The sequence below is a fragment of the Balaenoptera ricei genome, chromosome 9 (genome assembly GCF_028023285.1).
Source record: "Balaenoptera ricei isolate mBalRic1 chromosome 9, mBalRic1.hap2, whole genome shotgun sequence".
Lineage (NCBI taxonomy): Eukaryota > Metazoa > Chordata > Mammalia > Artiodactyla > Balaenopteridae > Balaenoptera > Balaenoptera ricei.
Window position 1 is genome coordinate 34,825,743 of NC_082647.1, and position 72,089 is coordinate 34,897,831.

The window sequence follows — 72,089 nt, forward strand, 5'->3', positions numbered from 1 at the left end:
TGTTTTCAGTTTTCTAAAGTGGCAGTTTGTTATTTATTTACTCAGCTAAGTCCCTGAAAAAGATCTGAAAGTTCTGACTGCTGGGTTTGTGTGTGTGTGTGTGTGTGTGTGTGTGTGTGTGTGTGTAGAATAACAGAAGTGCTGATCAAGAGAGGGAAATGCATTTGCACTGTAAGCACAATTCCTCGAATTCTGCCTTCCATCTAGAGACCGAAGCAATCAATCATGACTGACATGATGAGATGCAAAGAGTAAAGATGGCAGGACATGATCACCTACAGAAACTGTTATATTTATCCCATCTGTAACTCATTCATTGTTGCTCCAGTTTTCCTAACATTCTCCCACTCACCTCTGAAAAACTGGCAGAAGATTTGGATGGGTTTATTTTTATGACCTCGTGCTTTCATTCTATTCAATATTTTGGGGGAAATACCAACTCTCATGCTGACTTCTTTCATTAAATATATATTTTAAAAATATACATACTCTGAAAACTGAGAACTCTATATTTATCTAACTAGTTGATTTAGTGCGTAAGATACCTAATCTCCTAGCACTTAACAGCCAGCCACCCCATCAGGTTCCTTGGAAAAGAGAGCATGCTTATCGTGGTAACAATGAAACACTGTTTTTAGGATAGATTTCCTCTCATCTGCCAGCATAGCACATGAAATCCCAAACTAAACTGTTGGGACACATCCTTCAAGCGCCCTCACTCTTAGTTACTTCTCTCTGTGCTGACTTCTGGGGTCCTCATGAAAGAGTACAACCAGAATGCCCACTCTCCAACCTGGTTTTGACTCTCTTCCTGGGAGAAATCAAATGATAATGATTTCTTCTGCTACCAAAGGAATTTCAGAGTTCTGGGAGAAAGTCGGCCTCAAGATGGAGAGAAATGGACAAATATTCCTCAGCCTTTGTCTTTTGCTCACAATGATCTCCCTTTGCCTTACAATACATACATTAGCTAGTATGTGTTATGGAATACTGAAGCATTTATTTGGAACTTACAACACTGCCTTTATACCTAACCATATTTTATACATACTTTATGTTTTGGCAAACAGTATTTAAGCATTTCCACGTAAAAGGGCATTCCTTTGGTCTCTTTATGCCTTCACAGCACATAAAATTTCTGTTTTTCTTTCTCTGTAGACACGCAAACTTACACACACACATGCACACTCATGCATGGCATAATCAGCGAAGCAAATTTGGCAGATAAAAAACTTGGCATTAAAGAGCACAGTGTGTACAATTAAATGCATATAACATGTGGATTATCTTATCATGCCCAATTCTGACATTTAAAATTTTACATTAAACTTCCCTGGTTAGGATATCATCTCCATGCAAGCAAGAATTATTTATTTGCATATTGACCACCATATTCCCAATGATTGGCACATAGTAGGCACACATTAAATATTTGTTGAATAAATTAGAAATATACCTTTAACCCTGAAACTTCATCAAATAAGAAAAAGATAATTTGTAATAGAAAAGCTATGACATGATTTGTGATTAGTAATTCATGAAGAGTGAGTAATGTTGATTCACAGGGAATACAAGTTTTCGTGTGGGTTCCTGACAACCTTTCAACCTTGAAAATTATTTTAAACAGAAATTTGGTCTAAAGTTGAGAAACAGGGATTCAATATAGAGTTTCTGTTTGCAGGGAGATGGTCTTCTTGCAGATCTAATATGGAGCTGGTACACAGGTATATCTATACCAGGTATACAGATACTGAAATATTTCCATACTGGCTGATAACTATTATAAATGCTCAGCCTCAAATACTTTCTGTAGCTCCAGGCGTTTCAGTCTCCTTAAGAATTCTCTGGGCCTTCCTGCAATCCCACAAAGAAAGAGTTAGTGCCCAGTATAGCAGGGGGCCTTCTGTACTGTGGTCAGAGATCATTCTGAATGACCAGTGCCTCTGCTGTACTGCTTGCTAAATATTTTGAATATCATCTCTGTTTTCCTGTTAGAGTTCTGGCAGGAAGCTAGTCCTTGCCATTCTCTCAAAAGTTTCATGAGAGGTGTAAAGTTGTCCTACCCACTGTGCAGAAGATCATTTAAAGGTTTGTAGAAAATGAATGAAAGAATGTGTAACTTTAATAGAGATCAACAGCATAGAACAAAGAGGCATGAGACGGGTAGCACTTCAGAGAGAACCAATATAGAGTAGAAGTCAGGGAACAGAGATAAGAGAGTAATGCCTTGTCTTGGGCTACAAGGCAAGTGGAGAACAGAACAACTTGACTGAATAATGATGGGAAGAAACTGAGGAGGGAGGTCAGAGACTGGACAAATGAATCTAGCTGCAGTGGTGCCTCTGTGGGCACCCAGGCAGGCTAATGCTGGCATGGTGCACATATGTGTCAGTCAAAGACATAGACATGAAATCTATCAATCTAATGGGTAAGTGGGGTAGCAGAAATCCAGGCAGTAACACGAAGTAAGGCAGTCTTGGTAACCCTGTTGGCTAAATACATAATAGATGTTGATACCGGAAGCTGAGAAACGAAGGGAGCTGGGGAAAAAAGGTTCTTGTAGCAGGATTGTATGTGTTTCATGACTCATTAAGCTAGCCAGAATTAGTGAAGCACCTTATGGATTTCAGCTTTTAAACTCAAAGTGAGGCAATCACTTGAGGTTACGCCCCTTCTTAAAACTTATTTTTTCTTTGATTTCTTCTATCTCTATACGTTTGACTTCATAACTTTGTCTCATTTATACCTCCAGTCCCCTCTGTCATATACCCACTAGCAGTAGTCTTCACCCCAAAGTCCTGATAAGTTGCTCTTTTCAAGTGGAAAGACCTACGGTAGCCTCAATCTTTTTTTTTTAATTTAATTAATTAATTAATTAACTTATTTATTTATTTTTGGCTGCATTGGGTCTTCGTTGCTGTGCACGGGCTTTCTCTAGTTGTGGCGAGTGGGGGCTACTCTTCGTTGTGGTGCACAGTCTTCTCATTTTGGTGGCTTCTCTTGTTGCAGAACACAGGGTCTAGGCATGCGGGCTTCAGGAGTTGTGGCTCGCGGGCTCTAGAGTGCAGGCTCAGTAGTCATGGCGCACGGGCTTATTTGCTCCGCGGCATGTGAGATCTTTCCAGACCAGGGCTCGAACTTGTGTTCCCTGCATTGGCAGGTGGATTCTTAACCACTGCACCACCAGGGAAGCCCAGTAGCCTCAATCTTAATGAATACAACCTTTACCGTGGCCACAAAGCCAGCAACCAGCTGAGCACTGGCCCTCCCCTTGGGTAAAGATGCAGGAATTTTTACATGAACCAGTTAAGCAGAGGAAGAGGACACAGAATTAGTCCAAATGTAAAACCAAAGTAAAAGATAGATAAACTGAGGCAGAAGCCCTAATTTTTATAGTCTGGACCAAATCAGAAAGCATGTAATCAATGGCGCCACTCAGAGGGCTCATTATCTGGTAGTGGTTTTATGAGAGATAACTTGTAGGTCATGTGGACTGGTAATGCTGTGGGTTCTGGTCAGCTTCCACAAGGGTCAGCTGGGCCTGCAGCTGGTAATCATCCATGACCCTGTCTGCTGCATGCTGAAGAATGCAAAATCAGTTGACTTCTCAGGAGAAGGAAGCCATACACACACATAACAGCATAGTGCATGAAGGGGGGAAATAGTGTACACAAAAAGAAGGATGACATATATAGCAAGAAGGAGAATATCTTGAATAGATACTGACCACTAGACATAATGAGAGAGAGTCAGTAAACTTCTTGTCACACACATAAGAACAAGAAAGCCGTTGCGAATACAGGACTAAAATATTGGCTGAGCCAATTCCTGGCAAGAGAATTATTACCAACTCCCTACTGAGGAGGAAGAATTGGTAATAAATACTAAACTCATACACCTGTAGTGTAAGTTTAACTCATAATTCATACATAATTTAGTCTAGTTAATATTTTATAAGTTTTCTCATACAATGATCAAATTATTCTTAAAGAACTTTCTGGATTCAAAAACCCAATTAAAGAGATTGGTTCAAGATGGCAGAGTGGAAGAACATGCGCTCACTCCCTCTTGTGAGAGCACTGGAATCACAACTAACTGCTGAACAATCATTGACGGGAAGACACTGAAACTCACCAAAAAATATACTCCACATCCAAAGACAAAGGAGAAGCCACAATGAGATGGTAGGAGGGGAGCAATCACAATAAAATCAAATCCCATAACTGCTGGGTGGGTGACTCACAAACTGGAGAACACTTATACCACAGAAGTCCACCCACTGGAGTGAAGGTTCTGAGCCCCATGTCAGGCTTCCCAACCTGGGGGTCTCACAATGGGAGGAGGAATTCCTAGAGAATCAGACTTTGAAGCCTAGTGGGATTTGATTGCAGGACTTCGACAGGACTGGGGAAACAGAGACTCCAATCTTGGAGGGTACACACAAAGTAGTGTGTGCATTGGGACCCAGGGGTAGGAGCAGTGACCCTGTAAGAGACTGAACCAGACCTACCTGCTAGTGTTGGAGAGTCTCCTGCAGAGGCAGGGGTGACTGTGGCTCACCATGAGGACAAGGACACTGGGAGCAGAAGTTCTGGGAAGTACTCCTTGGTGCAAGCCCTCCCAGAGTCTGCCATTAGCCCCACCAAAGAGCCTGGTAGGCTCCAATGTTGGGTCACCTCAGGGCAAACAACCAACAAGGAGGGAACCCAGCCCCACCCATCAGCAGACAAGCCGATTAAAGTTTTACTGAGCTCTGCCCACCAGAACAACAGCCAGCTCTACCCTCCACCAGTCCCTCCCATCAGGAAACTTGCACAAGCCTTTTAGATAGCCTCATCCACCAGAGGGCAGACAGCAGAAGCAAGAAGAACTACAATCCTGCAGCCTGTGGAACAAAAACCACATTCACAGGAAGATAGACAAGATGAAAAGGCAGAGGACTATGTACCAGATGAAGGAACAAGATAAAACCCCAGAAAAACAACAAAATGAAGTGGAGATAGACAACCTTCCAGAAAAAGAATTCAGAATAACGATAGTGAAGATGATCCAGGACCTCGGAAAAAGAATGGAGGCAAAGATCGAGAAGATGCAAGAAATGTTTAACAAAGACCTAGAAGAATTAAAGAACAAAATCCTAGAAGAATTAAAGAACAAACAAGCAGAGATGAACAATACAGTAACTGAAATGAAAAATACACTGGAAGGAATCAATAGCAGAAAAACTGAGGCAGAAGAATGGATAAGTGACCTGGAAGACAGAATGGTGGAATTCACTGCCATGGAACAGAATAAAGAAGAAAGAATGCAAAGAAATGAAGACAGCCTAAGAGACCTCTGGGACAACCTTAAACGCAACAACATTCACATTATAGGGGTCCCAGAAGGAGAAGAGAGAAAGAAAGGACCCGAGAATATATTTGAAGAGATTATGGTCGAAAACTACCCTAACATGGGAAAGGAAATAGCCACACAAGTCCAGGAAGCACACAGAGTCCCAGGCAGGATAAACCCAAAGAGAAACATGCCGAGACACATAGTAATCGAATTGACAAAAGTTAAAGACAAAGAAAAATTATTGAAAGCAGCAAGGGAAAAACGACAAATAACATACAAGGGAACTCCCATAAGGTTAACAGCTGATTTCTCAGCAGAAACTGTACAAGCCAGAAGGGAGTGGCATGATAAAGTGATGAAAGGGAAGAACTACAACCAAGATTACTCTACCCCATAAGGATCTCATTCAGATTCGATGGAGAAATCAAAAGCTTTACAGACAAGCAAAAGCTAAGAGAATTCAGCACCACCAAACCAGCTCTACAACAAATGCTAAAGGAACTCCTCTAAGTGGGAAACATAAGAAAAGAAAAGGATCTACAAAAACAAACCCATAACAGTTAAGAAAATGGTAATAGGAACATACATATCGATAATTACCTTAAACGTTAATGGATTAAATGTTCCAACCAAAAGACACAGGCTCGCTGAATGGATACAAAAACAAGACCCATATATATGCTGTCTACAAGAGACCCACTTCAGACCTAGAGACATATACAGACTGAAAGTGAGGGATTGGAAAAAAATATTGCATGCAAATGGAAATCAAAAGAAAGCTGGAGTAGCAATACTCATATCAGATAAAATGGACTTTAAAATAAAGACTGTTACAAGAGACAGAGAAGGACACTACCTAATGATCAAAGGATCAATCCAAGAAGAAGCTATAACAATCATAAATATTTATGCACCCAACATAGGAGCACCTCAATACATAAGGCAATTGCCAACAGCTATAAAAGAGGAAATCGACAGTAACACAATAATAGTGGGGTACTTTAACACCTCACACCAATGGACAGATCATCCAAACAGAAAATTAATAAGGAAACGGAAGCTTTAAATGACACACTAGACCATATAGATTTAATTGATATTTATAGGACATTCCATCCAAAAACAGCAGATTACACTTTCTTTTCAAGTGCGCACGGAACATTCTCCAGGATAGATCACATCTTGGGTCACAAATCAAGCCTCGGTAAATTTAAGAAAATTGAAATCATATCAAGCATCTTTTCTGACCACAACGCTATTAGATTAGGAATCAATTACAGGGAAAAAAAACTAAAAAACACACATAAATGGAAGCTAAACAATACGTTACTAAATAACCAAGAGATCACTGAAGAAATCAAAGAGGAAATCAAAAAATACCTAGAGACAAATTACAATGAAAACACGACGATCCAAAATCTATGGGATGCAGCAAAAGCAGTTCTAAGAGGGAAGTTTATAGCAATACAAGCCTACCTCAAGAAACAAGAAAAATCTTAAGTAAACAATCTAAACTTACACTTAAAGGAATTAGAGAAAGAAGAACAAACAAAACCCAAAGTTAGTAGAAGGAAAGAAATCATAAAGATCAGAGCAGAAATAAATGAAATAGAAACAAAGAGAACAATAGCAAAGATCAATAAAACTAAAACCTGGTTCTTTGAGAAGATAAACAAAATTGATAACGCAGTAGCCAAACTCATCAAGAAAAAGAGGGAGAGGACTCAAATCAATAAAATCAGAAATGAAAAAGGAGAAGTTACAACAGACACCGCAGAAATACAAAGCAGCCTAAGAGACTATTACAAGCAACTCTATGCCACTAAAATGGACAACCTGAAGAAATGGACAAATTCTTAGAAAGGTATAACCTTCCAAGCCTGAACCAGGAAGAAACAGAAAATATGAACAGACCAATCACAAGTAATGAAATTGTAAATGTGATTAAAAATCTTCCAACAAACAAAAGTCCAGGACCAGATGGCTTCGCAGGTGAATTCTATCAAACATTTAGAGAAGAGCTAATTCCCATCCTTCTCAAACTCTTCCAAAAAATTGCAGAGGAAGTAACACTCCCAAACTCATTCTGTGAGGCCACCATCACCCTGATACCAAAACCAGACAAAGACACTACAAAAAAAAGAAAATTACAGACCAATATCACTGATGAATATAGATGCAGAAATCCTCAACAAAATACTAGCAAACAGAATCCAACAACACATTAAAAGGATCATACACCATGATCAAGTGGGATTTATCCCAGGGATGCAAGTATTCTTCAATATATGCAAATCAATCAATGTGATACACCATATTAACAAATTGAAGAATAAAAACCATATGATCAACTCAATAGATGCAGAAAGAGCTTTTGACAAAATTCAACACCCATTTATGATAAGAAAAAAAAAACCTCCAGGAAGTGAGCATAGAGGGAACCTACCTCAACATAATAAAGGTCATATATGACAAACCCACAGCAGACATCATTCTCAATGGTGAAAAACTGAAAGCATTTCCTCTAAGATCAGGAACAAGACAAGGATGTCCACTCTTGCCACTATTATTCAACATAGTTTTGGAAGTCCTAGGCACAGCAATCAGAGAAGAAAAAGAAAAGGAATACAAATTGGAAAAGCAGAAGGAAAACTGTCACTGTTTGCCGATGACATGATACTATACATAGAGAATCCTAAAGATGCCACCAGAAAACTACTAGAGCTTATCAATGAATTTGGTAAAGTTGCAGGATACAAAATTAATGCACAGAAATCTCTCGCATTCCTATACACTAATGATGAAAAATCTGAAAGAGAAATTAAGGAAACACTCCCATTTACCACTGCAACAAAATGAATGAAATACCTAGGAATAAACCTACCTAGGGAGACAAAAGACCTGTATGCAGAAAACTATAAGACACTGATGAAAGAAATTAAAGATACCAACAGATGGAGAGATATACAATGTTCTTGGATTGGAAGAATCAATATTGTGAAAATGTCTATAGTACCCAAAGGAATCTACAGATTCAGTGCAATCCCTATCAAATTACCAGTGACATTTTTTACAGAACTAGAACAAAAAATCTTAAAATTTGTATGGAGACACAAAAACCCCGAATAGCCAAAGCAGTCTTCAGGGAAAAAAATGGAGCTCGAGGAATCAGACTACCTGACTTCAGACTATACTACAAAGCTGCAGTGATCAAGACAATATGTTACTGGCACAAAAACAGAAATATAGATCAATGGAACAGGATAGAAAGCCCAGAGATAAACCCATGCACCTATGGTCAACTAATCTATGACAAAGGAGGCAAGGATATACAATGGAGAAAAGACAGTCTCTTCAATAAGTGGTGCTGGGAAAACTGGACAGCTACATGTAAAAGAATAAAATTAGAACACTCCCTAACACCATACGCAAAAGTAAACTCAAAATGGATTAAAGACCTAAATGTAAGGCCAGACACTATCAAACTCTTAGAGGAAAACATATGAAGAACACTCTATGACATACATCACAGCAAGACCCTTTTTGACCCACCTCCTAGAGTAATGGAAATAAAAACAAAAATAAACAAATGGGACCTAATGAAACTTCAAAGCTTTTGCACAGCAAAGGAAACCATAAACAAGATGAAAAGACAACCCGAAGAATGGGAGAAAATATTTGCAAACAAATATTAAGGACAAAGGATTAATCTCCAAAATATATAAACAGCTCATGCAGCCCAGTGTTAAACAAACAAACAACCCAATCCAAAAATGGGCAGAAGACCTAAATAGACATTTCTCCAAAGAAGACATACAGATGGCCAAGAAGCACATGAAAAGCTGCTCAACATCACTAATTATTAGAGAAATGCAAATCAAAACTACAATGAGGTATCACCTCACACCAGTTAGAATGGGCATCATCAGAAAATCTACAAACAACAAATGCTGGAGAGGGTGTGGAGAAAAGGGAACCCTCTTGCACTGTTGGTGGGAATGTAAATTGATACAGCCGCTATGGAGAACAGTATGGAGGTTCCTTAAAAAACTAAAAATAGAATTTCCATATGATCCAGCAATCCCACTGCTGTACATATACCCAGAGAAAACCATAATTCAAAAAGACACATGCACCCCAATGTTCATTGCAGCACTATTTACAATAGCCAGGTCATAGAACCAACACTGAATGTTTTTAGTAGCAATATTATTCATTTATGAAATAAATGTGGATTCAATTAATAAGCTATATTCATACTCAGTCTGTCAAATTCCTGTTTTTAAACAGTTGGGTTCACTGAGCAAGCTAATTTAATGCCTTACTAAAAAGAAAAAAGAATGGTCATTCTCTCTAGTTAAAGATACATGTGGATAGAATTTAAGCAAGTAAGTCTTTTCTCTGTGGAATACAAAAATATAACTGAGTATGTATTTTAAACACATATACACAATGGAAGAAATCAATCTAAATGGGTGTGTTTAACCTCTTCAACTTTCTGAATATTGGATGTGGTGAGATTGGGTATGACAGTCAGGTAGCTAAGTTGAAAGTTTTCTCTTTGTATATGTTTTTTTTACCTTTCTCTGTTCAGAATCTAAATAGAAACAGATGACTTCTTCAGCGGTATTTAGCCATTTTTCTTCAAAAAAATCTGTGAATTTCACAAAGATGAATTAAATGATTGATTGTGCCAATAATCATTAAAAAATGAGGCTGGAAAAATTAAACCATGTTTGCTACTGAATGTTCAGTTATATCTGCTTCTCATTCTTGTTTCACATATGATCATCATTTGGAATAACAATAACCATACACCCAAAGAAACGAGGGCAAAGAAGAGTGCATTATCATATTTTCTATTGTATACTTAATACGTTTACTTTTTATGCAACAATATAGTTTAAGTTTCTTCTAAAAACAGAGACTAGTAGAGATGCTATAATTATCATCCTTTATTTATGCCAGATAGCCAAGGAAAATTAAATTTTATTCCTAATTACCTTTATTCTTGAGAAAGATTTTGTGAGAGTGTTGTAGGAATTTGTACAATCTTATTTTTGTACTTTTATCCTTACCAGGTAGGGTGGAAACAATGGACATATCATAGGCTCTACATAACTTTCAATTCTCATCTGACATCTTAGCCTGATAATCACCAGTGGTGCTCATGGGGACATATGTATATGTATAACTGATTCACTTTGTTATAAAGCAGAAACTAACACACCATTGTAAAGCAATTATACTCCAATAAAGATGTTCAAAAAAAAAAAGAGGTAGACAGCTTGGGCCTTTCTATCTCCCTGGCCTATCCTTTTAGCATTTTTTTCTTTCTTTTCATTTCTTCAGAACCCACTGTTAATAAATGGTTCCATCCTGAAGTCAATTAAACACTAGAGATTTAACAGGCTATCTCATTCAAGAATTAATTGCATTCACACTTGTTTTGATGGGGAAAAAAGTTTATTTCATGGGATAACTTATATGATAAAAATTCAGGCACTATGGATCATGGAAAAGGAAGAAAGGGAATATTGGTAAAGAGATCTCCTTACTGTTACTGTAAAAAAAAAAACAAAAACCTCTTGCTTCATCCTTAAGACATTGCTGAAGGGTGTGTGTCTGTGTGTGTGTGTGTCTGAGTGAGAGAGACAGAGAAACCCCCATATTTTCCCTAGCAATAAAAATAACCAAAATCCTGTAAACACACTCATAAATCTCTAAAGGGATTTCTTATATCAGCCATAATTTTGAGTGTTGCATGAATAAAATGATCATACCCAGATGTGCAAGAAATGACAACTGTAATTTGTAAGGACTGACAACCAGGACTAGGCAATGGCATTCAAACCAATGAGTAATCAGAATAGTTGACAGCCGTTCTTCAAGACTCAAATTTCTGATGGGGCACAACACTTGGACAAACAATTGTTAGTGAACTATGGTCCTATGATAATCAATTTATGATCCCTGAAATTTTGGGACATGCCAGTACTTACCAGAATATGCTTTATAAGCTGTATAATTTTCATTAGAAAAAAATCTGCAAAAGGATATCTGAAGCTATAACTACATGATTAATTTTTTGCCACTAGAAATATCAATCACTAAATACCAAATATTTTCCTCAGAGCTACTAGAGACATTAAATCAATGTGTAAAATGCCAACAAGACATTACAAAATACATTCCCTGCACTGTCAAAGAGCATTCTCCGGAATATTCACACTGTAGAATGTTACAGCCTACTAAGAACGCCACCATCCGAGCAAGCAATGAGTCACCATCTATAAAAATTCAGAACTTGCTTAAATCTGGAAGTTTTACTACTATGGCAAGGAAGTTAACAGACCAGAAAAATGCAAAGAATCTGAGGTATTGCACTAAGTCGTCTCATTAATTGTCCAGTGGTCCACATCATTAAATAAGAAGTGTTGGGGGGAAAAGAAAACAAAGGCAGCAAGCAGGAGGGATCAAGTAACCAAGGCCAGCCCTTCAGCTATTTATTTTCCTCATATCTCTTTCCCGCTGTCCTTCTGACACCCTCCTCACTCTGATGCCCTTCTTCCTGACTTCCTAGATTCAAAAAGTATATTTTGTCCCACAATTTTCTCTACCCTTTGCTCTTGCATTAAAACTAACCTCTTTCCTATCCTATATTCTATTAAACTGTATTCTTTGGAAGATAGTTTCTTTCATTGACTTAAATATTTTTAAAATATCTCCTGCCACCAAATGATGCGATAGGTGCTGGTGATACAAAGATGAAGGTGAAAACAGTTCCCTTCATCAAGGAGCTTTCTGTCTAGATGAAAATACTCCTGCAAAAGGGCTAAAAATATATTATTTGTAAGGTCTAGGTAGGTTTTCATTTTAATAGAGTACTCCTATATACAACTGATAACCTAAAAAAGGTAGTTTTAATGGAAAGAATTTTAGATACTGCCTGAGGAGTGGGGAGGTAGTTTGGGTGTGGATAAGAATATGAAAAAGACCTTTAAGTAATAGTCACACAACACGTTGGCTCATTCAACATTGCTTTCATGAAAAAGCAACACCATTACTAAGTAAATATAATACCTGTTGAATATTAAAACTATTTGATCACTGTGGAATATTAATGTATGTTTATCCTGCAAGTCCTACACTGGTAAAGTCAAGCTTGTTATGTTGAGAATTGAGTCTCATTGTAAAGTGATGTCATTCCCATTGTTACTCACCTCTGTAAGGGTGAATAACACCCTTACCTCTGTAACAAACACCCTTACCAGTTGGCCCTCACCTCTATAAGGGCCAAGTGAAGGAAGATCCAAAGGTAGAGAGGAGTGCTTCTCAAATAGGTGACTTTGCCCTCAAAGGGACTTTTCACAACGTCTGGAGACATTTTTGGTTGTCAGAACTGGGGGAAGTGCTAGTGGCATCTAGTGCATAGAGACCAGGGGTTGCTGCAAAGCTTTCTGCAATGCACCGGACAGTCCCCCACAACTGAGAACTATCCAGCCCCAAATATCAATAGCTAAGGTTGAGAAATCCTCATATAAAGGGTATTGTGTCATCTCTTTTCCGTTCTGAGATCCCTCCCTCCTGCAACCCCCTTGGGCTAGGGGCAAACTCACAGTGATAGGATTAAAAATGTGATACTGTCACAACCTTATCTAAAAGCATTCAGTGCATTCCTCAAACTTGAGTGCGCATTAAAATATCTGGGATACTTCTTTAAATACGTATTCCTGAGTCTACTTCTGGAGATTCTTAGTAGGTTTAGAATAGGAGTCAGGAATCTTAGTTTTTCAGGTGATTCTGGTGTGAACGATTGGAAGGCCATACAAAAGGAAACGCTGATCTGTTGGATAAAACCCAGGTTCTTTAACTTTTGATCAGGCCTCCACTATGATCCAATCCATGCCTATTTCTTCTGATATATACCTTGTCCCTCTCCTCTCATAATCTCTGTTCCAGCAGTATTGATCTACTTGAAGTTCACTGAAACATCGTACTGCTTCATGAATTCCCTACCATTAATATGTTTCTTCTGCCTGGATTCCCTTTCCCTCTTTGTCCTACTTGTGTTGGTAAATGTTGAGTGGCTGTTCAAAAAAATAGAAAAATTCCCTGATATGTAGTATTTGCCAGTTTCTACGGTATAAATATTCCCACCATGGCCAATTTCAAGCTACCGATGTGACATTTCTGAAAACTGAGCTGGAAGGAAATATGCACAATCAGCTCTTGAGAACTGGTGTGAGCTTAACTCCAGCACAACATTGCAAGTATTTGTTATCTTTTATCCTTCCTCATAGCCTTTCACAATAACTCAAGACTGTTTCTTGCACGTTTAATATTGCAATTATTCTTCCACTCTTATTTCTCAACATGAACATACTAACTAGACTGAGTTCTTCGAGATGAAGTCCTATGGTAATAAAAATTGTGTTTCGCTAGAGTACATTTTAACTCAAATGTTTCTGTATTTATGGTTTTTGGGGTATGTTTTCCTTTTATATACCAACTTATTAAGTAAAGTGTTAAAATCTTTTAAGTATTTTCTAAGTTTCAGCTTCAGTCATGCTAAAGTATATCAAGCCAAAGGGTTTTTGTTCATGCCTAAGCCAAAATATTAAAGGCGGAAAGTGTGTCTTCTGGGAGCCAGCCTAAGCACTAATAAAATTGAGATCTGTGACCTTGGGAAGTTAACTTTGGGCTACTTTTCACTAATGGGGGATTCTCTTCTGAAGAATATAGGTTCTGGGTTATTTCAGTCAGAGGAAGTTGTATTTACTTAGATAGTACCTTATCTATAGTCAACTTGGCTGAGTTGAGCTATTTCTCCTTTTAAATTATCAGGGACTTCTTAACCTGAACTACTTTTTATCAAAAAGGATCCCCTTACTGTTTCATTCCTAAGTAATTACCTTCTTGAACTGGAACCTATTTTTGAGGGCAGAAATATTTGATAATTGCTCTAGTACCCAGAGATGATAGAGGAAGACACTTTATGCTGCCATAAGAAAGAATCAGCCTTAAATACGTGGGCAGATTGTTTCCCTTCATCTTCATGTGAAAAGACATATAGTTATCTTTCTGAATCCTGAAAACATCACTCTGTGTATATATTATCCCAGTCATTTGCTTTCTCTATTTATATATTAGGTAGTATACTTGTTTTACTAAAAGACCAATTCTAAAAAGTTTAACAGTAGTCAATGTTCCTTCCCTCTCTCTCTCTTTCTCTCTCTCCCCCTCCTTCCCTCATGACTCTTGTGTGTGTAGTGATAGATTCAAATAGATTCAAATAGATCTAACAAATCATAATACAGTATAAACAGAGGAAATGATCTTCCTATAAGGGCATAGGTATAAGGATCAATTAAACAAATTGTAGCATGCTATGGTATAGTATATGTTTTCAATATTTTATAGAATTCTAAGTTGAAACCTGAAGAATAATGTCTCTCCTGGGAGATAATGGTAATTATAAACAAAAGACATGGGGAAGTTTCTTTTTTTAATCCTTAGTTATAAAATTCATTTGTTTGATGCCCATACCAATTTTTTGTTTATTTGCCTGTCATTGGTTCATGGAAAGATGCAAAAAAATAAGAGATTTAGATGTGATTCAGTAGGATTAGAAAAGAAAATTATTTATCACTGAGTCAACTAAACTAGTTCCAACTCAAAAGCAAATCCAAGTAATGTTTAATTCTTCTGACTTAAATTACTCATTTGAAAAGTAAGTTTAAATTGGCAGTGAGAACAATTCTATAAGCTAGTAGGGCAGAAACTTCAGAATAGTGATATTTAAATTTAAATTATTAAATACTTGATAAGACTGAAAAATCTTTGAAGAAGATCATTTTTTTTTTGATCCTTTGTCATTTCAGGTTTATTTATTTATTTTCCATTGAAAAATGTCTTGCTTCCAAGCTTGTATCTCAAAGAGAGCTAGAAAAAATTTTGAAAGACTAACATTATACTAGGCAGGCATCCCAAAAGTTGATGGGACACAACTGTGCCGTAGAACTTGGTGAGGTAAATGGCATATGTTTCTTCAGAAATGGACTTTATAACTTTCTTAAAACTTTACTCCCTTTGAATGATGGGCCTTTTTGCCTTGGAAATAATTATGTAGGGTACTGTACTACAGCACTCTCTTAAAAATACATTGCATCAGGGTCATGATGTTGTAATGTAGAATTTTAAAGGTAAGAGAGTGAGCTTTTAAATTTAATATCTCAGGGACTTTGGATCCTTTCCACCCAAAACTTGGCTTGCAATTTGTCTCCACAGATGATTTTAATGGTTTAAATTAGTTATGGCTTTTCAAACTGTGAAGTAGCCAATAATTTATCTTTGACCAAAGTTTAAACAATTAGTTCTAACCAGCACCAGTTATTTTAAAAATCAGGTTTTAGAGGAAAAAAAGTAAATGTGGTTAGTTAATTTCTTATTGCTCAGAGACTTATATATTTAAAAATAAAACTCCAGAGATTTTAGTTTGAGGGGGAACTCCCTAGTTCTGTGGCTAGTTGCCGAACGTATTTTTGTGTGTCAGTGAAAATTTAGAAACGTAGAGAGTTATAAACCCCTCTATCCTCTTTCATATACATGTGAACAATATTTCTGTGGCATAGGGAGGTTTTAGAGTTTGTAGGTTAATTTTGAGGTCAGCTATCATTTGCAAATTGTAGAAAAGAAGGAAGTGTTCCCATGATGGCATAAGTTTCCTGACTTCACTCCATGGCAAAGTTTAGAGTCTTTTGAATTGCCTTGATCCAGACTCTGCAAAAGCCTTCAGTGGCAGGTTGCCAGTTTCAGTTAAACTTACTCGGTCTTCGTCTTACTTGAGAGTTTTCAGAGGAACATAATGCCCATTTTGTATTGCCTGGATCAACAAGTGCACTCGAAGGCTGTTAACAGAGAGCTGAGAAAGGGGCTGCATGTGGGGGTGCAGACTCCTAAGTACCGTCTCATGGTTAACTGTATGGTTTGTACTTGTGTCCTTTTGTGGGCAATTATGCTAACTGTGCTCATCTGTTAATCTTCTTTATTTATAAGATGACTTAGATTAACATTAGTATCAACATAGGCAGGGAGGATGGCTTTGGAAGGGCAGAGGTAATAAAAAAAAAAAAAAACCCACTTCTCCAAGTACTCTCTTTTCTTGCTTAGACGTTCTCACCTTTGAATAAATGTAGCAAGAACCAAGAAAAGTGATCTGAATTCTCTGGGGTTAAACATGAGTATGAGTTTTAAGAAATGGAATTGCAACCAGTTCAAGTCCTCTCATCTTGTCTGGATTTTTTTCCATAACAAAGCCTGGTTTATCTACAGAACAAGAGTCCATCCATCTACAAACCTTTACGCTTAATAAACATCAGAGTTGAATTAAGTCAGTACTATATTTTTGTAGTAATTGTGGAAGGAAATGAAAACAATGGACAGGTTGCTGAATGGTCTGCTACTGCCATTGTGATCTAAACTAGTCACAACATTTAACTTCAGTTTTTGGATCTGTCAAATGGGGAGAGGTTGGTTAGTCATTTCTAAATTCCCTTCCTGCCACAAGACTGTCACTATGACATTACTTTAAAGATTATGGTCAGGATAGGATGAAAAAAATGAACGAAAGGAGGCACTGACTTTTGTCTAGAGACACCTAAATCAAGAGATTTTTGCAACTAAATTTAATAATGGAATGGGAAAATAGTACAAAATATAGAAGTATGGTGTTGGTGTTCTTACATAATAAATTGATCCTCACCCTCCTGACCGCCATAGTCACCCCCCAAAATATACAAGTATGATAGAGGGGTAGCAGCTGCCTCATATGTCAACTTACGAATCGTTAAGAATGCCAGTGCTTGTCAGTTAGTAGCTTCCCAGCGCAAACTCCCGGGAGGGAAGCTGGATTTAGACCCTTTTGGATTTCCTACGTTCTCCTCTTCCTTCCTTAGAATTTTGGTAGTACCAGTAAGTCAACTCAGGGAGATGAAAATGGAGAGTAGTTATATCAACATCGCCTAAGAGACTGGACACAATGAAGAGGAGGCTAGATTGAAGTGGTATTGAGATGGTGCCTGCTAATTACTCTGTTCACATTTTGAAAGCTGCATCAGAATAAACTCCGAACAGAGTAAATGAAACTGCAATAATAACATTCTATTAGGAATTTTGGATTGGATCGGGTGTAATCTTATTGGTATAGAAGCACTTAGTACTGATTTATTAGGTAAGTGGAGAAAATAGAAACGTGGTGGAGTATGCTCTGAAAAAAGTATAACTTTCCTTGTTTTTAATCTGAAAACCATTGTGTCAGTCAAGTTAGTTCTTGTACACAATGTTTGAAAGATGACCTTGATTTACGTAAAGTATTATTTCCCATGTTCATTTGTTAATTTAAGTGTTGAAATCGTGATTGAGCACAAGCTATGTGCCAAGCATCAAGCCTGCACTGAGATACGTGATGAATAAGACCCACTCCCCATCTCCCCATCTCCCAGGAGTGTGCTTTATAGTCAAATAATATGGATTGTATGTCCTTTGTTACAGTGGCAAGTGTCAGCAGCCTATGACATAATTATAATCTGACAGAAAAACAAAATATTCTATAATCAACTTCTTTCTGTGCATATCTGCTCCATGGTGCTCTGCTGCTATGTAAAATTATACTCACAAATGCTCTTTAGTAGTATTTTTAAAAGATGAAAAATGCCTATGTGGCAAAAATTAATCCCAATTCATTTTAGACATTTATGTAGAATTAGGATATGAAGATATTAGCCAAGAGACTGAAAAATGAGTGTACCTGCATACAACTGTGTGTTCTATTTTTCAGGCTTAACAGCTTAGCTGTAACATTTGTACATTAGCTAAATAACATCTCAAGGGGAGATGGAGATAGAACCTTGATGTCTACTGATTGTACATGTGTGAGTTTGTGCCTCTCAAAGGATGGTCCTTAAAAAACTCCCTGCTGGAAGCTATTGTGCATATTGTAAAAGGACTGTTGCTAAGTGCCAATTGAGCTAGTACTGTATACTTGCCATTTAAAAAGAAGATTTCATACCACTTGATTATGTTAAATAGAAATGTTTGAAATTTATACAGAATTACATCAAAATGGCACACTAGTTATATGTCTAAAGGGCTGTAACTACTCTATCCCATAACTGTCAGTCCTTCTGGTAGATGGTTTAATGTAAGACTGTCACAGAATGTATTACATGAGAAGTATAGAAAGTCTTAGAATAGTGAAGCCATAAATGTATATTGTAATAGAACCTAAACTCATGTTTGCATTGATTGAAACATACCTACCTATATACATATACATACATATATATTATATTTAATGGTCCAAGTAACACAAATAGAACTCTGAATTTTTAAGTATGTAGAGGTCTAGATGAATCAAGTAAGGTTTTTCTGTGTACATAATAGAGTCAGAGTATCATTCTTGGTGCTGTACAGGGTTCTTGTGGGATAACAATATGTTGTGTTACTTTTAACAATTCCTTCTGAAAATGTCCTTTCTTCAGAGACACCTAATTTCCACCCTAAAAATGGTGGTGGTTGGGGGGGATTTTTACAACCTTTTAAGTGAATCCTCTCCATCAGCCAAATTATATTTTCAGTGGGTATGTGTTCTACACCCCTCATTAGTAAAGTATACATGCCATAAATGCAATAATAAGCTACCTTAATTCATAGAAATATGGAACTGGGAAGGGAGTAGACTAAATACCATGACTTTAGCCCCCTTTCCTCCATAGATCCCATGAAAATAACAAAAAAGAGACATTTTTAAAGAATGAAACTGAGCTGTGTATAGAAAATTTTAAAAAGGAGGCAGCTGTGAGCCAGAAAGTTTGAGAAAATCTTGGAAGACAGAATGGAGGTGACAGGGGAGAAAGAGAGAGGAAGGAAACGCCCAGCTCAGATCCCCCAGGGATGGGCGCAGACTTCCCAGGAGCCCCGGAGAAATGCTAAACCTAGAGTCAGCGGAAGAGTTTTATGGCATGTGAATTATTGCTCAACAAAACTCTTTGAAAAATTTTTTTTAGGGAATAAAGAAAAGCATCAGTGGGCAATAAGGCAGCCATCAGGGCAGAGGGCCAGCAGGATGTTCTGCTCCCTTCCCTTCCTACAAGGAGGTTACTGTTCCAGAGAAGCTCCAACTTCATAAGCATTCTTTTAAGACCAAAAATGAAAACAATAAGTGTGAACTGGGAAGGGCTTCTTGGGTGGGCGTTAGGGTGGAAAAGAAAAGCTAGCAGAGCTTCACTTAGATCCCTACTATCACCAGGAAGAATTGGAAGGGGACAAGAGGAGGTATCTATCTGCCCAAGAAACAAAAGCATTAAAATGCTCCACCTTCATGGGGAATAGTCCCTAATAATGTTGGCTTTGGGAGGGATCCCCATCTGCTAACCTGCCCAACCCTCACAAACCCCAAGCAAACCTGTCGATTGGCCTGGGCTGTCAAATAACACAGATACTGCTGCCAGCAACCCTCTTCCCTGCCCTGCCCTGGACTCCCACTCAAAGGATGGGCTCTTTTAGAGAACTGACTACTTTCCTTTGACAGTACAGGCCTCTTCAATATGCTAATCAACCTGGTCCTTTATAAATATCAACCTACAAGCATGTATCATGACATTTGGTGAAACCCAGTGGTTTGAAAGGGGAGGATCGGTAAGAACAAATAAAAGTAATCCTGGGAAATAGTATCCTTAGATTTGAAAAAGTATCTCACAAGCTGCTGTAATAAAAGTGCCAATCAGAGAATGAAATTAGTCTCTGGGAATTTAAAATAGGATTGAAATTGAAAAAGAAAATCCCTGAATCACTGAAAAAAATACTTCCAAACAAGTGATTTGAGAAAGAAGCTTAAATGTCTTATAATTTAGAGCAAAAGACAAAGAAATGAACAATATGGGACAAAAATTAAGATACGGAGTTTTGTTCCAGGAGATCCAAAATTCATCATCTGAAGTTTTAGTAGCAGAGAATAGAGACAATGAAGGCGCATGGAACAGGAAATAGAAAAAAAATTCTCATCACATCCCACAAGTACCAGAACGACAAAAACTAACTTTGATAATATTCGGTGTTGGCAATGACATGGAAGTAGGTAATCTCACAAACTATTTAGGGAGAATATAATCTGCATAACTTCTATAGGGAGAAATTAATTTACCTTTAACCCAGCATTTTACTTCTAAAAATTTTTCTTATGGGTAGTTTACCCACATGAACAAGAACATATATTCCAGTATTCACTTAAGTATGATTTTAATAAGTAAAACCTGAAACAGTGTATCTATCTATAATGATACACCTGTGTAGTTAAAAAATCAAGAAAAAAATTTTATATGCTGATATGGAGAAATATCAGCTATAGACAAAATTAAATGCCAATCAAAAAAATTAAGGAAAAAATTTATGTTTAAAAAAGAACATAGATATAGCCATAGATTCTTTTGTGTGCCTAAAAGTTTCTTTAAAAAAATCTAAACTGTAGAATTCAAATTTTATCTTTGCTTCTAATTAAATATGTTTTAAATCACAATATTCTCAAAGATACAAGAAAACGATTGAATCATAAAATGTAACCTTAATAACCTCCTGGTTCATTTGATAAAAATCAAAAATACTAATTCAATGTATAAGTAATATTTAATAAAGACAATAACTCTCAAAAATAAAGCATTAAAATGGATCAAAAAAGGAAGTTCATACATTCTCTTCCAGAACAGACAGTGCATAGTCCTGGCTTATCATAACTCAGTGTCAATTATATAGTGAATATATGCAATATTTCTGTGTATTTTCTGATTTCATCATGTGTAAATTGAGGAAGACTTGCCTAGTAGAAGAGTAGAGAGCTGTTTTAAAAATCATTTAAGGAAAAAATACTTAAATGGATACTAATGTCTCATATTCATCTAAAAATAACAAACTATTTCATGGACCATCCAAGCTATTAGTCACTTTCTCTTGGCTGTTCAGCTACCAACTTTTGGTCACTTTATTCTTAATCATCAGAGAAAAATTGTATAGATTTGAAACTCAAACATGTAATTTTTCTATCTGCTCCTCACACAAGAAAAAAATAGAAGAGAATATTGAGTCTAAGAGAGAAAAATATATGCACGGATATTACGTAGAGGAATTAATATGAAATAACACATGACCTCATGGTGGAAGAGTGGTAAAAAAAGAAATTAGAACTTTTAAGTCCTCTAAAATGTAATCTTGTATTTTGGACATTTTATTAGTTAGTTCCCAAGCTGCGGACCCTGAAAAACTAGTATCCCCCAAATGTTTATGCATTTTACTGCTGAAAAGGTTACTGTACCTCTGTTTCTGGCATTCTGGCTGATTAGATGTTCAAATGGACCCTCCTACTATAAAGCAGCTATATTATGATAATGTACACTTTGAGTTATTGCTAGTTTTGTAGGTGTAGGGAATGTCTTTAAAACCTGCCTACTGACCCTCCCATACATGTACACATATTGCCAGTGAACTGGAACCATATCAGTGGAATGGGGTTGGGACCAAAAAGGTCAGAAGTCAAGATGCCACTAGTAGCGTTGCTGTCTAGACACTGAGGCTCCTCTGGCAAGGTGGTGAAGTTGGGACCGAGATTCCCTTGAGAAATCAAGAGAAGGACTGAGGTCATTTCAGGTTGTTATCCCTCCCCATCACCCACAAAAGAAAATACTTTTTAGAGGAAAGTTTTCCCAATTTAGGCCTATAGGACCAATAAGATTAAATAAAATATTTATAAATGAAGATCATCGAGTACATTAGGAGACCAGCCATGATAAGAAAAAGTTAAAAGAAACAGTGAACAAAAGATTGAGACATCAAGGAAAACTGATATTGGAATTGCCAGATAATTCATATAATTGCATAGGAAATGTTTAAAGAAACAAAAGATGCATTGACAAAGATGAGCATGGGGCTTCCCTGGTGGCGCAGTGGTTGAGAATCTGCCTGCCAATGCAGGGGACACGGGTTCGAGCCCTGGTCTGGGAAGATCCCACATGCCGCGGAGCAACTAGGCCCGTGAGCCACAACTACTGAGCCTGCGTGTCTGGAGCCTGTGCTCTGCAACAAGAGAGGCTGCGATAGTGAGAGGCCCGCGCACCGCGATGAAGAGTGGCCCCCCACTTGCCACAACTAGAGAAAGCCCTCGCACAGAAACGAAGACCCAACACAGCCAGAAATAAATAAATTAATTTAAAAAAAAAAAAAAAGATGAGCATGAAACAAAGCCTATCAGGAATGAACTGACAGATTTGGAAAAAACAAAAAGATACTTCCAGAATGAAAAACCCATGTGTCAGGGGGAAAAAAAGCCTGAGCGGACAGTTTAAATAGTAGATAAGACAGAGAAATGCAAATCAAAATCAAAATGGGGTATTATCTCACACTTGTTAGGAACACTTGTTAGGACTATATATGTGTGTGTGTGTGTGTGTGTGTGTGTGTGTATGATAAGTTTTGGTGAGGATGTGGAGAAATTGGAACCCTTCTACATTGTTGGTGGGAATGCAAACTGGTGCAACCACTAAGGAAAGTAGTGTGGAAGTTCCTCAAAGAATTAAAAATAGTACTACCACATGATCCAGCAATCCCATTTCTGGGTGTATATCCAAAAGAATAGAAATCAGAATCTCGAAGAGATAATTGCACCCGAATGTTCATTGCAGCATTATTCATAGCAGCCAAGATGTAGGAACAAGTCAAGGGTCCAGTGATGGATGAGTGGATAATATACATGTATATATGAATATTATTCAGCCTTAAAAAGAGAAATCCTGCAGTATGCAACAACATGGATGAATGTGGAGGACATTAAGTGTGATAAGCCAGTCACAGAATGGCAGAATATTCAGTGATTCCACTGACATGTGGTTATTTAAAAAGTCAAACTCATAGAAGCAGAGGATCGAACGGTGGTTAGCTGGTGGGAAGGAGAAATGGGAAGCTGTTCTTCAATGGGTATGAAGTTTCTGTTATATAAGATAAATAAGTTCTAGAGATCTGCTGTACAATGTAGTACCTATAGTTAACAATACAGTATTCTGCACTTTAAAATATATTAAGAGGAGGATAGATCTCATGTTAAGTATTCTTACTAGAAAAAAAAATCACAAGGAAATTTTTGGAGGTGATGATAATGGTAGCGCAGGTATATGCATATGTCCAAACTCATTAAGGTGTATACATTAAATTTGTGTAATTTTTATATTAATTATACCTTAATAAAGCTATAAAAATGCACATGTATAAAACAAGACACAAATAAGAAACAAATTAGTGAACTGGAATTATATATAAAGACGTGACCAAAATGTAGTACAAAGACACCAAGAGGGAAATATATGTAAAGAATGAAGCTCAACTCTAGAAGGGTTTCTTTTCACTTGGAAACAGCATGCTCCACTATGGGAAATTTAACTACAGCCTCTCTACCCGTTCACCAAATAAGCTCCCAAACTGGAGAGCAGTTCCCTATAATAAGAAGCCATGGAAGAATTTCAGGCAACAATAAAACAGGCTCTTCCTTGGATCTCCTTATCTCTTTCAGTCCCCCGTGAAATTATAGGTGTCTTAGAACAATCTCACAGCTTACTGGAGCCTTTGGCAATTAGACTTCTATTATCCTTGGCATCTGGGCTGAGTAGCAATTACTAGTTTGTCATTGATCCCTAATGGAGAGGTTGTCTAATTGAAAAGTTTAGTCTCTGACCTGACAAACTCTTTCTACAGTGAGTGACTTTGTATTAAACACCCTTTAGATGAGAAAAGCCCCCCAAATTTTGCATTGTGAAATGGAAATGGCACTGCCAGTAACTTAGCAAATTTTATGAACAGACTCTTAGCCTCATGAACAGCCTCACTTTTTGCTATACCTAACCTTCTGACTCAGTGTGAGCCTACAAGACTTGCCATGATTTACTGTTGAAAGAGTATGTCTGCAACATGGGAAAATCTCAAGTAATGCCATAGCCATATGCAGTCATAATGATAAATTGCTGATATCTTACCATAGTTGATATGCTCCCCACAGTAGGCTAACTTCAGACAGTTGTCCTGGGCATAGAGCACATCATTCCAATATTGATAAAAATATACCTTTGCACAAATAAATGGGCCATCTCTAATGGCCTAGCTACTTGTTCAGGCCAGCCACCTACTCAGGCCTCACTACAAAGCCATACCAATATGGAATAATTTTTATGGAAAAATACAATATATCTGTTACATAAGTACAATATATATCTATATGAAATGACCACTACTCAAGGAAATAGTCCTTGGGACTGAAATAGTCAATCAGGCACAGGCAGATATCTCTACCAAAGCCTACTTGATTCATGCTCAAGCCCACCATGCTTATGGGACCACCACCAAATTGATGTCATATAAAATGTTACGTGTATAGAGCCCACTGTTGCCTGAAAAAAATCTCTATGACTTGCCAACCATGCAGCCTTTCTAATGATAATCTCTAACAGGGCTGTTTGGTCCATCTCTCTTCAGCTGTTTATGAATTGCACATGACATACTTCTGCATTGGCTGAGCTTCAAATCACCCAAAGCTGGGGGAGAAGGACATGGAAGAGTCCCAGGAGAGTTTGAGGGAGCACAATACACTTGTCTCCCTTTTTCTGAACAGCACCCTTCTGAAAGGAAAAATAAGTTCCTTTCCTCTTATGTGCATGTGTGTGTGTTTTTAATGCCTGCATTTTTTTTCCCCCCTCAGAGGATACCCGAATACAAATGAGCTTGAACACTGACTTTGCTTAAAGAGGTTACCTTCTACTCTTGGAGGTTGCGTATAACAACAAAATGTGACTTCTGAGTTTTGGTGGAGCTTAGCATGCTGGAAAAAGGGAGGACAGTTCTGACTCATTCCCACGTACTTCTGAAAACAGTGGTCATTGTCTTGTGAAGTTGAACATTTTCATTTATAGTTACATCTTGGCACATAAATAAACTTTTGCTAATTTAGATACCTACTCTTACATGTATGTACCAAGAAGCAGGTATAAGAACAAAGGAAAATTGCTCAAAAGAGCAAAAGACTGGAAACAACTCAAATGTACATCAATAGGAGACTGGATAAATAAACAGAAATATATTTATAGTGGAATTGTACACAGCAGTGAAAAGGAATGCTCTGCAGCTGCAGGTTACATGCAGCCATATGGATGAATCTTAAGAATGTAACATTGAAAAATAAAATTTAAAAAGTCACAAGTCCCAGAATACTGCATATTGTGTTTTCATAAATCTCAGGAACAAGCAAAACCAGTATATTATTTATTCATCTGTCATATAATCAAAAATACTTTTAAAAGAGAAAGTTATGACCGACACAGAATTCAAGATAGGGGTTGGTTGCTTTGTGGGGGGAGGTGAAGAGGGGCATAGAGGAGAGCATACAGATGCAGGCCAGGTTATTGGTGAATTTTTCATTCTTGGATTATGATGAGTTCAGAGGCATTTTGATATATTATTATTGTGTTATATGTATTGTACACATAGATAAAATGTGTACTTATATATGTCAAACATTATATTTTAAAAGGTAATGAAGAAAATAGGTTAAACATTGTTTAAATTGTTCTTTAGTAAAATATGTGGGAGCAACTGAATTACATAATAGGTATATATAAAGCTGGACTTCTTAGATATTTCAGCATAACATTATTCACTGTGAATCTCTAACTGGGGATATATTTCTTAGTTGAATCCTTTAGGGAATAAAAATCTCATAAGTAAAAGAGAGTGCCCCATCCCTTCAGATTCCTGTACCATCTACCTGCCGTTTTATCTAAAAGTGCACCATTAATTATCCCCTTCATGCATTAAGTACCATTAGTTCACTGACAAATTATAAATATCTTTGGGTGAGATAATATGTTAATCAACAACTTTTTAGTACATGAGAGTTTATCTGGTAATGATATGTTACTTTTGAAAGCAGAATCTCTGAGGAAGTGGGCAACAGGACGTGTATGTTTAACAAGAGAAGGGGAGGGCTAGGTCTGGTGAATGGAGAAACGGGTAGGACTCGTGGGCCTTGGTAGGACTCATGGGCAGGTATGTGGGAATTTACTGTCAGGTCAGGGAATCTTCAGAAAGGAGAAAAGCAACAAGAGAAAAAAGGGAGAGGAGATTTATATGGCTTATTTGGTAGCTGCCATCATCTCCATTGCATGCTTAGTCCTTGCTTTTTGATTCCTTCCAAGCTTAAACCACTCATGCTTGAACTAGGTGTGTTATAACAGACACTGTCAGTGCTTGATTCATATCCTCCCGGCCCACTCAGGTTCACCTGCAGCTTTGCTGCACAGTTACTGTATATACCAATGGCTTCCTATATTAAGCACCAGTGTCTCTATCTCTACTAGATGTGATGTTCACCTAGAGTACAGGGCAAGCCATTAGTGTCTTGTTTTTAAAGTCATCAAGAGCCACCCTCAACCACTGAGCGAAGAGAGATGGCTAAGTACCCAGGTTAGCTCCTGCCTTGGAGGTGTGTTTACATTGGCTGATTCCCAGGGGCGCTGAACTTCAGTTGCTCACAGTAGCAACTTAGCCATTAACACATCCTCTTTATGGCCTCCTCTCTTCCCTTCTCATTCTGTTGTTCTCATACCGTGCTTCCTGGGATCACCTCCAAAATAAGCTACTTGACCTGAATCTTTATTTCAGGGTCAGCTTTTAGAGGAGAGAAGATTGGCATATATGCACTCAGATTTTTAAACACCTTCTCCTCCCTTTTTAATTTGTTCAGTAGCATTTCTTGTGGATACAAAAAATGCCAGGGTAAATGTTAAATGCTGCAACATTTTAAGTATGGCATATTATTGTGGTACCCATGCTGCAATATATTTACATAAAGTTCTTTAATCAATACTGTTTCTCTTGCTCCTTCTACCACCAGGGCAAAGGCTTACCATACTGTTCAAAATTAAGTTATTTCTGCTGCAGGCAGGTTACTTATCATTAAGCCTCAACTGTCAAACTCAATACAGAAAAATCTAGAAGCCAGTCCCTGAGTGACTGTTTTTGAAGCCGTGGTACATTGTGGGGAGGGTGAAAGTAGGAAAATGAGAAGAAGGAGGAGGCTCATGCCTTTCTAATCAAGAGCTGATGCTTTCCAGCATTGTCACTTTCTCCACATGTCAGTAGAGGAGGGTTTTTCTAATCACCAGTGATCTTTGAAGAGTTCAACAGGCAATTCTATCTTGTATTTTGAGAATTGGGAGCACTAGAGCCTCACATCAGAACCAGATTTGTAGGTAACCAATTAGACCCTGCTAAGTCAGTCTGATCCATAACTAAATATATGTCTAGGGCACTGGGAAGTATACTCTTTTGGATATTTTCTTTCAGTAAATGCAAATCGTACAGTGGTACTTAGGATAATAATATGACAAGCAACTGTGTTATGCCCTATGAAAACTTTTACCAGTGGCTCAGGCTGGGAACGCATGATTATTCAGATATCCATTCATATTTGTAAAGAATCTAGGAGCTCCTGGCTTCCCATTTCTGAGGTAATTGCTCTCGGCAATTTTACAAGACAAATCAGAAAGTAATCAGAGTTCTCTCAAGCTCCCTTGAACCAGGTAGAGGATCCAAGTTGAATACACTGAGTTTTCACTGAGGTGATAGGGGAACCAGAGGAAAATGCCTTCCTCTGACTTCTCAGCAATGTCAGGCCACTCATGCTGGCAAGGACCCAGAGCCCTGGAATGTAGAAGAATAAGAAAATGCCCCTCTGAAAAAGTGTGGTATCTATATTTGATAAAGTCAGAGGAAGATCTACATAGAGATCAACTGTAAAGCCCTGGATATCCTTCCTTGATCTCCCCTGAGGACAGAGCAGTACTGATGAATATGGTTTTCTTGGTAACTTAGCCAAGGATCCAATAAACATGTCAAAGTACCCAGTGCCTCCTTATGCTTTGTACATTGAAAATGAAAAACTGGCGAGCATCTCTGTATGGTTCAGGGTAACAGTTAGCCCCAAAACAAAAAGATGTGACCTGGGAGATTTTATAACTGAACAGTTATTCTAATGTAAGGTGGCTCTAAAGTCTTAAGTAAAAGCAATTAAAGTGGTCGGGTTAACCACAATTCCTATACAGTAAGGCTAGAGAAATGCCTTAATGTTAATTTAAGCTCTGAGACTAACCATGGGCAAAGTTTTACCTTTGTGATCATTTTTCTCCTTTTGTGTTCCTTGGTGTACTGGAACCAGTTCATACTGGTTAGAGAGAGCCACTGCCAGCATCTCTTCCAAACTCTGTATTCACTGACGTCACATGGTAGCGTGAAATTGGCCGTGGTAGGAGTATTTATACCACAGAAACAGGAAGTGGGCACATAAATATAAATCAGAGCCCCCTCCCACCCCAGCTTGTTGTTAAACATTTATAAGTATGTGCCCATTTATATTGAAATAAGTAACAAAAACAAGCAGAGATCTTCGGCTTCTTGCCTTTGGCCAGAGGATTCATCTCACTCAGATACTTTGGTCATGATGAGCCTGGGCCCTGAGGCAGCATTGGAATATTCATGAGTCAGTGTGTTTTATCTGGTAAATGTCTAATTTTCAAACTCTTGCAAGTGACCCAATCTCTGTGAGATTTAGACTTTTCATATGCAAAAACAGTTGTAATGCCTGCCCTATCTATTTCACAGGCATGTGGTGAGATTTCAAATGAATAATGCATGTGAAAAAAACTAATTACAATGTACATATATATATATTGTATAGTACAGATATATTTAATATACATAATATTATGGTAATAATAGTTAATAATTGGCATTTAGTGTTTAGTGCGTGCCCAGCACTAAGTGCTCTACGTATTTTAATCATTTTATCCTCATCAACCATATGAGGTAGGTGCAATTATTATTCCCATTTTACACTTGTGAAAACTAAGGTAAAATGAGGTTAAATAACTTGCCCAAGATCACACCATTAGTAAGTGGCAGAGCTGAGGTGACAAACCCAGGCAGTTTAGCTTCAGATCCTGAACTCTTAACCACTGTAGAGATTAAATGTCTAAGGTAAATTGTAGATATTTTTAATAGATAATTTATTTGCTCTCAGAGTGTAAACCCTGATTTCTGCATTGCATCTTGTTACATAAACCCCAAAATGTCACAGTGAAAAGAGAAAAATTTTAAACCCAGTGGACAAAGATTTTATATCATTATCAAGGATAAAAATATTGGTATTACTGTAATGCCAAGAAACCTCCAAGGTTTAAAGTTCCATGGATCTTTAAAAGCAAGAAAACTATATCATTTTATTCTATTGTAAAGCAGTAGGAGTGCATTATCAAATATTTGGAGGGGGGAAAAACAGGAAAAATCTGATTCCTAAGGTCAGTCTTACCATGTTGGTTGTATATATATATATATATATATATATATATATATGTATGTATTTTTTAAGCATAGTTTTGATCATAGTTTATGTGCAGTTTTATAAAGTTTTTCAGCATAAAATTCCAGTGTAAATGTTTTCCATGTTGCTAAAAATATACATAAGAATGATTTAGTGGATATTTAGAGTAACTATACCATACATTACATAAGAGTTTGTCTACTTTTGGCATTTACATGTGTTTGTTTATCCTCTTTTTTATTATAAATGCTGGCATATTCACCACTTGTATATATAGCTATTACAATATTTTGGATTATATTTTAACTTGTACCGAGTTTTGTAAATGAATTGGTTCAAATGCAATGAAAAATATTATTGATTTTGGCATTTATTGTCAAAAGTATCTCCCTCTGTATATACAGCATTTGTTTATAATGTCATTAGCAGAGTGGCAGAGATTCCGTGATAGAGATGTGTAGTGGAACTTGTATGTCATACTAAGATGCTTTGTTGGTGATGAAGGCTTTAAGTTTGGGTTAAAATGGCAGCATTTGGCTTTTAGGATGATTGCTCTGAATGCAGATGGAAAGTGATCAAAGGAAATCTAGACTGGTGTCTGGGAGACCACATAAGAGGGTTTTGCAAGAGTTCAGGCAAGATATAACAGTTCTGAATTAGGTCATTAGAAATAAAGAGCAAAAGAAGAAAACGTATTTGTAAAATAACTGGGAAGTAAAAATCAACAAAGATGACTAATTGAATGGGGTATAAGGAAGAACTGTTTTGAGGGGAGAAAGATTCTCAACAAAGTTTTGAATATGTTGAATTTGACAGGCCTGTTTTATACTCACGCAGGTATGTCCTGTAAGCAGTTTGGTGTATGAATAGACATATATGCATTGAAAACTCTGGAAGGAATTATCATAAGGATATTGTATTATTTAACCAGGAAACTGGATGAGATGTCCTAAAGATAGTGTTAAAAAAGCAGAGGGGAAAAAATAGGAGTCAGAGAAGGACAGAGAAGTCCAAGACAGACAAACAAACAAAAACCAACCAACTAACCAACCAAAGAAAAACAATGATCAAAGAGCTATGAGTAGCACTGGCAGAAATTAGCATCACGGAGACTAAGGAAGGAGAGACTTTAATGAAGGGGTAAGTTGTTGGGAGTGTCACCTGCAGTCAGGAAACGTGACGCCTGAAAGGTGTCCTTTAGATTTTGAAAAACAGAGGCCACCAGTGCACTTTTTAAGGCCAGTTTCTTTGGCGGGGCGTGTAGGGAGGTCGAGCTGCAGACACCTTTGCATCAAAAGTGAATCAATTTTCATTCTTCATCTTTATTTATATCTTCTGTAAGACAAATTTGGTCTTATTTTTTTCAACTTCTTTTTGGGTTTATTGGCATTTCCTATTCATTTATTTATTTAAGTCAACAGTTCTCAGTGAACGATCTGGGACCCCCTGGGCGTTCCCAAGACCCTTTCAAGGGGTTCACAAAGCCAAAACTATTTTCATAATAATACTAAGACTTCATTTGCCTCATCCTCCTCTCATTTTCTCATGAGCGTACAGTGGAGTTTTCCAGAGGTTGTATAAGTGATGTCATCATCATTCTAATAATTAATGAAATGTGTATTTGTCTATAATCATGTTTTTAAAATTGCCCAGTTTTGATTTGTGAATATGCTAAGCGTTAACATATATCGGGATGGCCAAAAAGTTTGTTAAGATCTTACGGGAAAACCCGAATGAACTTTTTGGCCAAACCCAATATTAATCCGTATAAACAAAAACTCTTGAGTCCTCAATAATTTTTAAGAATGTAAAAGAGCAATGATACCCCCAAAATTGAGAACTGCTGATTGAAACTATGCTTTCTCTGTTTTCCCTTATGATTTAGAAGTTATATGCCTGATTTTATTTCTACAAATATTTGCCTTTAAGGAGAAAGAACAAATATGCATACTAGTTGTAAACATCAAAAATTAAGTCACACCTATTGACATAACTAAAATAAAAGTGGATATATTAAGTGGATAGTTTGAATTCCCCTTCAGTACTCCTATGTCCACTTACTAGTTTGGGAAATTCAAGTTCAAGGTATAATTAGTTTAATTTTCTTATATTATCTATTTTTCTCAAGCTGTATTTTTAACATGGCTACCATTTTGTCTGTAGTTTTTTCATGATAATTTTTCATATTTATTCAGTTAATAGCAGTCAATATCTTGATCAATAACAGTAAATCTTTGGAGCCATTATATAGTTGAAAATTTCTTTAAGTTGTCTTCATATAGGAATTAAAGCATGACTGGGTATAGAGTTATCATATTATGTACTTTTACTAACCCCACAAAATTCTGAATAAGTTGAACCATATCTTCTGGCTTTTAATATTGGATGGAACTCTGAGAAAAGCTTTATTTTTAAACATTGTTTGGTAGTGTTATGTGCTGAATCATGCTGCCCACCAAAAAAATTCATACATTGAAGTCCTAACCTCTAACACCTCAGAATATGGCTGTATTTGGAGAGAGGGTCTTTAAAAAGGTAATTAAGTTAAAATGAGGTTATTGGGGGTGGGCCCTAATCCAATATGACTGGTGTCCTTATAAGAAATAGGGATTAGGACACAAACACACAGAGGGAATACCATGTGAAAACACAGAGAAAACAGCCATCTACAAGCCCAGGAGAGAAGCTTCACAAGAAACAAACCCTGCCAACACTTTGATCTTGAACTTCTAGCTTTCAGAACTGTGAGGAATAAATTTCTATTGTTTAAGCCATCTAGCCTGTGGTACTTTGTTATGGGAGCCCTAGCAAACTAATACAGGTAGAAGGCTTAATTATTTTTGTCTACAGCTCTGTAAAGGAATTTGTACGTAATATTATTATTCCAAAAGTTCACAACATATGATTAGCTGGTGCTTTTGAAACTACAGTACAGAATACTACTTTTGCAGAATGTTAATTGATGTTATTTGAAAGAAGGAAATTCATGGTCAAGTAATTTTGAAAAACACCAGATAATAGCATAATTTCTTAAGAGATGTTAATACATAATTTTTCATCTTGAATGTCTAAGATGGAGTACTAATTTGTTACTATTTTCTGAAACCCACCTCTTTTTTAATAGGAACAGTAATCCAATAAATATATTTTAAGAATTTAAAAAATTACTTTTAATATTTGTTGCAGAATGAGATCTTTCAATCTGTAGACTTGTATCTTTTTCCAGATACAAAAAGGATTTTTCCCTCTCCTCTTGTATCTATGGCCAATTTAGATAGAAGGTTATTGTTCCTGTCCCGTTTGGTCTAATTCCTTCTTCTAAAATACCAATTGGCCATGAATACAATTTTATTTCTTCCTATTTTATATTTCTGATCTCCTGTCTTATCTTTTCATGTCTTTTGTCTTTATGCTCTGTGCTCTGGGGGAGTTTCTCAAGATTTCCTTAATTACTGATTTAATTTTATGTGGTATCAGTTTTGCTCTTTTTATTCCTAAAGCTGATGTATATTCAGATGTTTTATTTTCAGTTTCCTTATAATAGTTCCTTGTTTTATCCTCTCTCTTTTACATATTTTGGCTATTCATTCAGCATCCCTTTTATCTGAGACTACTTTGTCTTATTTAATATTTCATCTCCTCTTTCAGTGTTCATGTTCCTCCATTTAATAATAAGTACAAGATCTGCTTTCCCCAAAACACTTTTGTTTGCTCTAGTAAATTGTTCGAAAGTTTCTTTTTGCTTTCACTCTTGAGTAAATTTATTTTCATCCTGGGTTATGATGTAGATTCTTTTTATTGGCTTCCTGGTGAGTGTGTGCATTTGTGCCACGTATGCATAGGTTTATTCATGTGTTTGAGAATGCACATGCTTGTTAATAATAGGACTGTTCAGGTTAGTTGTTTGCCAATATTTGGGATGGGAAGACTTTTCTTCATTGCCCTCATTGCTTACTCAGATGCTGTCAGCACCTACTTTAAGTTATTAAGTCAGAAGGTTTGCTCTCTCCCCACATGAATTTTTGTTCTCCAGGTATTAATTATCTAATTGCAGTAGCTGATACTTAATGATTACTATGTGCCAGTAATTATTCTAAGCGCTTTAGGTGTTTCCACTCGTTTAAGCCTCACAAAAAACCTTTGGGGAACCCCAGGCACAATTAGGCTGAGTAACTTGCCCAAGGCCATGTAATTATTAAGGAGCCAAGACTAGGTACTCGACCTCTGTGCAGTACCATCTCTCTCGCACGTGCTACTGGACTGAGATGAGGTCTCCCTCTCCCACAGCCTCTTCATCTGACCACCCAGAATTATTTCAGATACTCACCAATTATTTTTAAAAGTCCTATAATCCTTCTCTTGCTTGAAAAAATTACTTCGGAGTGTGTTGCTTACAAGTCTGTTCCTACCTTGCAGCCTCCCTGCTGCAAAATTCCCATGACAAGAGGAAATGTTGCACTGGCCATGCTTTTCTATGATTGGCTTCGTTTTGTTCTTGGAAAATAGTCTTCAATTAGATACAGAAAGAGAAGTTCTGATGGGGATAATGGTGTGTAATGGTCCTGTCCAGCTCGAAAAGTATCTTTGGCAAAGTAGAGAGGTGCGTGCAGAATCCTCTCTGTTGAGACATCAAGTTTTTGACACAAGCACACAGTGAGAGTCCATGGAAATGTCCTACTTTGCTCCTGCCTAGCCCTGATAGTCTGCCTTAGGGCTCCTTTACTTTGGTCCTGGAAATTTCTCCTGGGATCATGCAGACTGTAAAGAACATTCCTAGCTACTAGTACTGTCAAAACTGTGCTTGTCTTTGTGCATTTGCATAAACACATAAAAGGGAAAGCTTAACCTTATTATTTTACACGAGTGGCAAGCCAGTCTGGTGTTCTGACTAGGCAATTTGGAGGATGGAGAACCAGGGTTCAGTGTGGGAGTGAGGTCATTGAGAGCAAAGGATTACAATGTAGATGAGACAGTTTCAAAATGAAAAAAACCAACTGGAACATCAAGGCCAGAACTATGATGGAAAGGAAGAAATTAACTAAACAAGAAGGACCAATAGTGGCAGTCAGGTAAATGAGCCAGTAGAACTTAAGAGAAAATATCCACTGCGGTTATGATCTACAAAGAATATGATTTTTATATGTATATCTTTGGCTATTTTCATACCTAGAAGAAAGTTATTAAGGTCAAATAATTTAAATTAATTTATTATTAATTATATTATTAATCTATTATCATTTAAACACAACCCAAGTTCCATCATCTAAGGTGCCAAAGACTCTAACCCTAAGGCATCCTAAGAAGAGGGAGGTTCTTAACCAGAATTTTTTCTGTGGATTGATTGCATTGGACTAGGTTCATTGGACTTTCACTGAAGTGAATCATGGCATCTGTGGGACTATATCACATCTTGTATGAAATATTCAAATTTTCTATTTTGAGTGAATAGACAAATGAAGGAGGAGAAGACTGTGGAAGGGTAGTGAACAGCAATGAAGCATAATATAGATTCATCTGGACATGCACGACAGGAGTCACAAGGCTCAGACTTGATGCCCTCAATCACTTTGAAGTAGTTGACTTCTGGCAACGTGGGATGCTTAGAGAGCCAAACAGGAGAGTATTTTCCTCCTGAATGGTTTTCCCTTTGGCCTCATGCTGATTGGGATAATTCTTGTACCAGTTTTGATCCTTCCACAGTGGACCCTGAAGTTGCACCAGAGAAGCCTGATGATCCATTCAACTTCTGACAGTAACAGCTGGAACATAGGGTGTTAGTAGGGGTCAAAGCTACTGAAACCGTGAAAGGAGCATTTTGGATAGAGAAGTACAGTGAGTGGTGTGTGTTCTTGGAAGTAGCAAAGTAGGTAAACTAGTTGGTTGTCAGCGGGATGTATTCTATTATATATACTTGAATCCCCTGCTCTTTCTGGCCAGGAGTCTTTGGGTGGTGAGTAATAAATAGATACACGTGAAATTGGAGGGTCTAAATACTTGGTCTTTCAATAATTACTTGATAAACATGGAGCCCCAGGAATCAGGTCACTAGGTTACTCTTTGATGTAAAAAATATGGTCAATAAATCACTTAATGGAAGGTATGTATGGCAAATGTCAGTGAGGGGATGAAATGTGTCATCATCATGTTGAAGATCAACCACCGCTAAGATAGATTTAAGTTTATCAAAGGTGTTAGAAAAAGAATAAAATCCAGAGCAATCATATTCTGAAAATATTAGAAAATCCGGAGGACACAGAAAGTTCTTTGGCTTCTTGACCTGGTCCTTGAATTAAGCATACATGCCATACATAGGTGGTAGCATAATACAGTGGTTGCTCCCAAAATGAAGCCCATGAAATTCCCCATGGCCTGTATTTAATATCATGAATTTTCCTCAGCCTTCTCTGCTTTTCCCACACATCCACACATATTGACCTGTGTCTTGGGGACTCTTAAATTGCTACTGCGACTAGATATTTATTTGTAGTTTTTTTCAGGTTAAAATGAATGGCTAAAAATTTCCTAACAGAGCTTATCATAAGGTGAGAGTAAGCACACCACCTTCTTGTACTGCCTTTGGTAGAAGCAACCACTCTGTGATTTCGATTGTTTTCTTCTGAACCTGGAACTCAAAATGCTCTGAGCACCAGCACATACATAGGTGTACTACATTCTAGTACATGCAGTTTTTCAACCTGAGTGATATCAGCCTTATTTAGAATCTTGACATTTACTTTATGGTAGAAACTACTGTTACAACAAAATATATTTTCCATTCCTTCTTAGGCTACTGAACAAGACTACATTTCTTTTTTTTTAGTTTTTATTTTATATTAGAATATAGTTGATTAACAATGTTGTGTTAGTTTCAGGTGCACAGCAAAGTGATTCAGTTATATATATACAAGTATCTATTCTTTTTCAAATTGTTTTCCCATTTAGGTTATTACAGAATATTGAGCAGAGTTCCCTGTGCTATACAGTAGGTCCTTGTTGGTTAGCTATTTTAAGTATAGCAGAGTGTACATATCAATCCCAGACTCCCAATCTATCCCTCCCTCCCACTCTTCCCCCCGGTAAGTATAAGTTCATTCTCTAAGTCTGTGAGTCTGTTTCTGTTTTGTAAATAAGTTCATTTGTATCATTTTTTTAGATTCTGCATATCAGCAATATCATATAATATTTGTCTTTGTCTGACTTACCTCACTTACTATGATAATCTCCAGATCCATCCATGTTGCTGCGAATGGCATTATTTCATTCTTTTTAATGGCTGAGTAATATTCCATTGTATATATGTACCACATCTTCTTTATCCATCCATCTGTCAATGGACATTTAGGTTGCTTCCATGTCTTGACTGTTGTAAACAGAGCTGCAGTGAACATTGGGGTACATGTATCCTTTCAAACCATGTGTTTCTCCAGATATATGCCCAGGAGTGGGATTCCTGGATAATATGGTAGCTCTATTTTTAGTTTTTAAAGGAACCTCCGTACTGTTATCTTATAGTGGCTTTGCCAATTTACATTCCCACCAACAGCGTAGGAGGGTTCCCTTTTCTCCATACCCTCTCCAGCATTTATTGTTTGTAGACTTTTTGATGATAGCCATTCTGACTGGTGTTAGGTGATACCTCACTGTAGTTTTGATTTGCATTTCTCTAATAATTAGGGATGTTGAGCATCTTTTCATGTGCCTCTTGGCCATCTGTATGTCTTCTTTGGAGAAATGTCTATTTAGGTCTTCTGCCCATTTTTTGATGGGATTGTTTGTTTTTTTGATATTGAGCTGCATGAGCTGTTTGTAAATTTTGGAGATTAATCCCATGTTGGTCACATCATTCGCAAATATTTTCTCCCATTCTGTGAGTTGTTTTTTCGTTTTCTTTATGGTTACCCTTGCTGTGCAAAAGCTTTTGGGTTTAATTAGGTCCCATTTGTTTATTTTTGTTTTTATTTCCATTAGTCTAGGAGATGGATCGAAAAAGATATTGCTGTGATTTATGTCAAAGAGCGTTCTATGTTTTCCTCTAAGAGTTTCATAGTGTCTGGCCTTACATTTAGGTCTTTAATCCATTTTGAGTTTATTTTTGTGTATGGTGTTAAAGAATGTTCTAATTTCATTTTTTTTTTACATGTAGCTGTCCTGTTTTCCCAGCACCATTTATTGAAGAGACTGTCTTTTCTCCATTGTATAGTCTTGTCTCCTTTGTCATAGATTAATTGACCATAGCTGCGTGGGTTTATTTCTGAGCTTTCTATCCTGTTCCATTGATCTATATTTCGGTTTTTGTTCCAATTCTATACTGTTTTGATGACTATAGCTTTGTAGTATAGTCTGAAGTCAGGAAGCCTGATTCCTCCAGCTCTGTTTTTCTTTCTCAAGATTGCTTTGGCTATTTGGGGTCTTTTGTGTTTCCATACAAATTGTAAAATTTTTTGTTCTAGTGCTATGAAAAATGCCCTTGGTAATTTGATAGGGATTGCATTGAATCTGTAGATTGCCTTGGGTAGTATAATCATTTTGACAATATTGATTCTTCCAGTCCAAGGACATGGTATATCTTTCCATCTGTTTGTGTCATCTTTGATTTCTTTCATCAACATCTTATAGTTTTTGGTGTACAGGTCTTTTACCTCCTTAGTTATGTTTATTCCTAGGTATTTTTTTCTTTTTGATGCAGTGGTAAATGAGATTGTTTCTTTAATTTCTCTTTCTGATCTTTCATTGTTAGTGTATAGAAATGCAACAGATTTCTGTGTATTAATGTTGTATCCTGCAACTTTACTGAATTCATTAATGAGCTCTCATAGTTTTCTGGTAGCATCTTTAGAATTTTCTGTGTATAGTATCATGTCATCTGCAAACAATGACAGTTTTTCTTCTTCTTTTCTAAATTGAATCCCTTTTGTTTCTTTTTCTTCTCTGATTGCCTTGGCTAGGACTTCCAAAACTATGTTGAATAATAGTGGTGAGAGTGGACATCCTTGTCTGGTTCCTGATCTTAGAGGAAATGCTTTTAGCTTTTCACCAGTGAATATGATGTTAGCTGTAGGTTTGTCATATATGGCTTTTATTATATTCCCTCCATGCCCACTTTCTGGAGAGTTTTTAAAATCATAAATAGGTGTTGAATTTTGTCAAAAGCTTTTCTGCAGCTACTGAGATGATCATATGGTTTTTATTATTCAATTTTTTGATGTGGTGTGTCACACTGATTGATTTGTGAATATTGAAAAATCCTTGCATCCCTGGGATAAATCCCACTTGATCATGGTGCTAAGCTTCCTTTTCAATGAGGGGTGGCCAAATGATGGAGTTTTAACCGAGGAACATGAGCAGAAGTGATGTGTGTCATTTTAAGGTGAGGCGCTGAAGATCTGTCTACATGAATTCCTCTGTGGTTTTCTGGAAACTCCTTTGACACTATTTGAGAATGCATATTGAAGATGGCAGAGAAACCATCAGCCTGAGTCCCTAGATGAAAATTTTGGGAGGGTCCATTGCCTCATCCTCCCGCTTGCCAACCTGAACAGATACTGGAATGTTATGTAAACATGAAATAAGTTTTGGTTGCATTGAGCCATTGCATGTTGGGTCTGTTTATTACTGCAACATGTGTTACACTGAAGTACTTTAGGTGATGTGCTCAGTATTTCTCATCTAAATACAATTTTATCTTATAAGTAGATTATTATATTAAATGAGAACATAGCTACATGGTGGCTCAGGGAATAGCAGTTCAAAGAATAAGTGTTCAAGCAATAGTAGTTACCCATAATAGTATGATCCTAGGTCAAAAGGAATTCTTAATAACTCACTTGTGTAACACCTAGCTGCAAAATGAAAATCTTTTAGTCACTGGAGTGTTAACAGGCTTCTGAACTAAACTTCAAGGATCAATCTGAATGGATAGTGCCCTAAAATACTTTTCTTTAGTACATGTAGTTGAAAGTTTTTATTCCTGTTTTCTCTAATAGAACTTCTAAATGTATTTTTATTAACCTGTATGGTAGGCAGAGTTCTAAGTTGGCCTTCCATGACCTCACTTCCTTGAATTCCTGTCCATGGGCAATTACCTTCTCCTTGAGTGGGAGCTGCATCTAGTGACTTGCTTCTAACCAATAGAATACAACAGAAGTAATGGGATTTCACTTCCACGATCAGGTTACAAAAGCTTATGACTTCCATCTTGCTAGCACACTCTCTTTATTCTCTTATTTGACTTTCAAACTCAGAAGAAGCAAGCTGCCATGGCAGAGAGCCCCATACCCCAAGGAATTAATTGAGGGTATGCTCTGACCAAAACCAGCAGAGAACTGAGGCCCTCAGTCCAACCACTTAAACTGGAGACCCTGGCCTGATCCCTTGGTTGTGAGAGAGTGTAAGGCAGAGGATCCACCTAAGCGCTACCCAGATTCCTGATTCCCCAGAAACTGAGTGATAATAAGTGTGTATTGAAGTTGATAAATGTAGGGGTAATTTCTTATGCAGCAATAGATAACTAATACACATGGGATATTAACAGGCCTCTGGACTAAATTTCATGGATCAGTCAAAATGGCTTGTCCCTCAGATAATTTTCTTCAACACTTACAGTTGAGATGATCATCTCTTCAGTTTTGTTTTCCCCCAGAGAAAGTATGTGGGTATTTATATATGACATTTTAATGTGTATTATAACATTTTTCTTGCCAGTTTGTTGTTAGAACATAGGCCTCTTGAAGGGAATGATGATATCTTGCCCATTGTCTTTGTGTCTTCTATGGTTTTGGTGCAATGTGTAGTTGGTATTCAGTGAATAACATAAATGCTAAAATAATGCTCTATCTACTATTTTGGAAATGTACATTTATAACTTATTTAGATACTCCACATTTCCTTTTCTAATGAAAAGTACCTCATTTCTCTCAAATTATGGACAGAGTATTTTTCTTTTGCAATTAAATTTATTTTCAAATATATTCTAGGATCATCAACCATAGATTTATACAATTATCTTTAGCATATTTTTCTAGAAAAATAATTTATTCATAGAACTTTTTCTTACTTAGATTCAACAGAGAATTTTAAAAAGCATGATTCAAATTTACTAACTGAAGGCAATTTCTTTTTTCCCCATAGTAACAATATAAAAAGCTTTATGATATAGATATACATTTTATCAAAGCATGTAGAAATACATTTAAGGATCTAGCAATTCAGTATCATCAATGTAAACTAAAAGTGAAACCTTTTAAAAATTATGGTATATGTATAGAAATAACCAAAGGTAGTAAATAATAGAATGTATGTGTACCTGTGTTTGTGTATGTCATACATATTTATGAATATATATAAAATATATAGGATGAGTTAGAAAAATTAAAATCTCATTTCTAAATAATAAAGAGATTCTTTTTTATATTTGCTGTACATTTTATGCTAAATTTTATTGAAACATTTAAAAATCATTCATTTTAGTATCTATTTTTGTCCAATTATAATCTTTTATCACTTAACAATAGGGGATAAGAAGCCTTTTAAGCACATAAAAACGATGACATTTGGATGGAATTCAGTTGAGCAATAATTTTATCAAATAATATATTTCTTTTTAGAAATACTATTAAAGAAAATATCACACAAATTGGACAGGATAGAAAGAAAAATGTCATCTTAAATCATCTGTCCCACCTTTCAGGTAACTGTGTATAATTCTACAATTATACACGTGTTGATATATACTTGAAATACGTACAATATGGAAAGAATAAATTTATCAATACATTATGACAATTATTTTATGACAGATATTCATACTCTTTCTATAGATAGAAGAAAATCTGTATAGATGCTAAAGCAAGGAATTTATAAAAGAAAAGGCTGGAAATCATACTTCCAAATGAATGATATTCTTCTTTATATTAATTCCCTTGGGAAAGCTCATTCATAGGAATCTTAGCATATTCTGACATAGATGAGTACATGCGTTGCAGTGATGCTGCCGCTGTTCAAAACAATTTTGGAATACCTGTTTCGGTATTATGTAAGAGCCATTCAGTAAGCCCTGTAAGACATTAGATCCTCTTTTGTGATTAACCAGACATACTCATCATTGATAAAATTTTGCCAGGATTTAGGCATTAACATAAAAGTGCCATAGGTTCTTAAGGCAATTTCAGAAGATAAGTTAAAAACCTTTATTGAACAGTGGTGTAGTTGTTGAAATAAAGTCTACAGCCTTCCAAGACAGTTGCTTCACAGAAGATACAATTGCTTTTTTGATTGTATACATATCGGTGTGTTTGCTTAAAACATTCTGACAGTATTTTTCCAGCTGCTTGCTTGTGTATGATGGATGCATATAGGCATAAATATGTTTATTTGGTTACTTCACAGATCAGTTCTATCATGTTCGCTCCAATACTTGTCTGAATACTAAATCTCAATATTAATAATAGAAATCATTAGCACAGATTTGAATATAAAACATTCAAAAATAAAATCATTTAAAATTATCCCTGCCACTAGAGGAACAGAAAGTAATCTTTAAACAAAGTGTCATTAGAAGGCAATAAAGAAGAGAGAAAATTTAATATCTTATCTATTGCATTTTAGAGATGAGAAGATATGACCTAGGGGAGTTAAATGATTCGCACAGAGAAAATAAAATCTTCCAGATGTGGAGGACATCAAAGGGACATGATCTCTTGGACCACAGGAATAGCAGCTAAGTCACTTAGGTTTCTATTAGATGACATAAAAAGGGCAAAAATCAATGCTAACATTTTGGCACTTACGTATACCAAATTATCCTAGGATATTGACTTTGTTAGTGTTTTGATGTTTAGAATATTTCACTATATTTAGCAACTAGAAGAACTAGCACAAAATGAAAGACACTAAATGCTTACTCTTCACATTCTAATTGCTGCAACCCTTTTTTTCCAAGCATCAGTCATTGTATACCTGGGCAGTGTGAGCTGACAGCCTTGTCACCAGGCTTTCCTTCTCCAGTGCATTCTAAAGAAAACAGTAAGATGTTCTTTCTTTTAATGAAAAATTCTAAGAATCTGACTTTTCCATTTTTTAGTGATATTCGGCAATGCCTCTCAGAACAAATAAATATGAAGAGGTATTATTTGTATAACAGGGATTCCAAACATATTTTAATTACCTTTTGGATTGCCCTAATCACACATTCTTTCCTTTTCCTGTAAACCACTTCTAATTGACTGGGAACAGAACCAATAACTCAAAGCTTATTAGCAAATATAAACAAGCAATAGCACTAAATGAGGACCCACAGGATGGCATCCAGTGAGGGTAATAATTGCAATATTGGCTCTTGTTCATTTGGGCCCTTGCAGCAAAGGCTAACCAGTAATGCATTCTACAGGGAGCAGGGTAGAATGTGTGTTGTTCTAGATGGAGTTCCTTCCCTTCATTTCCTTTTCTGTTTCTTCTTTTTCCTATACTTCTCTTCCATTTTTTTCTTCTATACATGCAACCTATATTTTCCAGCCCTAGTCAGCCTAAAGTACAGTCAAAAGACACAATTTAAATAATAAGAAAATTATCATTGCCATACATTGTTTTCAACGGAATCCTTGGAATGCCAGCCCTCTCTAGGTTCCCTCCTCCATCGGTAATGCTTTCAACATTATAAGAGGTTGTATCGTAGTTACTAAAGGCACAAACCCTACAGCCAGCTGCCTGAGTTAGTCTAGTTCCAATCCTTAGTAGATGTGCACCTTCTAAACCTCTCTGTGTCCCAGTCTCATTATATATAAAATGATAAAATCTTAATAATAATAAAAACAATCCTACATCATAGAATTATTGTGAGGATGAGTTAATGCACATAAAGCACTTAGTATGATGCTTATGACAGAGTAAGAACCAAAAAATGTTAGCAGTTGTTATTATTGTTGACATTTTTTCTGTGTACCTACACATTCTGAGAATGTTTCAAGCTTACTTCTATTAGCTGTGTGTCTCTCTCTTTATTTTGGATTATATCTCTTTTATACCTTTTGTTTAACTTAATATTTCAGTTTCTTGAACTCTGCACGCAGCATGGATCCCCACTGTTACATCACATTCAGATTCCCCCCTGACATCTCACCAACTAGGATTTAGCTAATGAGCTTCAACTTGTTTCTTCTTTCAAAGTAGTTTCTTCTTCTATTTGGGGCACTGCACAGTGCTTCAGGAATTAAAACTGAGCTGCGACTCTAATATGCTTAGTTATTGTCTCTGCCATGAGATCTTTAAGATGTTCACCTACATAGCTTAGTGGGACAGGTATCTAAATACCTGATTTCCCATTTTGAATAAGCTGACTACTGCTGAGACCTTTAAAACAAAAAACAAGTAGAAGGTATATATATGCAAAATCCAGATCTGCTGACACCTCCTTCAATAAGTTGCTTTTTGTATCTCATATTTCTCATATTTCCACTCATGAATAAATTATATACAGTTATCAGGTCATTTCATTCTTCATATGAAAAATAGATTTAAATTTCTCCACATGTGTTTGGCACAGTACATGTCTCCAAGTACAGTACTTCCAGTTTTAGTGCCAACTTCACTCCATGTTTTCGAACTTCAAGATTCCATCCCAGCTGGGCCATAACAACTGGTCCTTTCTCACAGAAGTTTTGTGAGAGTTAAATACATTAAGGTATATAAAACCTCTATTATATTGCTACTAGAACTCTTCAGAATGTCATTTCAGAAGTTCAAGATCTCAATGTGGCAAAAAATATTTTGGAATGAAGGTTTGAAAATTCACATTCATAAGATTTTAAACAGTTACAACCTGTTAAATTTGTAGCGAATTTCCCTAATTACAGTTTGGAATAGTCAGATTATTACAGAGCGTGAAAGAGATACTCAAATAATAGTGTTTACTTACAAGTTATATTTTTTAAAAAATACTTAACTTTCTTCAGTTTTGCTTTCACTGTGGAGCTTTTACCCTTGAAAAATATTTTTTCAAAGACGTGACAATGAGTTGTTTTTCTGACCCTTATAAATTTATTTTATTATTACAATCTCTAGCTTATCTGCCATCCATACATACGCAATGGCATGAGCACACATTCAAACATAGAACTGTGCTATTGTTCTGTACTATTATTAGCTACAATGACAAATTTTATAACTGCAGCATTTGTAGATTTTTTTTCCCTATCTTTGTCCAACATAAATTATTTTCTCTTGCTAATAGTCTAAGAGTACTACAACACAAGTTTTGAAGAATCCTGGTTCTACTTCCTATATCCCTGATTCTGTGGTATAACAATTATATTTTCTTTTTTTTTAAAAAAAGCCTTTCTGGGAAACTGAAAACACTTATGAATGATAATACACCTTCCTATTTGTAAAACAAACCTTGAAACTCTCTAAAGCCTGGAGTTCTACCAATTATAAGATCACAGTTACACTTTGTCAAGACTAAATGTCTCACATCCTTGCTGGAAGAGAAGAAGACCCTAGGATTACAATATATTTGAACAAGAAGGTGCTAACTTTGCATTATTTTCCATTCTTCATCCTGTCTTTGTCAGGAGGATGGATCCGTGCTGTGCTGTTCTCTATTCTGGTTGCCACCTTTGTCATGAGAATGAGACACCAGAATCAGAATGTTTCCAGTGAGATATAATAGCATGCTTTCCTGCTTGCACCTCTCAGGATGTTGTTTTTAGTTAGGTTAGAGCCCCTGAATCCCTTAGAGCATCACTCAACATTCACCATTCATGCAAGGTGTCCTTTTTGCTTGTATTCACTGTAAAACTATTTGATGTCTTGGTCAGTTTTGTAGCCCTTTTATTTCTCAAACACACCCCTGAAAAAAACTGTTATTGTGTTTTTGTATTATTATCAGGTCAATCAAATGTATGTTACAATTTGTGGTATACAGAAACATACACATGGTTTAATTATTTTTTTAACTACCCGTCACAAATATTTCAGTATTCCAATTACACATAGGAATATACAAATAGTAGCGGCTATGCTTTTAGGAGAAGTGATGGTGAGATGGGCACTTAAAAGAAAAGGAACTCATTCCCTTGAAGATGTATTTATTTTGTATTTAGAAAATTTCTACTTTAAAATTTTCACTTTGCTTGGAGACATATTTTTAGATTACTCTTAAATTTGCCTCTCATCCAGGCTAAGATATAAATACTGTATTGTATTTTTAGACCATGCTTCTGTCACACATGTAAAATGAAACCTGCTGATATATCCAAGTAACCACTTATTTTTTTACAAATGTTAGGATATATGGAACCAACGTGATAAACATCTGTATGCAGTTGCATTTCTCAGTATAGACAGAATTTCATACCCACTCAGGGTAAGGGAAGAGGGCATGATAAACGTGAGAAATCCTTTTGAATTTGAAAAGTGTACATATAAGAAGGCAAAGAACCATATGAATCTAATCAGTGATACAGCTTCCTGTATTAAGTGTGTGAGAAGTATTTTCTGAGTAACTTGTCTTGAGTTTTAGTCTCTCTCTTTTTTTCTTCGAAAGAAATTAACCTAAAATTGAATTACACGTGATCTTTTTCTAGGATTAAAAACAATATGATTGTTATCCATTTGGGCCAGATTAATAAGAAAAACAGAAGCCACATTGTTTCAACAGAAAGATTATGATGTAGGTAATTGGTGATCTAACTCTGGCCAACTTGGAAGCAACTAGTCACTCACTGGCAGTGAAAAAACCCCTAGAGTCTTGGCCACTGGACTAGCACCTCCTCTCGGCCCTTGTACTAGGTTGTCTCCCCTGTAGTATTTATTGTAGTGTCACCTCCCACCACGATCATGGTGGCGGCATCCATGGCAGCTCTGTTGGTTCACTCTCAACTCAGTGTGTTCTGTAACCCCTTTCCTCTGGGTTAGTCAGATAAGTGATTCCCTTCATACCTCATAGAAGCCAAGAGAAGCTTAGGTGCACGTAAGTCCTTCTTACGCCTAACCATGATGGGTGCATAGTTTTCCAACATGCATCTCCTAATGGGTGTGAAACCATCCTATTAAACAGTCTCCATTTAGATTCCCAAATATGATTATGGGACAAGTTCCTCACTACCATTGCAAGCCGCTTCAATCAAATTCACCACCTACCTCTGGGCGTCTGTCTAGAGAGAGGAGATCAAGACATGCATTCTACTGGCAGCCTTACTTATCTGCTGTCTTCCTTGTCATTGAAATCCCTCAAGACTCTGAGGGGCAGGCTTGTGTTTTGCTCTGGAGCTCTCTATGTTGAATTCTATGATGTAGCTCACCAGGTCTGTAGGTCAATATGTTCCATGTGTGCAAGCCAGTATTTAGGAAAGTATTTATTCCTAGATAAAGCTTTGTTTTAAGTATAGTTGTCTGTCTTTAAAACAGAAAAATATCCTATTATGAAGATCAGAAACTTTATTTTTCTCTAATATTTCTGCTCTAAAGATCCTAATTCATATCTCCCAGCCCATAATAAGTAGAAGTCTTATTGCGGCTAGAACAAATATTATGTATAAGAAAAGGGAAAGAAAAAAAAACCCACATTGTTGTATTTCCTGTTTCCAAAAAAACAAGCTCTGATAAGAGAAGTGCCAGATGAATAGAGCCAGGAGCCTAACATAAAAACACTTTGAACTTCATCATCTGCTCTCTTCCACTGGGTGCTAGGTTAGCCCAGGGAAGTGGGAATAGCCGGGTTCTGATTTTGTTACCTCACAGGATTGAAGTGATTGAGACTTGAGACACAGTGTGCTTGTGCCTCAAGACTCAAGAATGAATATCTTTGGTGGAACTTGCCGGCTGGTGAGTTGTGAAGTCATTCTCATACCGGAAGTTATTTTTGAAAGGTGGTTCTGTAACTCAGTGGAGGCAGCTGATCCTTTAGTCTAGCTTGTATCAGAAGGTCAGAGCCCTTTCATAGCAGTTTTGCTAATAGCCGGTGTTGAGTTTAGCTGAGAGGTCTTCATATCCCAGGTGGCCTGAGGTTCCAGTCTTACTCCCATGGCCTACCAGGTCATTCATTCAGTTCAAGATCACAGCTTCCCCAAATGCGGGGCAGCCAGCCTTCCCGGGGTCAAGGCTAGTTCTAGAGATTGGCTCCAGAAAAACTGTCCGGCTTTTGTGCAGAACCACCAACAGTGGTGTCCCAAAGCTACTCAAAGCATAACTCCATTGCTACTTTGCTTCCCCAGGACAATAGAGCTCGCTATCAAGATATTTAATCATCTGAGGGAGAAGCCAAGAGACGCTTAGGTGAATAACTACTCAAATTATTCTTCCAAGAAGAGGAAAGATCACCTGAAGGTAATTTGCTTTTTTTACAGTTACATAGCTAGGGGAGACCATTAGATCGGTTTTTGTCAGATTAAAAAAAGTAGCCTTTCTTCCTAAAAGCTATTCATTTGAAATTTATGCATTTGTCTGTGTGGTTATTGGATTAATGTCTGTTCTGTACTAGCTTTAAACTCCACTAGTGCAGCTTCCTGGTCTCTTTGCTTCTCACTGTGGCCCCAGTGCCTAACACAGAACCTGACACAGAAATGGGCTAACAAATACTTGTGGAATTAACAAAGGAGTAAATCTGCTCCAAGAGAATGGTTTTCACTTGCTATATTGTGAAGTATTTGGTACCATCTCTAGCTAAAGAAAAGAGGAAAAAAACATCAAGCTAATCCCTATTGGAGTACTCCTCAACCTGAGGTAGCTTCCTAAAAGCAGAAAGCTATTTAAGACAGATTGATTCAACCTATGAATAAATACTTTAGGAAATAACATGACTTAAGCCTACTTTTTAAATCAAATAGACCCATCAGTATTTATTATTTATTTGACCCATCAAATTGTGTTCTCCAAAATCTCGGTTCTCTAGGATTTTGCTAGGTAATATGTGGAAAAATGAGAGTCAAATGAGTTTGGAACCAATGGGATGAACAGGTTCCTTTATTGAAGTACTTCTCATAGCTTTTGAGGAAGTATTATACTCTGGAATATAGTATGCTGGTATCTCAAACTTATTTGACCAGGGAATTTTATTAATATAGTAACTTTCCTAATGCTTATTATGTTCCATGTTGAAATATTAGATTGGAAAACATTTAAAATTTCAAACCTAAACTCCAGAAAATAGTGTAAAGCAATTGGTGATGATGATGTGATAGCAATTTGTACATTTTTAGGGATTCCATAACATTAAGGCTTATTTTCAATCAGATTGTGAACCAGACAGTAATTATGTTTTATGCATCACTGCTATAAACATCCTAGCGCTTTCTAGTACTTTGCACATAGCAAGTGTTCAGTAAATATTTGCTTAATAAAGGAGGGAATGAGAGCTATATCATACTAGAGTGTTTGCTATATTGAATGCAATAATTATTCTGAATTAGCAATACTTTTTGGCAGTCTGAGACTATTAATGTATGCCAGTGGAAATATGTGTTGTTAAAAGTCAAAAAACATGATCAAATCAGGAAGAAAAATACATATGCACATTTTTTCTACAGAAAAGGAAAGAGTAGATAGAATAAATTTATCATACCAAAATGTACTGACAAGTATCAATTTTAAAAAATCAATGTATAAAAGAATGATGTCACAGAATTTTGATAAAGAAGTAGAATGGGGCTCTCTGGAGAGTCTATACTGTCTTGATTTACATAAACTAGATTCTTATAAGTAGTAGTATATTTTCCTATGGAATAATTTAAGGGATTTGGCTTTCTAGTTTTTGTTCAGTTCTATGGAGTTCACCACAGTGATGTAGCTCTGTTTGATGACTGGCAAAATTTCAGAGATTAGGTTGTTACATTCCTTAGATTAGACCCAGGAGCCACCCATAGCTGGTTAGGAAAATATACCTACACAATACTGGGCTAGACCGCAGCGATGACTATAACTTCCTAATAAACAGTATCTAAAGTGGAGTCAGGAAATGTTAACAAGAGGTTACTAATTATTTTTATAAGTTTGTCCTTCAAAATTTGGGAATACATCTAAACATCCCTAATTTGACTTAATTAGCAGCAACAGGCTCCTAATCATAGGTGTCTGAAGATTTAGTAGGAAGCCCATTCGTAAGCTACTGATTTTTTCATTTGGGGGATTGTACTAAGCAAAGAAGATTCCAAGTAACCAATCTTGCCTCAGTGAGTTGTTGAGGACAAATGTGGCTATATTTAAATGGTTTAAAGTGTATAATGTGCTACATATAATGTGCTACACAAATAAATAAACTTTTAAAAACATTAATTCATCTAGACAGGTCTTGGATATATTATATTTTTAAGCTATGTATTATATTCTGTGGGGAAAGGGTAATTTATCTGATCTGTTATTTTTCCTTTTGCCTGAGGGACATCTAAGGATTCGACCCTTGCTTTACTCCTCCTTGAAACATAAACATTGGGAATATTTTAGTGCGTGCCAGATGCAAGATAAATAAGAGTCCTGCTGAGGTTGATGTATAATGAATTATGCACCTATACTTGGGGTGTCTGGACTGTTTATTGAATAACCTGTAAATGATGAGTAGTCAGCTACATCAGAGATGAGATTTAGTTCCATACCTCTAAGAGGATTATGAGTCTAGCAAGGTAGAAAAGCTGGTGGGACCCTGAAGCTGATGGCTGCCATGAGCCAAGGTGGTCCATATCAATTAGACTTCATCCCCTGTGATCATGTACATCCCAACTTGGAGAAATTGTGTCAGTCAGCAGCTATTTCTGGGAGTCATGCGCCTCTGCTCTGTGTTTCCTGTGCGTGCCAGGTTGTCTATCCTGCGTGCTTTCTTAGAAACTGTGTAAAGACTATTTACAGAGTGAAGCCTATTTTGTCTCATGAGTTTAATGGACACTGAAAGCGCAAGACCACTGTTGTTGGTCAAGCAAAGTGAGTATTGTCCTGGAAAAAGATCTAAAATATGTTTATTTAAAACCTTCCATTTAAAGATTTAGCTGAACTTCTAATATTCTAGCGTTTGATAAAGAAGAGTATAACATTCATGTATTAGTTTCCTATGGCTCTTGTAACAAATTGGGTCGTTTAAAACAACAAAATTTTATTATCTGCCTGTTCTGGAGACCAGAAAGACAAAATCAAGGAGTTGGCAGGGCTATGTTCCCCCTTAAGGCTTTAGAGGAGGATCCTTCCTTGTTTATTCCTATCTTTTGTGGGGCAATCCTTAGCATTCTTTGGCTTGTAGATGCATTCCTCCAACTTCTGTCTCTTTCTTCACATGACATTCTTCTGTGGGTGTGTTGTCTGTGTCCAAATTTCCCTTTTCTTACAAGGACACAAATCCCTGGATTATGGTGAGCCTAGTCTTCATATGATCTCATCTTAACTTGATCACATCTGCAAAGACTCCATTTCTAAATATGGTCCAATTCATAGGTTCCAGGGGTTAGGACTTAAGCACAATTCAATCCATAATAATTCATCATACAGTGGATTTCAGTCACAACCCTTTTAACATTGTTCTTGTCTTTGATTGCTTGATGCATTTATTCATTGAAAAATATTTATTGAGCTGAGTACTTTTCTAGGTGCTTGTAACAAAGCAGCAAATAAAACAGACATGTGCCCTTAACCTACATGGAGCTTGGATTCTAATGAGGGTAGACAGGAATTATATAAATAACTAAACATAGAATTTGTCAGATAGTGCTAAGTATTAGAGAAAATAGTAAAGCAAAGCAGAAAGGCCAAGGCATGCCAGATAGAGCTTGCTATTTTATATAGAGTGATTGGAAAAGTCCCCACCAAGAAGACACTCTCTGAATGAGGTAGGAAATCATGAGAGTTATGAGCAGAGGAATGACAAGATTTGAATTTTGTTTTAATAGGATCATGAGGCTTTTATTAGAATAGAGTGCAGGAGGACACAGAGATTATAATTAGTAGTAGACAAGTACCCTACCCTACGCTACTGTGAAAGTGGGAAAGGAGCAGGCAGGAAGTTATGGGAATTGAATATCTAATAGATGATAATGGCTTTGAACAAGCTAGTAATGGAGGTGATGAAAAGTGGTGGAATTCTGATAATGTTCAAAGGATTGAGACAAAAGGATTTCCTAATGGAGAGGATAGCTATAAGATTTTTGAGCTGTTCAACTCGAAGTATGGAGTTGCCATTCACTAAGATGACAAGGCTGTAGGAGCCAACTATGTGTGTGTATGTTTGTGTGTGTGTGTGTGCACGTGCGTGAGAGAGAGAAGAAGGTATGTAGGTTTTCAATTTTTGACATGCTAGTTTTAAGATGAGTATTAGAAAACCAAGTGGAGATACTAAGTAAGGTGCTGGATACACAAATCTAGAGTTCAAGCGAAGGGTGAGAACCAGAGGTATACGTTTTTAAGTCGTAGTAAAATTAAATTGTATTTAAAGCCATAAAGCTAGATAAAAACACTTTCCCTGATATATCATTTGACAAGTTCTACAGTGTTTGCAAAAGTTACCTCAATACGTAAGGCATTTCTTTCTCTTAACCTTGAGATAATACTTTCTCAATAAATAGGCCTTTATGCTCTGGAGCTATTTACTAAAGCTGATGGCGGGAGGAGGTATATTTTATAGGAGGTATTAAAATAGACTAGCCAGTTGACTTTGGATGAATTGCTTTTACCCAGTTAAGCAATGACATGAACTAGCTGACTTATTGAGCCCTAATCCACCTCTGTTATTCCAGTCATGAACTTTTTTCTAATACGAATTTTCCTCTGCTGTATCGTCAGGGTATTTGCCAACAAAAGTGGGATGTCAGGTTTCTTTCCCATCTTTATTGGACAGTCGTTTTCAGACAGAGATATGACGTTAAAAAGTATTACTCTTTGTTCCGTCATAATGTTTTCAGTATAATTAAAAGATAGGCTTTGTATGATTCATTTGCACTGCTTCCCCACCTATTCTCAATGCTGAAATCCTTGTATGACCGTCTTTTTTATTAAATACACTTTGAATGTTATTCATGATTTTCTTCACCAAAGCCAAATTCTCAGTGACCTTATCCTGAACTATCTTTTGATAAATAAAGAATATAAGTGTTAACCCATTTCCCATAGTTTAGCGTGTTTTCTTGGTAGTCACCGTGATTTTTAAAGGCTATTTTTACTATCTTTTTCCTTAATAGAAAATAATGAAGGGAACATCTTCAATTTTGAATTTGGTTAAGGAAAGTAGGCATACCCTTGGTAGATAATTGCACTCTGAGAAAGAATTTAAAATTTAAGTATCTACACAGTGTTGATCACTGCGTAATTAGGTCTCTGTCCTTAAATTTCACTTTTTGCCTTTAACTCTGCTTAATAAAATATATGAAGCAAAAAAGTCTAAATTTCCTTAAATAAAAACACAGTTTTCATGTTTCAATCTTTATATACTTTTTTCAGTTAATCACATAGTTGCAAATGGAATCTAGAAATGTAAACAAATGTGATCATCTGGTTTTGAACTATGTTGATATTTAGGATAACATTGCCTATCAAATTTATATTCAAATAGGAAAATCTCATCACATTAAAGTATTACTTACATATTCATATACTCATTCCTTGAGGCAAAGACTCCAGACTTACTTTACAGATGGATCTAGCAATAAAACATAAAAACAAACACAAGGAAAGGAATTGAAGCAACACATAGCAACTAGTAACATACATCATATCTCTTTACTTCTCAAAAACTCCTACATATTGTATCTTCAAAAATGTTCTTGGAACCTAAGAAGTCAGGATAATTATGAAAAAACTAAATAATGATAAAATAAAAATAACAGTAAAATAGTAGTAAAATAATCACATTTTTTAACCTCAAAGGTTTTAAACACTAAAGAATTCTATACATCCTTGAGTTGTCTTCTATGTATAGTGTTTGATGATCACCAAAATGCCATCAAAATATTATTATGGCTACATTAAAGATTTCTTATTCTTCTTCTAAGTGTCATGTTCCCCATTATTTCACTATTATTAATAGTCTCTCTTCTTAGTCATTAAAATAAAAGGTGTACTTCAGAAGACACCTATTCTAAGAAAAGTAAGATGAAAAACATGGACAAATTGTAAATAAAAAGGAGAGAAGGAGAAGATAGAAAGTGATTGGTAATAATAACTGGAATTGGAAGAATGAAAAAGAATAGAAAGGCTAAAAAAAAAAAATCTTGAAATTGAGATTGAAGTCCCCTCTCCCTCACAGTAGTGCATGCCAGCAAAATCCATAGCATTTCATTTCCTTAAGGCCTTAATCCTGGTCTTCCTAGAGAAAATTTTTTCTAGACATTTATTTTTGCTTTTATCTCCCTTTCACAAGCATTTGATGTGCTTTTTATGCTTATAGATCTCTGTTGAACTTAACCATGTTTTGTAGTAGAATGCAGAATGCCAGGCTGGTAAAGAATCTGTTACACTTCTAAGACATCTTGATTTTCATGAGCTTCAGAACATTTCCAAGTAGTTGATTTTTACAACATCGTATGGTAAGACTTTTAAACAGTACCTTGTATTTGTGTTAGCCCATGCTACTTACTGCCGTTAGCGGGGAGGCAGTGGGTCTTATGCCCACTAACTGCTGATAGTATCTGGTGCCTCGTCCTGGTCCTTGAAATTCTCTCAGACTCAGGGTCCTGAAGAATCTACTAGCCTTTTATGTGTTTATTTCTAAAATTATTTTAACTCTTTGAAGTAAAACTAATATATGCAGTCTATTATAAAAGTCAAATTGTGCTAAAAGGCTTATGACAGTAATAACAAAAAGGCAGCCCCCTGCACTCTTCTGCTGGTCTTGCTTCCCAGAGACAATCACTTTCCTCTTTTAGGCCTAACGTCTAGTGTTTAAGTCCTTATTTCTAACTTATATGTGTAGATTGCTATTTCTCATTTATTCGTTTATTTGGAATATATTAGACATACAGTGTCAGGTTAAGGTGTACAACATGCTGATTTGATACACTGATATATTGTACTGTTTTTGTCATTTACATATTGTAATATGATTGCCCTATGAAATTTCTTAATAAATCAATTTTAAAATAGTTTGCTCCCCATAAAGGATATAAGAATTTTAGTTTTTATACTTCTTTCTTCTCCCATCCTTCAAATGAAGTTCTGTTTCAATTGTTATACACCCTTTTAAAAATATTTTTATTTTGAAATTATTTTAGATTTGTACAGGAGTTACAAATATAGTTTAATTCCTGTACACATATACCCTTCATCCAGCTTTTCCCCTAATGTTTATTTCTTACATAACCATAGTTAAGCCTAAGAAATTAACATTGGTACAATACTGTTAAATAAACTACAGACTTTATTCAGATTTCACCAGTTGCTGCATTTATGTCTTTTTTCTGTTCCAAGATCCAATCGAGGGTATCACATTGCATTTAGTTGTCATGTGGACTTAATCTCCTCTGGTTTGTGACATTTTTCTTAGTGTTCCTTGTTTTTCATGACCTTAATACTTTTGGAAAATACTGATCACTCACTTTATAGAATGTCCCTCAATTTGTATTGTCTGATGCTTCCTCATGATTATACTGAGGGAAGTTACCTCAGTATAAAATTAGTGGATGAAACTTTAAGGAGGAATGGGATATTTGCATAGCTTCATATTATCTTCGCCCAGTGAATTTAGCAAATGTTCATAAATTATTTGACACTCCTCTCTGGAAGAGGTAGAGCTCCATTCTACTCCCATTGAGTATGGGCTGAATTTAGAAATTCACTGCTAATAAATAGAACATGGAAAGCAAAAAGCTAGTAACTTTACAGTGCAGAAATCTGGCAGGTACCCCCTTAAAATTAAATGATCAAAGTTAACATCCCCACTAATAAGTCATGCTGACATCAAATTCTCCCTGTTATGGTATTATGAGAAGGGCTCAGGAAGTACGGGGAATGTTAAAGAAATAGAGGTGTTTTCTAATTTAAGAGATTCTATGATTTCCATGAAGACTGTATGCACAGGCTTTTTTTTTTTTTTAAGATCAAGAATCATAGACAATGTTTTATCCAAAGTCAGTTTTAAGACATTCAGGGTTACCAGGGCTCAAAGAAGGTAGGAACACAAATAATAAACAAATCCTTTTCCTAGTTTACTCAACCTTCACTGAAACTCTTTTGGTTCTAGTGGTCATAATAACTTGTCTAAGAGACTTCAGTGGCCTTTGTGCATGCAGTGTAGTTTTAAGATTGTATGTTAATATATGCATATGTATGTTAATCTAGCTGGAAGTGTTTTTTTGTTTGTTTTTAGTTTAGTGAAAACAGTTCAAAATCATATGATTATGATTCAAAATCATACATAAAGGTCAATTCCAAAGACCTTCATAACTAAAAAATAAGTTCAGACATAGGACATGTGACTTGGTTTATTTTACAAAAGTTCTACCTTGGTGTTTCCATTGTAGGAGCTTGAGGTTCCCTGCTAGAAGAGAAGGCCTTGCTAGAAACTGAGCAAGGTGCACACTTGATAAAAATAAGACAGTTACTCACAGATCTAAACACGTCGGTCAATGGTCCGGATGCCATGCTGATTGTTAAGGCCCAGAGAGTCTACTATTTCTTATGTATCTGCAGACTCTTGTGTTTTATTTATTCTGGTTGGGATATGGATTATAGTGCCCTTTCAATGTGTGTTACTTTGAAATGAGATTAGCATAATAGACTATATTTTACAGCCTTTCATTTTCAAGCCCATTTTGCAGGCTCAGAAACTAAGAAGTGTTGACAAAGGACTGATGATGATTGCACTTGTGCGATCAGAAAGGGTTCACAGGACATTGCCCACTCCAAGGAGAGATCATCCTCTTACAGATCTTAGGTAAACGAAGAAAAAAAAAAGTTGTAAGCAGGGAAGGACAAACAGAGAGGAGAGACATTTCCGAGATGTACTTAAAGTTTTTTTTTTTATCCCGTGTGTAAGTGCTTGCTTATGAGGGAGCTTTTATGTCCACCCCCATAACAATATGCATTATGACTTCTGTGTTGCTCCCCAATTTGCCTGTGCACAAATAATCTCATATCATGATAAACAGTTGAGGAAGAACACTATGAGACATTATCATATATTAATCATTTCAGTTATTTTAATGAAGGTAAAATGGAAGTTAGTCTTTGAATGCATCGCTACAATCTCTGACTCCCACAATGACCCTCGTCTGGTGATGAGGAATCCTGAGAACGCCAGCCTCTTATGGGCAGGACAGTGATTTTTTTTCTTGCTTCATAAGAATGAAGACTTTTAAATTTATTAGAGGAGAAGAATTTTTGTGGTCAACCAGAATGAATTGTTTATAATTAATGCTTGGTAATTAATCCATACACATTTTCCTCATATGCCCTAAAATATATTCTACTAGGTTATGAAAAGGTAGTTTTTGTCCTTCAGGCATCAAGTCTCTATAAGCTGCCTCTTGGCCTTAGAGAAAGCACTGTAAATGGAATAGGGAGACTCCTCATTTAATTTGATACATCAGGTCATCATCAAAATATTTAGTTCCTGATCTTCCCACACAGAAGGTGACTACAGGTTAATAAGAACGCAAGTGGAAAATAATTAAGGATGAAAATATATACAATAAAATGCAAAACAAATCAGAATAAATAAAGTTTAGTGTGACTATTAGGTTAAGATGTCTTGATACTCACTCCAATCATAAAATGTGTTTTTTTTTTTCTCTTTTGAAGGACAGAAGAAGCCTGATACATACAGTGCAACTATTCCTTACTGACACATCTAGGAAATAATTTAAAGAAAAAATGATGAAAATAGTAATTTCTTCAAAAGTTCCATTGCCTTTACCTATGGGCAGTGTCATAGGCAGATAATATTTGCTGTCATTTTCATCATATTTCTCTTTTTAAATTATTTTCTACATATCTTTTTTTTTTTTTTTTAATTTAGGACTAGGTCATCTATAAGTTCAAGGAATCAAATACAATGGCCAAAATAGAAATTTACTCCTTTTTTGCATGAAATAAGTCTAGAGATAGGTGATCCAGTGTGTGCAGGGCAGCTGCATGAAATACTTGAGGATCCAGGCTCTAGTGTGCTTTTACCGTCATCTTCAGCTTCTGGCTTCTGCTTTCTAGGTCTCAATTTGGCTGGTTAAGTTCCAGACTTCTGAATTATGCTGCATTTCAGCCAGCAGGAAAGAGGAAGGCAGACAGCTGGAAAAGGGCATGACTCCTCCCTTAAGAAAAATTTGAAGAAAAATTTTCAGTGAGTTCTACAGGTCAAAATGTATTCATCCCTAATTATTATAAGAGGGGGCTGGGTCTTTTAGTCTTTTAGCTGTGGTCCAGCTAAAAATCAGGCATTGCTTATTATCAAGGAGGAAAAGGAGAGCAGATACCGAGGGACAACTTATGCTCTCTAACATGCTAAGGGTATTGGTGTGACGGAGAGGATATTTTGTGGTAAGAAAAATGTGTTTATGTAGAGTTCATAATTGTTGTGAGACAACGTTCAGGTGACTGTATATCATGCTGCAGTCTATGAGGGTAAGATAAACAAAATTTACAAGATATGAGCAGGCAGCAGTACTGATCTTATCTAAAATTATGAAATCAAATCAATATCTATACATGTTCAGATAGACTAAAAATTCAATAACCCTGATAAAAGTAGATTAAAAACATATCAGCTCCCTTAATTTTTCTGCAAATTATAATCTCCTGGAATAGTTTTCCCACCAGTGCCAACCTTGAACGCTGAGAATCTTGAAAAATAATTAAATTTTAGATGAAATTCAGATTGAAGGTGTGTCTCACCTGAGAACAAAATAACTCTAGTTTCAAACTATTCTTAGACGGAAACAATAAAGAAGTGTAATCCATAAAAGAATGTGTCTCTTTGTTTCTTTTGTGAAGTTTCTTAGACATCAAACAGGTTTTCCTGAGCATTCCGAATAATTGAGTGTAGATTAATAAAAACATATGAGTTAAATTGCCCTCAAAGTGCAGAGGCTTAAAAAAGAGACAAAACTGAGCAAAAGAGATATGAGGTTTGTCTAAAGCCAAGTTGTTTTTTACATGCTCCCTATGGGAAGTATGTTGCTTTGCTTCATCTCCTCCCTCGTGCTTGCACTCATATCAGACATTTATGGAGCACCTTTGATTAGCTGGGCTCTTTTCTAGGAACTGGGGACTGCAGCTAGGGAGACTTGGGATTTATAATCTGGCAGGAGGACAGAGCCTAAATAAGTAATTAACTGCAGTTGTAATTAATTACAAAAGAGACATGTAGGGTGCAAAGAGAGCATATGAAAATATATAACAGTGTAAAAAATTTAGGAAAGAAAAAAAACAGGGATTAGGAACAGCATGAAGTTAATGAAATCAGTATATTTACAATCATGAGCTCATTGTAGACTTTATGGTTAAGCTGAAGAAACTGTATGAAAAATGAAAATAATAAACTAACGACATTTGCAAGAGTGAAAAAGTTAAACCTGGGTTTCCCCAATCAGTTGCATCAATCAAGATGTCTTTATGTCTAATTTATAAGGGGAATATTTGGAAAGCAGAAGGACTACAGAGGAATAATCTCCTAAAACCCTATCCCTCTCCTTGATCGATAATGCCACAACAAACTATTTATTTAACTCTGCAGCACAGTCGAAATCATTTATTTTCCTCTTTGTAAGACTCAAATATAAGTTTCTAAGGAAGCATGCAGACAATATTTTACTTTGGTAATCAACGCAATAAGGACAAATTACTACTTCCACAGTTGGTCAGGCATCAATCAAAGTTATATACTCAATTCGTAAGTGGAATAAAAGTGATGGCCGTTAAGGAGACAGGGTATAGGGAAGGAAGGGCTGTACAGTGTTTCATGGGCTGCTAAGTTACCCGAGACAAAGGCTGAGATAATATTCAGCTTTACATTTATACCAGCTCATCAAAAATGTAACATTTTGTTGAAATTGATCTCAGGTTAATTAAAATAAATAGGATTAAAAATTTGTTACAAAATGAATTTTCCTCCCCTTGTATTAAATACAATCTATGTTTTCTTTGTTTCTATCCCATTCTCCACATTTATTTGTCATTATTACTAGACCCTACTGTGGTAATACATCAAGGTAATAGTGTTCTGATAAGAATGTACCTGGGATGATTTGTCAGCTTTTGCTTCAGAGACTGGAATACTTTAAACATAGAAGTCAATTGTAATAATTGATGCTGCCCTATTTGACACAAATAAAAGACTCATATAATGACACAGTGGGAAAATAGAAAGGAGATTGAGCACTGGACATGAAACAAGAGCTGGAGTGGAAGTAGAAGAATCTTCAGAGTTGTGGAAGAAACTAGAAAATTGCCTCAAGGTCAGAGAAGATGCCCTCTGTAAAGCCAGTCTCAGATATGAATGCCACGTGTGTGGGGGGAGGAGGGGAGAGTGTTACAGGTACAGGAGAACAGACATGTAGGTCCATAGATATCAGCTGCAAACTCCGAGAGATGACATTCACTTAGACCATGATGTGTACAGACATACCCTCCACAGTCTTTCCTGGTATCCTCAAACCTGTCAGTTATTAATGTCAGAGGCAGCTCCCTGCTTTGAGATTTCCAGAGAGAGGCAGGAAGGGAGTGCAACAAAACAAGTAGAGCAGATATTCAGAGTTTCAAATGCATTAAAAACCATCTTTCCAGCATAGGTTCTATTGATAATCCCAAGGCCGACTTCAGGTTGTCCATCTCAGTCTTATATATAGGATAAAATCTCTCCTTCATCAGTGAAACTTGATAATGGTCAGTGATTTTTATCAGAGAACACTAGAGAACATAAGTTAGAATCTTCATCAAAAGCTCAGTTGTAAGAAGTACAGTGTAAAAAATGGAAGAACTCTGTTCTGCCCATCGATGTTTTTTACCAGTCAGAGGTTTGTGCCCTGGAACCTCATTATTTGGCTCTTGGGTGAATGTGGCTTTTAATACACCACTTACCTTTCAGTATGCATAAAAGCACTATGCTTAACTTCTCACTATGGGAAGGTGTGCTTCATTGCTTCTGTTTTGGTTGTGAGATACCTGGTCCACGCAGGCCAATCAGTCCAGTCAAATATAGGCCAGAAAGAAATAGCAATACAATCACAAGCCATAAAACAAAGGTCCTGTAGTGATGTAGAAATCTTCCACCAAGGCTACCAACAATTTTCTGAGAAATTATATTAATTTATAAGGAAACTTAGAGAGACGCGATACAAGTTACTAAATTAGGAAAGGATAATTTTTAAGAAGTGGGGTGCCACGTTCAAACTTCTACATACAGGTGGAGTGGGAGGACATTTCAAATGGAGATACAACTTTTATTTAAAAAGAAACTTTTAAAAGTTTAAGCAATTATATGCACTAGGCACTTTGCACAGCACTTTACATTTATTATCTCATTTAATCCTTACAGCATGCTTGAGTTAGATACCATTATTATTTGCATTTTAATGGTAAGGAAATAGGCTCAGGAAGGTGATTCAGCTAATAAGTAGGAGAGGCTTTCAAGTTTAAGTCAGAGTGCCTCCCCCAGGGTCATTATGCTCTGCTAGATTTATTTACCTTTGCTGTCGTCTTTCAATGAAGGGCTGGGACGCATAGGCAGGAGGGGAAAAAGGTGGTATAATTGTGGCCACACAGCTGGCTATTGTTCAGTCTTTGATAAAGACTGTACCATAAATGACATAGCTTCCTGACTCCTGAATAAAATATTTGGCTGTTGTCTATCTGATTGTGAAATATGGTATGGAGGAGAGGGAAATTTATTTGGAAAGAAGAGGAACAAATAGGTATCCGTTACTACAATATGTTGGGTCTGGTGAACAGTGAGTGGTGCATGGGATGCACTGGAAAAAAGTGTAGCTCATGTGATTTTACGGATGTGTCACCAGCTATAGCCCATTATAGGTAGAGTACACTATCACAGATGCTGCAAATCCTTACTCCTACATCCTCTTTTACTGTGAGGCTGGAAAGTTAAGTACTTGATTTTTGAGTCTTCCTTGCAGCTAGAGGTATATACATGGGACCCAGTTCTGGCTAATGAGTGGTTAAGTGGAAGTCTGCTGGGGAAGGCTTCTCTTTCTAAATAAAAGGAGAAGCTTCCTAACGAGAAGTCCTTCACCTTCCTGACTTCTGTTTCACTTGAACTTGGATGTGGTTCCTAAATGTGTAGTAGGCTTGTTGTAACCAAAGGAATCACCGAAATGCTGGCCAGCCACCCCCTTTCTCCATAAACTCCTCTTGGCTTAAACTTTTGGTCAGTTATTGTTTCTTGCAGCCCAAGCTATTCCTAATTAATACACATGTCATGTTATCTTTCTTCTTTTCCACAAACTGTATTATGCCTGGGTGAAGTTTCAGAAGTACATGATCGTAAAGGTTATGTGGTTTCATGTTGGCAATTCCCAGTTCCCCACTAATTGTGCGCAGCCCCTGTGTTTCTGTTTGAGACACAATGGGCTATTCCCCTTTCCCCAGACATGCCAGAGCCATCCCCTCCTGTGTGCCTTTGCCTAATGCTGTTGCTTCTGCTGGAGATCTTCACAGTCATTCTGAACTGTTGTCCCCAACGTGAAGTCTTTTCTGGTTCTCTCAGGCTCAATGCTCTGTGCATATCTTCCCGTATATCCCCTTAACACTCTGTTCTTATCTTTATTATAATGCTGATTATTTGTTTGGTAATCATATGTTTACTTATGTGTTTTTACCAATAATCTCTGAACTATTGGAGGTCAGGTTTCATGTCATACGTGTCAGACACACAGCAGGTGCTCAGTAAATATTTTGTTGTTGATTCATTTCTTCCTCCTTTGAATCCCCCTGAAACTTTCTTCTTACCTCTCTTTGGCACACGTCATTTACTTTTCTTATTCCATAACTCAGTAGTGGGCTACTTGGAATTCTGTCTTGCTCATCTTTGCATCTTGAATGTATTTTTAAGCTAAATTAGTATTTCATGAATTGAATTGGACTGTTAATAGTTAATACATTAAGGATATCTCAATCATCATGTTAATTGCTACTTCCCCTGGGGATGGGGAGAAGAAATGAGGGATGAACTGTAAGTATCCAGTTCACTGAAGGGGTTTTTAAAAATCTCTCCTATTTAAGTTAAAAGTGAAAAATTAATTTGCTATAGAAAGAAACCCATGTCCCACATTCTCTGATACAGAAGTGTTTGAAGGATGTAAAAGAAGAATCTGTTTTCAAGAACTTTCTAGTTTCCCCTCTCTAGTCGTCAATCCAATTCAAGTGCAATTTAATAAGTTAATTGCAATATGTGATTGACAGAGGCAGGGGACAATGTCTGATGTGAGGACTTCTCTATAAAAAAATTATGATAATAACTAAGGATCCTATTATTTCATTAAGGACTCTATGTCTTGGCTGATGCACAGCAAGACTTTCTCAAATTCTACCTTAGAAGTGATTGATATTAAGCCTGTATTCGTCCATTATGTCACCAAACCAGAAATGGAGAAAATGTTGATCAAGGTCGGTTTGAATCTCAACTCTTGTGAGCCTAAAGGTCTAAGATGGAAAATAGTATCGCATACAAATCTGGTTGAAGGCATCATTTATCCTGCCAGATTTACTTAGGAACATAAGAAGGTAGTAAGCAACCCTGAACCTCACTAAATTAAAAAACGAAAACTTGTAAAAAAACAGTTTCCATGATAAATAAGCAAACAAGGTTGTGGGGGAGGGAGTGAAGGAGAATTTTCATTATGTAACATAAATGAATTCAGAATAATGAAAGATTTAAGAAGACTCAAATATGATTTTTTTTAAAAAGTGTTGTCTTTCTGGAAACCAGGAGGCTTTAGTTTTAAGTATTTTGTTTCTGAATCAGAAATTTCAATGAAGCTATGCATTAAGAATGCACTTATATCTATTTTTTCAAATTTCAGATAATTATTTGATCATTTAGACCATTAATTATTTTTTTTAAATTGAACTTATATTTATTATTTGAATATTTAGTAGCCTTAAAGCAATATTCCTAAAGTGATTTTTCATGTATATTAATTTTCAGTAAAATGTTAAACGGTGGGATACTTCTTAAATTTTAACATTTTATGAAGAGTTTAAGAAAACATTTTATTGAATGTGAAACAATTGAGAAATATAGAAAGATTTTCAACATAGAATTTTTAAATTAAAATAAAAGGGAAACAGTCATATCGAGTGGTACTTAAGTGCAAAAATGAATAGTTACATCAAAAAACTTTCTCCCTCAAAGTGGAAATAACTCATCCTTCATTATGCAGCAAGATAGTTGTTCATGTAGCCTAAACATTTACAGTAACTGATTTATTCACCGTTGAAGATCAAATCTATTGCAGTTCAGATAATTTCTCTGCATTAGGAAAATGAATAAATTAAAAGTCTGCTTCAGCAATTTAGTCCTCCTCAGCAGCGATTCTGCAAGCTTGGTAGAAGATGTCAAAACCTGCTGAAACCTAACAGAGTCAACTCCAAGTTTGTGTATCGCGGTCCACTCTACCTTTCCGTCAGGCGGTACATGTGGAAATAGAAAAGCAGCTCTCTAATTAATCAAAGTCAGATGTGCCTGAACGCCTGGAGTTGTTGCTGATCCTTGGCCCAGCTTCTCCCATGTTCTCGCTCTATGTTTTTACCTTGAAAACTTCTGCTCTGAGCTGGGAATGCCTGAAGGGCTTGCACGGTAAGTCAACGTGAAATTATCTCAGCAGGAAGAAGTTGCTTTTCAGCTTAAATGATTTAAGGCAGCAATTTTTCACACTCTCAAACTCTGACAAACGCCCAGATTGCCTCTCATGTCTGACTTCAAAATATTCAAAGAAAAGCTATTTTTATTAAAAACACTCTAGAGAAAATTGTATGTCACTTGTTCTCTGATATAACTTCATTTCTCCTGACAGTGACAATTTTCACCTCAGTACAATTTCTTTATTTTTTCCAAAGCTAATTCTGCTTAATATTAGTATTTATACAAACTCATATCAACTTGTCTCTGTGAAATATTCAAGGGTGTCAGGTAAATGTTGCTCACTGTCATTCATCTTCTCTGGGTGTTCAAAATGATCAATCGATTTAAAACTACACGTAGTTAGTTTGGATATTATTGTTTTATTTGTTAAGGGAGAACTTAACAGTTGTTAACACCCTTCATTTGACACACCTGTGTCTGCGACTGCAAGGATTTCCAAACTTGACGGCACGTGTCTGTTGCCAAAGATCATAAAAGTTTACATTAATTAATCTATTTGTTCTATGCCTGTAAATAAAGCAGGTAATACAGTGCATGTTTTGTCTTGTGCTGCTTACATGTTAATAAGATTACGGTGGATGTCATATTGCCCAGAAACATCACATTTGCTTTATTATGAATGCTGGCAGTGCAGAAACATCACATTATAATCACTTCAAAAAAGAAATATATTATGCATATTTTCATATGTGTTTATAATTCCGCTAAACCTCAGCACAATCAAACTCAGTAGGGACAAGAATGACAGAAGGTTTAATGTTCCAGAGCCTGCTGAAATCTTGGTACATTAATATATAGCAGGATGGTTAATATGTATAAGGTTACTTGTGGCCTGTGACCTCAAAGCATATCTTCTGGCCTTATCACGTTTCCATGAGAAAAAGTAACCACTGGCATGTGAATTTTCCACAAATAATTTGGAGCTTTTTTAAAGGGTTAATTTTGTTTCTAACTGGGAAAGCCTGAAGTAAGGTGTTTATGAGGGTAATGTGAGCAGTCACCATTATCCAGGTACTGAGGAACTGGAGCACACTCCTTTTTAAATATATGTACCAATTTCCTACAAGTGTGCCTTTTATATTCCACTAAATGTTTCATTTCTAAATAAAACTGGATCATTTTTATTTCATTTCTATCCATTACAAAGAAATCAAGGAAAGAATTACTTGGCAGCCTTCTTCTTCACACAGTGCTGGGGTCGGGTCAATGCAAGTACATCAAATACAGAAGGGAAGTGCGTTTCATAAATTTCAGTGGTACAACAATGCCATACACAGCTCCTACGCTAACGCCCCTGCTTGAGAAGTTGTCATCTTTCCCAGTCTGTGACTTGTAACGTGTTTTCTGTTTGGAAGTCACAACTACTTTGATTTTGTTTAGCTTCCTTGAGTTTTATTTACCATAGTTACTAGCTCACTGAAGGGAAAAATTATTTATGTTTTAAGATGTACTTAAACATAACAATCTGTATCTTCCTCGATATTGAAACATTTTTAAGATAATTTCTGTATATATGATGAATTCTGTGAATAGTTGATAGCTTAACCTAAATAATTATTGAAAAGCCAAAACTTCACTGGTAAAACGACTTTGTGTACACACATACAAACAAGATTGCCTCTCAGAAGGGTTTAAGTAGCTTGTTACGGGTTAAAATTTACTTGGCATTAAAAAAATGAGTATTTAATAAAAATTTGCATGCTAGTGTTATTTCTTTTGTGTTTTCAAAGGAAGAAGCCGTGCTATAATATTATTTAAGATTCTTCTTTCTTATTGATAAATTCAAAATATGTTATATTCATGAATTGTTTAAATGCTTTGTTTCTGTTTTACAATACGTGCATACAGGTAGGAAGAAAGTATAGGATTTGCTTCCTGACTAAAATATTTACAACTTTATCTTATTGTATATTTTAGCTGTGTTATGGGAAAATAGAAATTGTTTATCTGAAATATAATTACCTTAGATATATACCAGTGAGATTGTTATTGATCCAAAGGAATACCTCACTTTAAGCTTTAGATTTTAATAAAATTTCAAAATGAGCTCATTCTATATTATTATTTATAAAATTATGTTATTTACAAAAGCACATAATTTGATAATTTAAGATCTTATAAGAAATATTCCCTATTGCTTATTAAAATAAATACTTTACTCTCTATAAAGGGATATATAAATGATAATACATTATACAAATATATGAATTAAATTATATTTGTATTTATTATCCATTTATATATATCTAGCATTAAATTGGTTGTTTCACTAAAACCATTCAGTGAAGTATATTTAGTATTTTTTGTTTCAATTCTTTTAAAAATAGAATAATGGTTTATTACTTAAATTCGTGTTTTTCTTTCATCCTTAGTGTTTAAGTGTACTGCATTTGAATCATTGTTTATGGAGTATTTAAAATATGAAATGTTTTAGTAAAAATTGGAAACTGGGTAGAACACACACAGTTAAGAAATAATTCAGCAACACCACTGTAAGCAATCCTTAGGGTCTACCTTTGTCCCTGAGTCTAGTCTAAACATTTTTGTAATACAAAAAAAAAAAAAAAAATTATCTGGACTTTTTCAGTGTGATCTATGCCAAGAAATCAAGGAAAGTGATAAAAGCTATAAGAGAGCCTATGCATTAGTGAATATTTATATTGGCAAGATCTGCAAATTTTATAAAAGTAAAACAAACACAGAGGTTGCTTATTTCTGAAAGGAAATCAGCCTCACTGAATTTCTTTCAGGAAAACGTTATTGCTCAAAATGATATAAATCTCTATTGCTATCTCTAGCAAATTAACTTGAAATGCTGGCAATGCCAAGGAGGTGCATTAAGTTTTCTGTTGTTTACCTTTTCCTAATCACCATAAAAATCCTTAGTGAAACAATTATTCTTAAAACAATCAAGACAGTATATCTCTATAAAGGGGAAAATCGATTTAACAACAAAACTAGATTTATCTCTATTGATCACGAGGCATTCAGTGTAATTTTAGTGAATTATGCTTGGCTTTCACTTCCTAGCAGAAATTTTTCAGTGATGGTCAAAAGGCAAACTGCAAACTACTGCATAATCTTTTGCATGCTATTTACCTGTCCTGATCACTGCTTTACAAAAAAAAAAAAGGCATATACAGGAGACTGAACCAAATATTTATTTTCTGTTACATGAAACAGTGTTACTATTGTGTGTGACTCATTTAATAGTACTTACCTAGGAATCTGATGTCATTTCTTTCAATTCATTAGTGAAGAAATCAGGTCTCTATAAAAGGATTCAGTGTTAAAGAAACAAATCCAAGTTCATCTTATGAGAACAGAATTAGAAAGATTAAGAAGTAACATGATTTTTTCTTCTTAAATAGAAGTTATTTTTAAAGACATTATTAACACTTTCATATCTGGAACTTCTTAAGCAAGAAGGAAACACAAAAGAATTGGAGGCAGATTAAGAAAAATTTAGTTTTGCTATGCTGTATGCCCTATAAATTGTGCATACCATTTGGAGAGACATATAAAAAGATGAATATTCTAAAAATATCTTAGAGATGGTATTTGTTGTTCACTTAAATACGTGGGTGAATGAGTCATATTGGCTTATATCTCTTTCAACAGTAATGAAAATACTCGATCTAAATGTATTTTGTCAATGTAGTCATAGAATATTTCTTCCTGTGAAATGTTGCACATTTTTCCCTTCTGCTGGAAGGATTAGAAAATTTTATAAATAAATCAGTCCTTATTTAGAAAAAGGGCAATTAAGAAATTCGTATTCGTGTAAGAAGTTTAAACAAGGAATATACCTAAACATATAACTGAAAGATATTTCCTTGTAAATCTTAAATCGCATTTTAATAAACAAGTAAAATAATGTTATTCAGTCAATAGATAATAATTGCCTTTTCTTATTGTATAAATCATAGCTTTCACTTTTATTATAAATAATGCAAATAATGTGCTTGCTAAATCAAATGGATGATAATACACTAAGTTAACCAATGTAAAAGACTAACTCATTTTACTATTGCTAAAATTTGGATTCACAAATTCAGGTCAATTAAGCTGTTGCCATGTATTCTTAATAAAGTCCATGTTCCATAGCTGTTCAAAAAATATAAAGTAACTTTTATTTGTTTTGTTACATTAATGATAGCTCAATTGCTATCTTCCACCACACTTAAAGACATTGGTGGTGTTTTGTGCATTCGTGCAAAGTAATGTTGATATTGTAAATTGCTATATTCAATTCTAACTAAATTTATTAAAAAACCCTATTAACATAAATAACATTCTAATAAGATTTAACATCAAAGCAAAGCAGTTTATAAAATATAAGAAAAGAAAAATTTTAATTTGAAGCATTGAAGTGATATTCGAATGTAATATGCAATAATCATCCTTTTTAAACCATCAACCATTAATTAAAGCAAAATTAACAAGAGTTGAGTTTAGAATGTTAAATGTGATATATAAAAGTATTTCTATTGAAAACTGATATTTACAAGTCACATAGACTAGCAAAAATACTTTAAAATTGATCCTATAGATCTAGGCAGATTGTAATCATATTTATAACTTGTAACCCTTTGTTTAAAATCTAATAACATTAATATGAATGTATTATTATGATATTGAACTACAACTTTCAAATTAGACAAGTAAAACTTTTAGAAATACTATTTTCAATTGGTTTTCCTATAATATGAATAGCTAATCTAGGATATCATATTTTAGTGACTGTTTCCCTGTTATCGGTATACAATCTTATGATTTTATAGTAAGACAAGCATCATCAAATGTAAGTAAACTGGACTAGTTGTATACGTTGTTTCTTTGAAAAGAATTGAAAATACCTAGAGCTTTTCATAAAAGAGGTGGTTGCTAAACTGAATTTTAATAAACCAATATAATAATATTATTGTTCAGTAGGTAATAATTGCCTTTATATAAGCTGAAAAATATTGTTTAGAGTGATAAATATACAATGCTCCATTATGCATCTGGGAGTGCTGATGCATAATTTTTAGTTCTAATGTTATTATGTAGTTGAGAGAACATGTTCATTTGCTCTAATAACTACTAAGATGCACTTAATAAAATGAAATGTAATAATACTTGTAATTCAATCTATTCATGGAAGTAATTTTAAAAGTCTACCACTCTCCTTAATGTGGATAACATTCATAATTTATAAAGTGTTGTGATGCAGAATTGACAATGCCATTGTTTTTTACACTCTGAGATGATTCTGCAGGCTTCATATCATCTGCATACCAACCTCAGGATTATCAAGGGCAAACAAAAGATAATTAACACCAGAAACAGGCAAATGCAGGAGCTACCGACTGAGGGTTCTCATTTAATGCAAGACTCCTGAAAACCAGAAAATGAAATAACCATAGAAAAGCTTGTCTCAGAAAAAAAAAAAAAAAACATTTCAGTATTCTATTCTTTATATAAACCTTGCCCCACCATCCCAGTTTGTAGCTTATCGGAGAACATGGTCTCAAGATGGTATAGTCATCATCTATATCAGATTTAGCAAAAGTTATTTTTAAAGAATGAATTTCAAATTATATAGTTTATACTTTTAGTTTCCTTAATACCAATTATAATCATGAATTTATTTATAATGTGTGTAGAAGAGTGGAAAACAAACTACTCCCATAATAACTTCTATCATGTTTTCACATTTACTAACTAGGCTATAATAAAAAGGAAATTTCTACAATTAAACAGACTATTTTATACTTAGCTGTAGTTTATATAACATTATATACAGATAGTATGTATTCAAATGATGGTTTCAAATCATTAAAATCTTATATTTATTCACATGAAATAATACTGGTAACAGAGAATATGCTATGTTGACCTTGATTATAGTACTGTCTTACTGATTAAGTGAAATTATTTATATTTTCCAAACTAAGTGCCCTTTAACTTTTAGTAAATCATCTCTGTTAGTGTGATTCACATATATGGGTATTTTCACTTTACAATACAGGGCAATTGTTAAATGTTTTAAATACTGAACTTCTAAAGTTCTGAAATAATAATTATAAAATTATGTTTGAAATAAAGTGACACAGTTTATAACAAATTCATATATTAAAGACTTTTTAAAAATGTTATGCTTCTCTGATAAAGTATCATGTTATTAACAATTTTAACTGAAATGGGTAAGGTAGTGACAAGCCTCAGAGTTTACAATTATAAAAGAACATTATTGGAATATGGCATTTTATCACATGGATACAATCACAGTTTGTCTTCAGGAAATAATTATGCATTTTGGAGCTCTTATGTGATACAGTTGCTAGTTCATTTCCCAAACACCACCATTAAGTGGATATTCCATAAAATCTCTCCATTGGCAGTATGATTGAGAATAGTTTATTTCCTTTTGAGTTAATTTTTTTTTCTTGTTTTATACCAACTATTCTGCACAACTTTCAAGAGGGGTCAAAAGAGATTATATGTCATATTTAGTTTAATTCTATTCTCTGTAGAACCTGGGTTAATTGCGCTACATGATTACCTTTTAAAATATCAAGTCATTGTCTATAAAAGAATACACAGTTAATCATAAAATAAAAATAAATCTCTCTTATGCCACACAAATTGTTAAAAGAAACATGTTAGTCATATCTCCAAATTCTTTCCACCAGCATCTTTCCTCCACATATATTTTCCTGTTGTTATGTCCCAGGGCCCCATCTTTGGGGTCCATTGCTTGATCGTCTGTCCAACTATATCAAATAAATTGAACTATTCTTTTAATCTTGTACTGATAAACATTAGTCTAAGTTAAGGCTCATAACAAGGCACATAACTGGCTTCACTGTTGGTACTAAAATGACTCATAATTGTATCAATTTGACTGAATGGAAATATTTTACTAAAACTAAAGCTACAGTCTTCTTGATTTAGCTGAAAAATATTTCAGGAAGATTTTATTTACATACATATTTTAGTTATCTTCAGAAATGCGTTGTGGCAGTTAAAAATGGCCACACATTCTTGACACATGTCCTATTGAGACGTAGGGTCTATTTTCTCTCTCCTGGAATCTAGGCGGTCTATGACTGCTTTGATAAAGGAGTACGTTGGAAGTGATGCCATGCCATTTCTGGGACCAGCCTTTGGGAAGACTGGCAGTTCTACCTTGATTTTTTTAGAGCCCCGAGCTGCCTGTGAGGAGTCCAACTTTATGTAAGAAGTTCATGCTGCAGAAACCATGAGCAGAGGCAATGGGGCTACGTAGAAGGGAAGAGTGGTTCTGCTGAGCTCAGCCCTGCAGACATTCTTGTCAAGGTTCTAGGGATGTAAATGAACCTAAGTGGGATCTTCCAGACCAGATCAGTCACTAACAGAATACTGCCAAGTGACCTCAGTTGATGCCCATGGAGCATGAGAATTGTTCAGCCCAGACCTATCACAATTTGTGACCCACATAATCATGAGATAAGATTAAATAGTATTTTGGAAAACATGTTATATAGCAATAGATGACATAAA